This window comes from Narcine bancroftii, chromosome 2, assembly GCF_036971445.1.
Source record: "Narcine bancroftii isolate sNarBan1 chromosome 2, sNarBan1.hap1, whole genome shotgun sequence".
Classification (NCBI taxonomy): Eukaryota; Metazoa; Chordata; class Chondrichthyes; order Torpediniformes; family Narcinidae; genus Narcine; species Narcine bancroftii.
The window spans coordinates 83,993,390-84,065,478 of NC_091470.1; the positions used below are offsets into that span (position 1 = coordinate 83,993,390).

Here is a 72,089-nt window from a genome sequence, read left to right on the forward strand (position 1 = left end):
ATTAATTCCTGTTCACAAAGGTTGGAAGTAAAACAACAGGAGAAGGTTTGAACAAGGCCGGCAATCAGTAACACAAGGTTTCTGATGGACAATGGAAGGTATTTAGTCTCTGGGGAGGAAAACATGCTTTCAGTAGTGCCTGTAAATTCTCCCTCACCTCCTTTGTTATATTCAGATTCAAACCCTTTTCCTTTTTTTTGAATATTTTATTTATAATTTTTCATACAGGCTTGTAGTCATATATCGCGACCTGCCAACAATGGCAGTTCACAATCTCCTATACATGTACATATATTCCTTTTCTCTATGACTATATATACAACCCTGTATCATTGCCCACCTCTCCCCCCACCTATAAAACTAAACAATTTGTTCATGCTACAATGTCGATAACAATAACAAACACTAACATTAAGGAAATGAATAAGAATACAAATAATAAAAAAAAGGAGAAAAGAAACAGGGAACATCACGGCTCAACGGGCAGCTTCTGGGCCGGTGCTCATTCTTGACTTTCCTTGATCGGGATCAGTGCGGGAGAGGGAGCCACAGCAGGTAATGGTAGAACAATCACTTCCACGCTCCTATGTTGTGCATGTATGGCTGCCAAATCTTCTGAAAGGTGCTGTACTTGTTTCTCAGATTGTAAGTTATTTTCTCCAGGGGAACGCAACTTTGCATTTCCTTCTTCCATCGCTCGATACTAAGAATAGAGTCGGACTTCCAGGTAACCGCAATGCACTTCCTGGCCACTGCCAATGCGATTAACACAAACTGGATTTGAAATTTGGACAGCTTCATTGTCAGTCTTATGTCCATTATATTCCCCAGCAGGAACACCTCTGGGTCCTGAGGGAACTGTTTACCTATAATTTTTTCCAGGACTTGGCCTAGATCCACCCAAAAAGGCCTCACCTTGGCACACGACCAGGTTGCATGTACAAAAGTCCCGGCTGCAACACCACACCTGAAGCATTTGTCCATGAGTTCTGGCTTTGATCTGTTGATTTTTTGTGGCGTTATGAACAACTGGTGCAAAAGGTTATACTGGACCAGCCCATACCTTGCATTAATGACCGTGGTCATACTTTCCTGGGACAGGTCAGACCAGCACCTCTCATCGATTGTAATACCCAAGTCCGACTCCCATCTTTCTCTCGACCCATGAAGACCTGGTTTGGGTCCCTCTGACTAGAAGAGGTTGAAATAAGTTTCGTGCTGATACCCCTTCGAATCAGGGCCTCGATGCCTCTGCAATGAGGTAGGACCATACCTGATACATCCCGAAGAAAATATCTTATTTGAAGATAGCAATGGAATGTTTTATTCGGTAAATCATATTTATTTTTAAGCTGTTCAAACGACATTAATTGCCCTTGATTGTAACAGTCCTCTACACCTGACTCCATTATGGAGCCAGATGTCCAGAATCTTGTTACCCACTGTCAGTAGTATTAATTTATTCAGAGTCCAGGCCATTTTTGGTGACAGCCCCATCTTAATATCCAAATACTGGTTGATTTTGGCCCAGATGCTAATCACTTGTTTTAATATGGGGCTGCACTTCTTCCCTGTCAATAATTTAATGTCTCATTTATAAATAAAATCCTCTGCTATCTTTTTACCTACCAGGTGCAGATCAATTTGTCCCCAGGATGGTACACCTACTCCTTGAAAAAGGGAGGCAATGTATCTCGACTGAGCCACCCAATAATATTTTTTTAAAGTCCGGCAATCTCAATCTGCCTAGACTATAGTCCCATGTTAATTTTTCCATAGAGACCCTTGGTACCTTACCATTCCAAAGAAACCTCCTAACCATATGTGATAACTGTTTGAAGAAACCCTGGGGCAACGGCACAGGCAATGTTTGTAAAATATATTGGAATCTTGGCGACACATTCATTTTGATGCACTTGACCCTGCCCACCAGAATGTTAGACAGAGAGTCCACCTCTTTAAGTCCTCCTCGACGCTTCCCAGCAAGGGGGGATAATTTAACTTGTATAAATTATTCAAGTCACTATCAATGTTAACTCCTAGGTATTTGTTCCCCTTCTGTGGCCATTTTAAAGTACTAATTCCTTTAAATTGATTATAATTACCCTCAATGAGTGGCATCACCTTGCTCTTATCCCAATTGATCTTATACCCAGAAAATTCCCCATAGTCATCCAGTACCTCGTGCAGCCTAGGCAAGAAAGTCGCAAGGTCTGTCAAATATATCAGTACCTTGTCAGTGAACAAGTTAATTTTGTGTTCCTCCTAGCCTACTCTATAACCTTTGATGTCTGGATCCTGCCAAATGGCTTCTGCTAACGGTTCCATAGCCAGCACAAAGAGAGCCGGTGAGAGTGGGCACCCTTGCCTACTAGATCTGGTAAGTGGGAAGGCAGGAGAGACCTGCCCATTGGTTACAACTTTTGCCTTGGGTGCGTGATATAGCACCCTAATCCAATTTTGAAAAATTGGTCCCAATCCTGCCTTCTCCAGCACCTTGAATAAAAATTCCCACTCCAGTCTATCAAAGGCCTTTTCTGCATCCAAGGAGATGGTCAGACCCTTCTCATTTCTAGATTGTGCCAGGTGCATAACACTCAGTAATCTGCCAATATCATCTGCTGCCTGCCTTCCCTGCACAAAGCCTGTCTGATCCTTGTTTATCAATTTCGCAAATGCAATGCCAATCTATTTGCCAAGGCTTCGGCTAGGATCTTGTAATCGGTATTCAGCAGAGAAATTGACCTATAGAAAGAGGGCATAAGTGGATCCTTACCCTTCTTCAAAATCGTCGTAACAATCGCCACTGTAAAAGATTCCGGCAGGGACTTTGTTTCCCTAGCTTGGTCTATCACCTCCATATAACAGAGGCATTAATAGGTCCTTAAATTCTCAAGAGAACTCAGGTGGGAACCCATCCTCCCCCGGAGACTTGCCTGTTTGCAGCGCACTCAATGCTTTACCCAGTTCTTCCTCAGTAAAAGGATGATCTAATCCTGCCTGATCCTCTGGGTTTGGGCAGGGGAGGTCTTATCTGGCCAGGAACTCGTCCTCTTGATTGAGGTCCCCAGACAATTCAGATTTATATCAACCTTCATAAAATTCCATGAAGGTCTCATTAATTTCCTTTGGTTTGTAGAGACCTGGCCATTCCCCATTCGTATTACATTAATTGTTCTAGAGGTTTGTTCTGCCCTCAACTGCCAAGCGAGTACCTTATTTGCTCTCTCCCCCAAATCATAATATTTTTGTCTCGACCTCATAATAGCTTTTTCCATACTATACGTCTGAAGCATATTATATTCCAATTTCTTGTTTGTGAGAGCTCTGTAATGGTCCTCTAGGCCTGATTCCTGAAAATCCTTCTCTAATTGGGTGATTTCTTTTTCCAATTCCTCCACTTCCCTCATATAATTTTTCTTGACCACCTTCATATACCCAATTATCTGACCCCTCAAGTACGCCTTGAGGGTGTCCCATAGAATAAATGTATCTGAAGTAGAGGGGCAATTGTCCTCACAAAACTAAGTTATTTGAGATCTTATAAAGGTACAAAACTCTAGCTTTTTCTTTTTTTTTAAATTTTTTTATTTTTCACACCATAAACCACATTAACCATGATACATACTTTTTCCTTTTCAAATATATACAGTGCCATTTTCTCCCCCCCACCCCCTCCCTCCTCCCATCCCACCCTCCCTACCTCCCCCCTCCCGTCCATTTAAAGTACAAAATCTAGGATACATTAAACGAGTCAAACAAAGTTGTCATTCAATAAAAATAAACAAGAAATTCCACTGAGTCAATTCTTTTCATTTCCTTCTCCTTTTGTTAATTTAGGTAGTGAATGTCCCCGGTAGGTTTTCGCTATTGTGTTTCATGTAAGGCTCCCATATTTGTTCAAATATTTCAATATTATTTCTTAAACTATATGTTATTTTTTCTAATGGAATACATTTATTCATTTCTATATACCATTGTTGTATTTTCAAATTATCTTCCGATTTCCAGGTTGACATAATACATTTTTTTGCTACGGCTAGAGCTATCTTAACAAATCTTTTTTGTGCATCCTCCAAATCAATTCCAAATTCTTTGTTTTTTATGTTACTTAGGAGGAAGATCTCTGGATTCTTTGGTATATTGTCTTCTGTAATTTTATTTAATATTTGGTTTAGATCTTCCCAAAATTTTTCTACTTTCTCACATGTCCAGATTGGATGAATTGTTGTTCCCATTTCTTTTTTACATCGAAAACATCTATCAGATACTGTTGAGTCCCATTTATTTAACTTTTGAGGTATAATGTATAGCCTGTGTATCCAGTTATATTGTATCATACGTAACCTCGTATTTATTGTATTTCTCATCGTTCCAGAACATAACTTCTCCCATGTTTCCTTTTTTATCATTATATTTAAATCCTGTTCCCATTTTTGTTTAGTTTTACCATTTGTTTCCTCATTCTCCTTTTCTTGCAGTTTAATATACATATTTGTTATAAATCTTTTGATTATCATTGTATCTGTAATCACATATTCAAAATTACTTCCCTCTGGTAAACTCAGACTGCTTCCTAATTTGTCCTTCAAGTAGGATCTCAATTGGTAATATGCCAGCACTGTATCTTGAGTTATATTGTATTTATCTTTCATTTGTTCAAAGGATAATAATCTATTTCCTGAAAAACAATTTTCTATTCTTTTGATCCCTTTTTTCTGCCATTCTCTAAAGGAAAGGTTATCTATTGTAAAAGGGAGTAACTTGTTTTGCGTCAATATTAGTTTTGGTAATTGATAATTTGTTTTATTTCTTTCTACATGAATCTTCTTCCAAATATTGAGTAGATGATGTAATACTGGAGAACCTCTATATTGTACCAATTTTTCATCCCATTTATATAATATGTGTTCAGGTATCTTCTCCCCTATTTTATCTAATTCTAATCTAGTCCAATCTGACTTTTCCCTTGTTTGATAAAAATCTGATAGGTATCTTAATTGTGCGGCTCTATAATAATTTTTAAAGTTTGGCAGTTGTAAGCCTCCTTGTTTATACCATTCTGTTAATTTATCTAGTGCTATCCTCGGTTTCCCCCCTTTCCATAAAAATTTCCTTAATATTTTCTTTAACTCCTTGAAGAATTTCTCTGTCAGGTGTATTGGCAATGCCTGAAAAATGTTTTTCCTTGGAAAAATGTTCATTTTAATACAGTTTATCCTTCCTATTAGTGTTAGTGGTAAATCTTTCCAATGCTCTAAATCGTCCTGTAATTTTTTCATTAGTGGATAATAATTGAGTTTATATAGTTGGCCGAGGTTTTTATTTATTTGTATACCTAGGTATCTTATTGCTTGCACTTGTTATCTGAATGATGATTCCTTCTTAAATTTTGAGAAATCCGCATTACTCATAGGCATTGCTTCACTTTTATTTACGTTAATCTTGTAACCCGACACTTCTCCATATTCCTTCAATTTCTTATATAATTCTTTTATTGATAGTTCTGGTTCTGTTAAGTATACTATAACATCATCTGCAAATAAACTGATTTTATATTCCTTGTCTTTTATTTTTATCCCTTTTATATTATTTTCTGTTCTTATCAATTCTGCTAGTGGTTCTATAGCTAACGCGAACAATAAAGGTGATAGTGGGCATCCCTGCCGTGTTGACCTGCTTAAGTTAAATTGCTTTAATACATATCCATTTACTGTCACTTTCGTCAATGGCCCCTTATATAATGCTTTAATCCAATTAATATACTTCTCTGGTAAACTGAATTTTTGCAATACTTTGAATAAATAATTCCATTCTACTCTGTCAAAGGCCTTCTCTGCGTCTAAAGCAACTGCTACTGTTGGCGCTTTACTCCCTTCTACTGCATGAATTAAGTTAATAAATTTACAAATATTGTCTGTTGTGCATCTTTTTTTAATAAATCCAGTTTGGTCTAGATTTACCATTTTCGGTACATACTCTGCAAATCTGTTTGCTAATAGTTTAGCTATTATCTTATAATCTGTGTTAAGTAAAGATATTGGTCTATATGACACTGGTGCTAGTGGATCTTTCCCTTGCTTTAGTATTACTGTAATTATTGCTGTTTTACATGAATCTGGTAAGCTTTGTGTTTTAGCAATCTGGTTGATTACTTCCAGGAGGGGAGGAATTAATAAATCTTTAAATGTTTTATAGAATTCTATTGGGAATCCATCCTCTCCTGGTGTCTTATTATTTGGTAATTTTTTTATTATCTCTTGTATTTCTACTATTCCAAATGGTTCTGTTAATTTATTTTGTTCCTCTATTTGTAGTTTTGGTAGTTCAATTTTAGTTAGAAATTCATCTATTCTCCCTTCTTTCCCTTCGTTTTCAGTTTGGTATAATTGTTCATAGAATTCTCTAAAGTTTTCCTTGATCTCCTTTGGATTATATGTGATTTGTTTGTCTTTTTTCCTTGATGCCAATACCATTTTCTTAGCTTGTTCTGTCTTAAGCTGCCATGCTAGAATTTTGTGCGTTTTTTCCCCTAGTTCGTAATATTTCTGTTTTGTCTTCATTATATTCTTCTCCACCTTATATGTTTGTAGTGTTTCATATTTTATTTTTTTATCTGCCAATTCTCTTCTTTTAGTTGTATCTTCCTTCATTGCTAATTCTTTTTCTATATTTACTATTTCCCTTTCCAACTGCTCTGTTTCCTGATTATAGTCCTTCTTCATCTTGGTTACATAACTTATTATTTGCCCTCTAATGAATGCTTTCATTGCATCCCATAGTATAAACTTATCTTTCACTGATCCGTGTTTATTTCAAAATACATTTTAATTTGTCTTTCAATGAATTCTCTAAAATCCTGCCTTTTGAGTAACATGGAGTTTAATCTCCATCTATACATTCTTGGAGGGATATACTCTAACTTTATTGTCAATATTAAGGGTGAATGGTCCGATAATATTCTAGGTTTATATTTTGTTTTTCTTACTCTATCTTGCATACGAGCTGATAACAGAAATGGGTCTATTCTTGATTATGTTTTATGTCTACCTGAATAATATGAATATTCCTTTTCCTTTGGGTGTTGTTTCCTCCATATATCCAAAATTTGCATTTCTTGCATCGACTTAATTATAAATTTGGTTACTTTGTTCTTTCTGTTAATTTTTTTCCCAGTTTTATCCATATTTGAATCCAAATTAAGGTTGAAATCCCCTCCTATTAATATGTTCCCTTGCGTATCTGCTATCTTCAAAAAAATATCTTGCATAAACTTTTGAACTTCTTCATTAGGTGAATATAAATTGAGTAGATTCCAAAACTCCGAATATATCTGACATTTTATCATTACATATCTCCCTGCTGGATCTATTATTTCCTCTTCTATTTTAATTGGCACATTTTTACTAATTAATATAGCTACCCCTCTTGCTTTTGAATTATACAACGCTGCTGTTATATGTCCTACCCAATCTCTCTTTAATTTCTTGTGCTCCAATTCAGTTAAATGTGTTTCTTGGACAAATGCTATATCAATTTTTTCTTTTTTCAGTAAATTTAGCAGTTTCTTCCTTTTAATTTGGTTATGGATTCTGTTAATATTTAAAGTCATATAGTTCAGCGTAGCCATTTTATACTTTGTTTATCTTCCCTTTCCGTTTCTCCATCATTACCTTTCCTTCTTATCCATTTCTGCTTTCTTGTTTTGAACACTTTATAAGACAACATTTCTAAAACATCAAACATTTTCCCTATTCTCCTATTTAAAACTTCTTTAACCCCAATCTCCCCTCCCCCTCCTGAGTTGTCCTTTATCCCTTGTCGGACAACCACATCTCCCCTCTCCATTTGGATTTGCGAATTCACTCGCCAACGTCAGCTGATTTTGCAGTGACCGTAACTCCTCCCCACTCAGCCCCCCCCAGAAAAGATTTCAATTTTCATATGTAACAAAGGTCACTCTTTTAATTCCCTCCTTATTCCCTCTATTCCATTTCCCTCCCTTATTAATTCTTGTCTATACTCTATATATTTTCCTCTAAATACGGATACATTCATGTATGCACACTATATATATATATATATATATATATATATACACACATATACCCCTTTACACACATACATATAGATCGTGGTCATTTTTACTCTTATTACATGTCTTCATCTCTCTGCTTGTTTTGTAGTTGTTCTGCAAATTTCCTTGCTTCCTCTGGATCCGAGAATAGTCTGTTTTGTTGCCCTGGAATAATTATTTTAAGTACCGCTGGGTACCTTAACATAAATTTATATCCTTTTTTCCATAAGATCGTTTTCGCTGTATTGAACTCCTTCCTCTTCTTCAGGAGTTCAAAACTTATGTCTGGATAGAAAAAAAATTTTTGACCTTTATATTCCAGTGGCTTTTTGTCCTCTCTTACTTTCTTCATTGCTTTCTCCAATATATTTTCTCTTGTTGTATATCTTAAGAATTTTACTAAAATGGATCTTGGTTTTTGCTGCGGTTGTGGTTTCGGGGCTAAAGTTCTACGTGCCCTTTCTATTTCCATTTCTTCCTGTAATTCTGGTCTTCCCAGGACCCTGGGGATCCAATCTTTTATAAATTCTCTCATATTCTTGCCTTCTTCATCTTCCTTAAGACCCACTATCTTTATATTATTTCTTCTATTATAGTTTTCTATCATATCTATCTTCTGTGCTAACAGCTCTTGTGCTTCTTTAGCTTTTTTATTAGATTCTTCTAATTTCTCTTTTAAGTCTTTTACTTCCATATCTACAAATGTTTCTCTTTTTTCCATATTTTCCACTCTTTTTGCCAATTCTGATATGGCCACTTCCATTTTATTCATTCTTTCTTCTGCGTTCTTAATTCTTCTTTTTATCTCATCAAATTCTTGTAATTGCCATTCTTTCACTGATTCCATATATTCTTTAAAAAAAGATACATCCATTGTCTTGCCTTTCTCTTCTTCTTCCACTTCTTTCTGTTCTTCTTCTTCTTCCTCTGGATTGACCATCTGTTGTTTCCTTGTTTTCTTTTTACCCTCTTCTTTCTTGTTGTCGTTATTGTCTGTGTTCTGCACCTGCTGCTATGCTGCAGGTGTCTCTCTCAGCTGTGGAGATCGACTCCGCAGCTGTTCCCCCCTCCCGTCAGTGTGTTTTTTTTCATGCGCATGCGCGGTTGCGCACTTTTACTCGGCTCTGCGAGCCATTTTTGTAGTCCCAAGCCCAGGACCTCCACTGACCTGTGGGAGCGGGCTTCTCTCTCCGCGGCGGGCCTCTTCGGACAGGTAAGGCCTTCACCTTCTTCTTCCGACGTCTTTCCTTCTTCTTTTCTTCCCGTTGTTTTTGGTTTTTCTTTCTTTGCTGCCATTGTCTTCACACTTTTACTTTCACTTTGTTTTGGTTTTTAAGTTTGTGCCTTTGTTTTTTCTCTATCTTTTTTTAACTTTTCTGGAGAGGGCTGGAGTTCCTCGACCGGCCACTACTCCATCACGTGATTCCCCCCCTAACTCCAGCTTTTTCAATAGCAAAGTGTTAAGACGTCACCTACATGCCATGTTCTGCTTATCTGGCATGTCGGGGAGTGGTCTGACAGAAGTCTCGCTCTGCACTCACCTTCCATGATCCTACCGTCTAAATGGGCTGAAGTCAAAAAGAAATCTATTCTAGATTAGGAGTCATGTTGTTTTGAGTAGAATGAGTAGTCTCTCTCTCTCTCCTGGATGCATTCTATGCCACACATCTATTAAATTCAACTCCCTCATACTGTCAATGGTGGCTTTTGCTGGTCTAGTCCTAGTTATACGTTTTGTAGACTTGTCCAATACAGGATCCACGCATAAGTTAAAGTTACCCCCTATCAAAATATTTTCACTTCCCTCATCCAAACATAGGGAAATGTCCTGTATAAATTTTTCATCATCAAAATTGAGGGCGTACACATTGACTAGGGTCCAGGACGCTGAGTATATTTGACAGTGAACCATTATGAATCTACCCATTTTGTCTGCAGTCACCCTCTGCACCTGCACTGGCACCTGGACTGGAACACTTTTTCTTAATAAAACTGCCACTCCCCTTGCTTTTGACCCAAACAAGGAGGATAAAACCTGGCCCACCCACTCTCATTTTAATTTTTGCTGTTCCCGCTCAGTTAAGTATGTCTCTTTAAGAAAGGCCAAATTCACCCCCATTTCCTTAATATGTGCCAAGACCCTTTTCCGTTTCACTAGACTGTTTAAGCCATTAACATTAAAAGAGACTACTTTTATGCAGTTAGTCATTATCCCCAAGTTCTTCCCAAGGTACCCCCTCCTTCACTTCAACCTCCCCTCGCACCCCCAATCTCTTACCGTCCGACCTTTGGAATATTCCACCCGAGCCGCAAGAGTAAGGAAATTTTAAAAAAAACAAGGGTGAGACAAAGACAAAGACAATAATTCAAATAACTGAGCAAAACAACATGAAACCAAATGCAAAAGACATTCACAGTCCTACTTCTCCTTAATCCCATACTTCCTCCCTCCCCCCTCTATTTTGTTGATAACCTTCATTGATTACCAGCAAACCCCTTGTACAACAGGTTGTGACACCAGCACCCATCAACTCCTTTCCCCAACTCCTGAGTTCACCAGGAAAATCTACTATTACAACTTTTCATCTGTTTAGTCTAACCTCTTTCTCAACTTCTGTATTTATACAATTTAGATAACATTAAAAAAAACACCATGTTATTATAGTCCAAGGCATGTCTATATCCCTCTAGGGGTCAAATTTATTAAAACTACCGCAGGCAGTCCCCTGACAAGACTTTACATTCCCATCGTGCTCCCCAATGTGGGTAAGCCTGTGGCATATTCCTGGGCTTTTCCCGGATTTGTAAAAAATGTCTTTGCTCCTTCTGGCAATGATATTTTCAGGGTGGCTGGGTACCTCAGCACTCATTCATATTTCTTCTGCTTGAGCAATCTCTTAGCCGGTTCAAATGCCTTTCTGGCCTTCAGGAGTGCCAAGCTAATATCTGGGTAGGAAAATATTTTGTTCCCCTCTAACTCTAGAGGGGATCCCCTTCACTTTTCCCCGATTGCTGCCGCTCCTAATATTTTCTTCCTGTCCTGGTACCACAACAGCCTCACCAGAACAGAGCACGGCCTTTGACCGGGACCAGGTTTGGGGAAGAGGGACCTGTGTGCTCTCTTCACCTCTGTTCTTTCACCCAGTATCTCCTTACCCAACACCTCAGGGATCCAAGTTTGAAAGAAGCGCACTGGGTTCTGACCTTCCACTCCCTCCCTTAGCCCCACTACTTTAATATTGTTCCTCCTGCTATAATTCTCGAGGGCATCCAGCTTCTTCCAGATGCTTTCCCTTTCATTTATTTCCATTTTATTGGACATAATATGGATATCATCTTCATTCTTATTTATTCTTTCTTCTGCCTCGATCACCCTGCCCATTAGCCCAGATAGGGTGCTCTGCAGCTTGTCCAGTTTTTCCCCCATGTCCTGGGCACTTCTGTCCACAGCTAGGAAAAGCCTGTCCTCCATTTGCTCTACCTTGTTAATTACATCCTGCAGGGAGGGCTCTGAGCCTCCCAGTTTACTTAACAGTCCTTTTCCCCTGGGGCTCCTAAATTGACAGGGTCTCCCCTGGCCATTGGACTCTTCCTCCTCTGGACTGCTGGACCTCTCTTCACTGCTGCTGGTGCTCCCTGCCTCCTCTGATCCAGTGCTGGAGTCACAGGCTGTTCTGTTTCCTATGAAGTCGCTTGCTGTTGGGACTCCCGCTGAGACTAGCAGTTTCATTCCTGGTCCGCTGCCAGGGCAGAGGTAAGTTTCACTCTCTCCCTTAGTGCCGGCAGCAACACCAGTTTCTTGCAGTTTCCTCTTTTGTTGGGCAGGTCTGTTCCCCACAGGGATTGCCACTGCTGCCCAGAACCCGACACTGACGTCACCTCGGGCCTCGCACCCGCCTCAAGCGTACCTGACTTTGCGATCCTGCTATGGGAGGGGGGACCCAGCCCTTTCCTTCTCTCCAGGGGCTTCCAGAGGGATTTCCCTCCGTACCTACTGGGCATTGATGCTGGATTCATCCAGGACCTGTTCTCCCCGTCTGGCGAGTTCCTCCTTTGGAGCTGTGGTTCCCATTTCGGGCCCTGGGGTGGCCCCACCATTTTCCTCACCATGAAGCATTCCAGGCTTGCCCTCTCATCTCAGAGGTGATTATTTTGCACTCTTGCTTGCAGGCTTGTTTTTTTTTTGTCATGATGCATTAAAAGATTCTTCTCATGTCCTTTTTTGCCGTTTTGGACTGGTCAGTTGAGGTTTTGACCTTGTTTGTAATTAAAAATCCTGTGAGCTCTCGGAATTCACCTACTCTTACTCTCCCCACATCACCTCTCAAACCCCTTTCCTCTATTGACAACCTTAACCAGAAGTGTTGCTTGAATAAGGCTCAAATAATTATTGAGGATCACTACCATCTATCACAATGTATCTTTGACCTACTTCCATCAGGTAGGAGGTACAGGAGCAACAAAGTCAGGACTGCCAGGCTGGGAAATAGGCTCTTCCTGCAGGCTGTGAGATTGATGAACAGTATCCTGTAAACTTGAGTCTCTTATTAATGAAATTGAGTAAATTATTCCAGAATATTTATACATATTTATTTTATATCATATTTTAATGTACGTCCATGATAATTGCTGTATGAGAAATGTATTGTGTGTGTATGTGTATGCACTGTGGCCTGGAGAAATGTTGTTTCATCTAGTTGTATATGTAGTCAGATGATAATAAACGAACTTGAAATCTCTTCCTTAAGGCAAGCACCGGTACACTGAACCAGATCAGCCTCAGTACACTTGGCTCCAGCTTTCCTCTGAATACTGTTCCAGATGGCAGCTGGCAAACACACACATTTACTAAGTGAGGAACACCCCAAGGTTAAGTCTAAGGAAAATATAACGTTATTCCATTCACCAGTCTGTGGAGAGGAACAACAAATATTCATCCCCTTTTCCACAGCCGAGGCAAGGCATTGATATGATATGAGATTCCATTGTTGTGTATGTAAGTACATTGTACAAATGCACTCAAATTCTTACTTGCTGCAGCCACATAGGTATATAGTATTCACCAACTACAACAGTGTGAATTATATTACCATAATGTGTCATGAGACAGCAAAAGAGATAAACAGTATAAAAGGATAAATATTCAGATTTTCAGTAAATGCAAAAATATTTCAATAGTGCAGGCAAATATTTGGTGGTCCTGGAGCAATTTGGTTATGGTTAAGGTAGAACGGGGAAGTTCAAGACACTGACTGATGATGGAAAAAATCGTTCTTGAACTTAGAGGTGCTAATTTTCAGTCTTCTGTACCTTCTGACTGAAGGCAGCAGTGAGAAGAGAGCGTGACCAGGGTGATGAGGGTCCTTTATGATGTTGGGTGCGTTCTTGATGCATTCAATGCACAGGAAGTCAGTGTCTGTGATGGACCTGGCAAGGTTTCCATTTTCTGACACATTCTCCATTCCTGGCACTCAAGCTTTCAACCAGGCTGTCATGTAACCAGTAGTATACTTTCAGGTGCACCTGTAGAGATTCAATAGGGTGTAAGACAACTTGCTGAATCTCCTCATATATCTTAGAAAGTAGAAATGGCCCAGAAGCCACTGGTTTTTCTGTTTCCTCCCTGTCACCCATGTCATAATTGTTCTCCAATTTTGATCTCACAGATGAAATTAATGACTGGTTATTGATTTACAAATTCCAAATATTTGGAATTTAATTCTTACAGGATCCAAAATGACAGTTAAGTTCCTAAGTAGTTTTGTTTATTAGAAATAGAATATTAAATGTATACCCCCAGAATGACTCATCTGTGCTTTACTCTTTAAAAGATTACTTCTATTCATAAGCCTGTACATTCTTGTCCCTGGACATGCAAATCAGCCTGCTCTTGTTATTTCACACTCTGCTGGTTAATGTACAGGTATTTGTGGTGAAGATGCCATCATCCAGGTTAAACATTAAAGCAATGGAACATCCTCTTCTGAATCCATGCCACATTATTTCAATGAAGAGAAAAATTAGGGTCCCTGATGACCTGGTTAATATTCAGAGTGAAACACAAAAGTTTGCAGATATTGTGATTGACTCCTCTCTCCCAACTAATCATCCCCTTGCCACTTACCCCTTGTGACCACAGGAGTTGCTCCACTTACACTCACATCTCTTAGAGGGGAGCATATAGACATTGTTTGCCTGGATTTTCAAAAGGCATTCAATAAGGTGCCACATAATACTTAAACAGAAGATAAAGATGAATGGAATTGGGGTGATTAATTAGCATGGATAGAGGATTGATTAACCAATAGAAAGCAGAGAGTGGGGAGCAGGGTGTTTTTTCTGGTTGATAATTGGTGGGGAGTGGGGTGCCACAGGGGTTGGTGCTGGGCCCGCAACTGTAGTAGTATAGTATACATACTATAGTATACATAAATGATCTGGAAGAGGGGACAGTGCAGTGTATCTAAGTTTGCTGATGACTCTAAATGAATGGAAAAGCAAATTGTGCAAAGGATACGGAGAGTCTGCAGAGAGATATAGATAGGTTAAGTGAATGGGCAAAGGTCTGGCAGATGGAGTACAATGTTGGAAAATATTAGGTTATCAACTTTGGGAGGAAGAATGGAAAATCAGATTATTATTTAATTGACAAGCAATTGCAATGTGGGAGTGCTTGTGCATGAATTGTAGGTGTAGTGGGCTATCAAGAAGGCAACTGGAATGTTGGCCTCCATTGCTAGAGGGATTGAATTTAAGAGCAGGGGGTTATGCTGCAAATATACAAAATAATAATGGGTCCATATCAGGAGAACTGCATGCAGTTCTGATTTTCTTTCTTGAGGAAGGATGCACTGGCTTTGGAGGCAGTGCAGAGGTGGTTCATCAGGTTGATTCCAGGGATGAAGGGGTTGACCAATGAGGAAAAGTTGAGTCACTGGGACTGTAGAACAATGAGAGGGGATCTTATAGAAACAAGTAAAATTATGAAGGGCATAGATAAGGTCGAGGTAAGTAAATTGTTTCCATTGGTAGGGGAGACCAGAACTAGGGGATCTTGCCTCAAGATTCAGAATAGTAAATTTAGTGCACAGAGATGAGGAGGAACTGCTTTTCCCAGAGGGTGATGAATCTGTGGAATTCGCTGTCCATAGAAGCAGTGGAGGCAACCTCAGTAAATATATTTAAGACAAGATTGGATAGATTTCTATATAGAAAGGGAATTAAGTGATATGTGGAATAGGCAATTAGGCAGAAATCAGCCTATCATTACATTTGGCATGGTCAAATTGAATGGCAGAGCTCGACGAACCAGATGGCCAACACCTGCTCCTATTTCTTTTGTTCTAAGGTTCCCTCACCAAACAGTCCTTCCAAGTGATCGCTTCATTGAGCACCTCAGCTCTGTCCACTGCAGTAGCATGGATCTGTCAGTGGCCACCCATTTCAATTCTCCATCCTTTTACTTTGTGGACATATCTGTCCATGGTCTCATGCACTGTCAGATTGAGACCATCCTCAAATTGGAGGAACAACACCTCATATTCCGTCTAGGCACCCTCCAACCGGATGGCATTAACATCGACTTCTTTGATTTCTGATAAAACACCATTCCCCATATTTGACCCGTCTCCTTTCCTCTGCCCCTGTCTGTCTGTCTCTCTCGCTCCCCCTTTTTTCCCTCTATCTTCTGTCACAGAGCTAAAATCAACTCTCATTTATTATATCCAATTAACACCATTTATCTATTGACCACATCAACAGTAATGATGTATTTTGAAAGGCTAGTGTTGAATTATATCAGCTCACCTTTCATTTCCTATGTATATTAGATATGCAAGTTAACCTTGTTTAGAGGGAGGGTTCAATTAATAGGATTTTTTTGTTTTCTTTTGGGATATTTTGATAAAATGGATTTGATTGAGAAGGGTACACACAATTTATACTATGTATGATTAAGGTATTATTTGAGAAGTACAGATTATCTGTCTTTTCTTATATCTCAGCCCATGTATTGGATGAATATAAGTGTATGTTTTTTAATTAAACTCAAGAAAGATATTTTAAAAAGAAAGAACTACATCAGCTTCTGTTTGAGCAGTGACATGGTCCATTCCAGTCGCAAATTGTAGCAACAGGTCTAAGGCAGATGCCATCTCATTGGCTCTACACAAAGTCCTGGAACACCTGGGCAGCAAAGTTGCATACATCAGGATGCTCTTTATCAACTACAGTTCAGCATTTAACACCATCATCTCCTCAAAACTGATCAGCAAACTCCAAGACCTGGGAGTCAACACCCCACTGTGTAATTGGATTATGGATTTCCACACCTCCAGACCACAATCAGTAAGGATTGGAAAGAAAATCTCTACAGTTTCCATCAGTATCGGAGCACCACAGGGCTGCGTTTTTAGCCCCCTGCTCTACTAACTTTACACCTATGACTGTGTGGCTTGGTACTACGACATCACCATTCACAAATTCGCTGATGATACCACAGTAGTTGGTTATATAAAAAGATGCATACAGGATGGAGATTGAAAACTTGGCTGAATGGTGCACCAACAATAACCTCACACTCAATATCACCAAAACCAAGGAGCTGATTGTTGACTTCAGGAAGGGAAAGCCAGATGTTTACAATCCAGTGATCACTGAGGGAATCAGAGGTGGAGAGGGTGAGCAAATTTAACTTTTAGTGAGTCACTATCTCGGAGGATCTTTCCTGGACCCAACTCACTAATGGCATTGTGAAGAATCATCACCTCTGCTTCCTCAGGAGTTTGTCATCGGAAACCCTGGCAAATTTCTACAGATGTGTGGTGGAAAGAATGCTGAACAGACGCATTATGATCTAGTGTGGGGACACCAATACCCTTGAGCATAAAGCCCCCCAAAAGGTAGTGGACACAGCCCAGGACATCACACGCAAAACCCTCTCCACCATCGAGAACATCTACAGGGAACGCTGCCGTCGGAGGGGAGCAGCAATCATCAAGAATCCACATCACCAAGGAGGATTCACATGATGGAGTAGTGGCCGGTCAAGAAAACCAGCCCTCTCCAGGAAAATAGGAAAAAAGTTAGGAAAAAGCAAAGCATAACAAAAATAAAATATAAGAAATATAAGATAAAGATACAGAGAAGAGAAAGAAGATGGCTTCCAAGAAGGAGAAAGTAAGAACAACTGGGAAAGAAGTAGAAAAGTCGCCGGAGAAGAAAGAAGAAGGCCTGACCTGCAAGAAGGAACAAGGACTGTGGTGGCGAGGAGCGCCTGACCCTTGAGGTCAGTGTCTGCCCTGCGGAGTCGCGACTCACCAGCCGGTGGACTACAAAAATGGCTCTCGGAGCCAAACAAAAGTGCACACTGCGCATGTGTGAGGAGTCGTGTGTGCGCAGTACGCAATTAAAGGAGAACACCAGTGGGAGGGGCTCAGCAGAGGAGTGGGCTGTCACAGCGCGAACAGCTGAGGGATGCTCAACACCAGGACTCTCAGATGGAGGACAAGGAAGACAGCAGAAGAGGGAGCGATGAAACAGACATGGGAGATAGACGGCGGGATGACCGACAAGAAGACCAACGTCAGGAAGCACAACAGATGAGCAGCCCAGGAGGGGAGGACCAGCAACAAGAGGCCCAGCAAGAAGAGGCCCGACAAAGGGATACAAGCAACTCATCAGGGAAAACAGAAGAGACACAGACACAAAGAAGAGAAGAAGACACAAATGCAGGTATAGACAGAAGAAGAGGAAGAAGAAGACCAAGATCTTCACTTAGAAGATAAAACTGATGGACAAATAGAAATAAAAGGTAAAACTGATGAACAGAATATAGATAAAGTTTTTTTTGAAGAACAAATGAGATCACTAAAAGAATGGTTATCATTAGAATTTAATGCAAATAAAAGGAAAATGAAAAGAACAGAAGATAAAATGCAAAGGTTAGAACTGGTAATGACAGAAATAGGGAAAAGAATAGAGAATGTGGAAGAGCGGGAAACGGCTGTAGAAATGGAAGAAAATTACTTAAGAGAAAATTTGGAAGAAAGTGACAAAAAAATTAAAGAGACACAAGGGTTGTTATCTCAGAAAATTGATATGTTGGAAAATTATAGTAGGTGGGACAACATAAAAATAATGGGCCTGAAGGAGGATGAAAAAGGCACAGACATGAAGGAATTTATAAAAGGATGGATCCCGAAGGTTCTGGGAATGACAAAAATGCAGGAAGAAATGGAAATAGAAAGGGTACACAGAGCATTAGCTCCTAAACCACAGGCACATCAAAAACCAAGATCCATCTTAATAACATTTTTGAGATACACAACAAGAGAAAATATACTGGAACGGGCAAGGAATAAAGTTAGACAAGATAATAAACCATTGGAATACAAGGGTCAAAAAATAATTTTTTACCCAGACATAAGTTTTGAACTCTTAAAGAGGAGGAAGGAGTTTAATATAGCGAAATTGATTTTATGGAAAAAAGGTTTCAAATTCATATTAAGATATCTAGCCGTGCTTAAAATATTTATACCCAGGAAGCAAAACAGACTGTTCTTGGATCCAGAGAAAGCGCAAGAATTTGCAGAACATTTGCAAGACAGGAGAAGAGATGAAGAGATGTAACAAGAATGAAGAATGGCGATAAAGTATAAATAAAGATGTAAAAGCAATTAATATGTAAAGAACTAAAGAGGGAGAAGAGAAGGGAAGTAAGGGAGTAAGGGGGGAAATAAAGAAGAGAGCTTTGTTGTACATGTTAAAAAAAAGTGTTTTCTGGAGAGGGCTGGGTAGAGGGGGAATAACCGTCACTGCAAAATCAGTTGATGCTGCGAACATGATCGCAATCCAAATGAAAAGAGGAGTTGTGATTGCCCGGCAAAGGATATCGGGCAACTAAGAGAGGAGGGGAACTTTTGGGGTCAAGGTATTAGTGGGAACTGCAGGGATATTTTATGTCTTAAATGTGTTGTCGTACATTAAGTGTAATAAGAGAAAACTAAGAGATGAAAATGGGGAAAAGGGGGATGGAGGTGGCGAAGAGGTGGAAAAGATGTGTATGCAAGATATAAGATGGCCATGTTGAACTACATGACTATAAACATTAATGGAATACATAACAAAATTAAAAGGAAGAGGCTATTAAATTTATTGAAGAAGGAAAAAACAGACAGCATTTGTGCAGGAAATGCATCTAAATGAAGCGGAACATAACAAACTAAAGGAGACTGGGTAGGACACGTAACGGCAGCATCATATAATTCAAAAGCTAGAGGTGTAGCCATATTAGTTAACAAAAATGTACCAATCAAAATAGAGGAGGAAATAATAGATCCAGCAGGGAGGTATGCAATGATAAAGTCTCAGATATACTCAGAATTTTGGAATTTGCTCAATATATATGTGCCTAACGATGAAGATCAAAAGTTTATGCAGGATTTTTTTTTGAAGATTGCAGACACACAGCGAATAGGAGGGGATTTTAACATTGGACCCAATGTTGGATAAAACTGAACAAAAAACAAGTAAAAATAATAAAGTAGCCAAATTTATGGTTAAATCAATGCAGGAAATTAAACTTATGGATAAATGGAGGAGGCAACACCCAAGAGAAAAGGAATTTTCATATTATTCGAGTTGGCACAAAACTTACTCAAGGAATGATATGTTTTTGTTGTCAGCCCATATTCAAGGGAGAGTTAGGAAAACTGAGTATAAAGCTAGACTACTATCAGATCATTCACCCCTATTATTAGCAATAGAACTGGAGGACATCCCACCAAGAACATATTGATGGAGGTTAAACTCCATGCTACTTTAAAGACAGGAATTTAGGGAGTTTATTGAATGCCAAATTAAAACATATTTTGAAATAAACACAGGATCAGGATATTATGGGACGTAATGAAAGCCTTCATTAGAGGGCAGATAATAAGTTATGTGACTAAGATGAAAAAGGATTACAATCGGGAAACAGAGCAGTTGGAAAGGGAGATACTAAGTACAGAAAGGAACTAGTAAAAAGGGATGATATAACGAAAAGGAGAGAATTGGTGGACAAAAAAATTAAATACGAAACTTTACAAATGTACAGGGTGGAGGAGAACATAATGAAAACAAAGCAAAAGTATTACGAACTGGGAGGAAAAAAAACACATAAAATATTAACCTGGCAACTTAAAACAGAACAGAACAAGCTAAAAGAACGATATTGGCATCAAGGAAAAAAGACAAACAAATTAAATATAACCCAACAGAGATTAATGAAAATTTTAAGGAATTTTATGAACAATCAAACTGAGAATGAGGGGAAAGATGATAAAATAGAGGAATTTTTAGCTAAAATTGAATTGCCAAAATTGCAAGAAGAAGAACAAAACAAACTAATAAAACCATTTTAAACAGAGGAAGTACAGAATATATTAAAAAAGCTGCCAAATAATAAAACAACAGGAGAGGATGGATTTCCAATATAATTTTATAAAAGATTTAAAGAGTTATTAATTCCTCCTCTCCTGGAAGTAATGAACCAGATAGAAGAAACACAAAACTTGCCAGGTTCGTGTAGGACAGCAATAATTACAGTAATACCAAAGATGGGGAAGGACCCATTAACACCAGCATCATTTAGACCAATATCTCTACTTAACTCAGACTATAAGATAATAGCAAAATTATTACCTAACAGATTGGCCGATTGTGTACCTAAAATAGTAAAACAAGACCAAACTGAATTTATAAAAAGATGGACAGCGGATAATGTCTGTAAATTTATTAATATGATCCACGCAGTTCAAGGAAATAAGAAACCGACAGTGGCTGTTACTCTAGATGCAGAAAAAGCCTTTGACAGAGTAGAGTGGAACTACTTCTTTAAAGTATTACAGAAACTCAATCTACCAGAAAAATATATAAATTGGATTAAAGCATTGTATAATGGACCAGTGGCAAAGTTAACAGTAAATGGATATGTATTGAGTAACTTTAAATTAAGTAGGTCAACTAGACAGGGATGTCCATATCCCCCTCATTGTTCGCTTTAGCAATAGAACCTTTGGCAAAACTGATAAGAATAGAAAATAAAATAAAAGGGATAAAAATAAAGGAGGAGTATAAAATCAGCTTATTTGCAGATGACATCAAAGTATACCTAACAGAACCAGAGGTATCAGTTAAAGAATTACATAAGAAATTGAAGGAATATGGAGAAATATTGGGGTACAAGATCAATGCAAATAAAAGTGAAGTGATGCCAATGAGTAATGCAGACTATACAGAATTTTAAAAAGAATCACCATTTAAATGGCAAGAACAAGCAATCCGATACCTAGAGATCAAGTTGGATAATAACTTAAGCCACTTGCACAAACTAAATTATCAGCCATTAATAAAGAAATTGCAGGAAGACTTTGAACATTGGAAAGAATTACCGCTAACGTTAATAGGGAGGGTAAACTGTATTAAAATGAAAGTGTTCCCAAGGATACAATATTTATTTCAAACATTATCAATTCCTTTAACAGAAAAATTCTTCAATGAACTAAAGAGAATAATAAGGAAATTCTTGTGGAAAGGGAGGAAACCAAGAGTAGCGTTAGATAAATTAGCAGAGAGGTATAATCAAGGTGGCTTGCAGTTACCAAATTTTAGAAATTATTATAGAGCCGCACAATTAAGGTATTTATCAGATTTTTTTACCAGACTGGACTAAAATAGAACTATATAAAATAGGGGAGAAGGTACCGGAACATATACTTTATAAGTGGGATGAAAAGCTGGTGCAATATTAAAAACTCACCAGAACTGCATCGTTTACTTAATACATGGAAAAAGATCCACTTAGAAAGGAAAAAAATGAATTATCAAATACCAAAATTATTATTGACGCAAAATCCGCTAATCCCTTTTACAATAGACAACCTTTCCTTTAGAGAATGGGAGAGAAAAGGAATCAAAAGAATAGAAAATTGTTTTTTGGGAAATAATTTATTAACATTTAAACAGTTGAAGTACAAATATGGAATAACTCATGATACAATATTTTTATATCATCAATTGAATGTTTATTTAAAGGATAAATTGGGAAACAGCTTGAGATTACCTGAAGGAAGCAGCTTTGAATATGTAATTACAGACACAATAATAATTAAAAGATTTATAACCAACATGTTCATTAAACTGCAAGATAAGGAAAATGAAATAAACTATAAACCTAAGCAGAAGTGGGAAAAGGATCTAAACATAAAGATAAAAAATGAAGTATGAGAAAAGTAATGTTCTGGAACTATGAAGAATATAATAAACACAAGGTTACGCATGATACAGTATAATTGGTTACACAGGGTATATATTACTCCTCAAACATTTTTAAAAATGGGATTCAACATTATCCGATAGATGTTTTTGCTGTAAGAAGGAAATGGGAACAACATTACATGCAACTTGGACATGTATGAAAGTGAATACGTTTTGGGAAGAACTAAATAAAATTACAAAAAAATAACAAACCAAAAAAACCAGAGATATTTCTTTTAAGTAACATAAGAAGTAGAGAATTAGGCCTCAAATTGGATAAAGTACAAAAAAAATTCATTATGATAGCCTTAGCGATAGCAAAAAAATGTATAATGTCAACTTGGAAAATGGAAGAGAGCATGAGTATACAGCAATGGTACATGGAAATGAATAGGAGGGGATTTTAACATTGTATTCCATTGGAAAAAAAAATAACATAATTAAAAAAATAAAGTCACAATGTTTGAAAAAATTTGGGAAGCATACATGGAACATATCAGAGAGAGCTTGCCTACGACCTCCATCCCCTAGAATGAGAATGAAAATGATAAGAAGACGAAACAACAAGATTCAGTGTGTAATAAATAGATGACACATTTTTCTTGTTTATTTTCCTTTGTGTGAAGATATTGTTTTATGGTTTTATTATATTGTATATGTTGAATATTTATGGGTTTTGGAGGGGGGTGGGTAGAGGGGAGGGAGGGAAAGGGAGGAAAAAAGGGAGAAAAGACCACTGTGTAAATTTAATGAGAAACATTTGTACATATTTTGGTTGATATGGTTCATAGTGTGAAAAATGAAAAAATATTTAAAAAAAGAATCCACATCACCCAGCACATGCTCTGTTCTTGCTGCTACCATCAGGAAAGAGGTATCGGAGCCCCAGGACTCGCCCCATCAGGTTCAGGAACAGTTGCTCCCCATCCCTCCCCCATCAGACTCCTCAACAACAAACTCAGTCAGGGATCATTTCAGGACTTTTACATTTCATTGTTTGTAATTTTTCCTCTTTGTATTGCACAGTCAGTTTTTACATTTGTGTATTTGTTTACGTGTTCATTGTGTACAATTTATTTTTTGCACTACCAATAACTGGTAATTTTGCCTTGCCCACAGAAAAAATAATCTCAGGGTTGTACTCTGACAATAAATCTGAAATCTCCCGCTCCCATTCTTCCCCCAGCCTTTAATTCAGATGCTGTGCTTCTTCACTCATACCTTGAAGAAGGACTCAGGCCTGAAACTTCAGTAATCTATCGTCACCTGCTATGGATGCTGCGAGACCGGCTGTGTTCCTCCAGCATTTCTATGTTTTGACTAGGCTTTTTCTGGTGCATTCTCCGCTAAGAATGCGCCTGAAGAAGCAGAAGCGGCCCTTTAAATTGTAGTTCAGGTGGCAGCATTGAAAGCGCAGTGCTGGCCACCTGAGCGGACAGCTGCGCCGGGATGCGTATCTGAATGCAGGTAGGCTGGCTGTCAGCTGAGACACCCAGTGCGGGCTATCAGTGCGGGGACGTCCCCATGCTGATCCCGCTGCTCCACTCTCTCCCCACTCACAAATTCAGTCCCCACACTTTGGGACGGCCGGCGCGGGCTGTCTCTACACTTTGGGGCGGCCGGCGCGGGCTGTCTCTACACTGTGGGGCAGCCGGCGCAGGATGTCAGTGCGGGGATATCCCGCGTGGGACGTCTGCACACTGATCCCACTGCCTTGCTCATGGGGCTGGAGCGGGCGGTGGGGAAGGAGGCTGGAGCATCAGCGGGGGAGAAGGAGGCTGGAGCACTGGTGGGTCAGTACGGGGGCTGGAGCAGCCAGCGGCGAAGAAGGAGGCGCTCGAGTCGGGTACCGGCATTGTTTCGGCCAGCACCCTTCTCCCCTGCTGGCCACTCCAGCCCCCTTCTTCCCACTCCCGAAATCAGTCCCCCGCGCCAGCTGCTTGACAATGTGGGGACTGGGAGAGGTGCTGTCAGGCGCTGGCCAGCTGACTGTCATCCGCTTTTAGGCGGCTGCATTCAGATGGCTGGGGAGGCCACTGTGCTGCGGGGATTATCCCTCTCGGAGGAGGGTTACCAAACTCGCCTTGCAGGCACCTCCTGCACATTCACGTGGCCTTCCCACAGCCGCATTTTGCCAAAATATGCGGCTTTACAAGCAGGTCAACTGCCACCTGAAAGTGCCTCCTAATATTCACCCTAAATTGACATCTCCAATGTTCTACCTGGCAATTGCCTTGTTGCTCTTTGTTTAAACTTGCCCGAGGCAAAATGAGGCGCTGTGTTTCCTACATTTCAACAATGTTTACACTTCATTGGTTGTTAATAACATGTGATATACTAAAGTCCTGAGAGCTTCACAGAGAAAAAAATGTCTATTGAAAAATAGACCATACCTCACACATTGTTTACGTCAACTGGTCTAACAATTAATGATTTTAACTATAAATGCAATCATTTTATTACTACTTTCAGATCAGTTAACATTTTATATCAACACATGACTCCAGTTAAGCTGTAAACACTCCAACTCAAGCAATTCTCTTGGGTGAATCAAGTTTCCAGCTAATCTTGCTCAAATGTGAAATACAATCCTTATAGCATGCTGTGCGATTAGTCATTTCTTTGTTTTCCAACTAACTCGATTGTAATACACCTACTCCTTTCCCTTTCTATCATTTCCCCTTTATTTCTTGGTTTGTCTGCCCAGCCCCCGACTTGGAAGTCAGAGTCTCCTGGCAAGCAGGCAGCTCAGTTGAGGCAGTGACAAGGATGGTATCTCTTCCCATCAGCCCACCTGTAAAAGCTGTCAAACAGAAAGTTAGCATTTTGGTTTTCACTGAACCAAGGTGCTGGAGGCATGCTGCATCAAACACATGCTAGGATATTCCAGCCCAGGAGGCCACCATTCACTTCATCACCATGCCAGTGCTGGCATTGGAAAGAAAAGCTTTCACTTATAGCCTTCTGTGACATAAAAAGCATCCAAACCAGTTCATGTCTTTGCAATCTACTGTGTGAGGAGATGAGAACAGTTTTAGTGATGTTGGTTAAGGAAAAATATATGAGGTGGATCTAATCTGAACAAAACCAAATAGTGTTGTCGATATCAATCAATCATCTGAATGGGGAGAGGTAAAAATTTGCTTTACCATCTTGTCCACAACACAGCATCTCCAACAGCCCAGAACACTCTAATGTCCCTGACCTGAAAGGTAAACTCTGTTTCCACTCTACTGACAACTGTCTCAAACATTTCCTGCTTTTATTTCAGATTTCCAGCATCTGCAGTTTCTTGATTTCATTACATCAACCATCCATCATTGTACCTTTACCTCATTTCACACATTGCTCCTCCCTGTAGTGAATGATCCGTTACTTCATTGCACTCTTGACTAGACAGATATCATCCCTCTGGTTTGATTTGCCCACTCTTTTTCTTCCTGGGGAGAACTAACGTCTCCCAGGTTGGAACTTTTGTTTCATCACCAAGCTGAGATCATGAGAATGGTACATTAGTTGTGTGTCTTGGCTTCGTCACCTGGGAGCACAGAGGTTTCGGCATCCACCTACTAGATCAGTGCTCATTCCAGGATTTAAATTCAATTCAGATGAGCCTGGATCATAGCACACCCTTCATGCCCCCCACCCCCACCCCCCCCCCCCCCCACCGCCTGCCCCCACCATATCCCAAGCCCCAGGACAGGGATTTCAATGGAGCAAGGAAATCCACAACTCATATCCATTTTGTATCATCCCCTCTCCATTACGCCACTCTCCTCAGGCTAGTGCTTGATTCCACTCTGCTTCTGAGGAGTAGAAGTTGCCCACTGCTGGCAGACAAAGGTCTTGATCCAATAGCAAGTCCTTGTCCCTGCAAACTTGCTATCCAGATCTTTTTTTATTATAATTTTTTATTTTTCACACCATAAATCACATTAACCATGATACACATTTTTTTCTTTTCACACATATAAAATGTCATTTTCTCCCCCCCACCTCCCTCCTCCCCTCCCACCCTCCCCACCTCCCCCCTCCCGTCCATTTAAGGTTTAAAATCTAGGATACATTAAACCAGTCAGACAATGTTGTCATTCAATAAAAATACACCAGAAATTCCACTGAGTCCATTCTTTTCATTTCCTTTTCCTTCCGTTAACTTAGGTAGTGATTGTCCCCGGTAGGTTTTCGCTATTGTGTTTAATATAAGGCTCCCATATTTGTTCGAATATTTCAATATTATTTCTTAAACTATATGTTATTTTTTCCAATGGAATACATTTATTCATTTCTATATACCATTGTTGTATTTTCAAATTATCTTCCAATTTCCAGGTTGACATAATTCATTTTTTTGCTACGGCTAGAGCTATCTTAACAAATCTTTTTTGTGCATCCTCCAAATCAATTCCAAATTCTTTGTTTTTTATGTTACTTAGGAGAAAGATCTCTGGATTCTTTGGTATATTGTTTTCTGTTATTTATTTAATATCTGATTGAGATCTTCCCAAAATTTTTCTACTTTTTCACATGTCCAGATTGCATGAATTGTTGTTCCCATTTCTTTTTTACATCGAAAACATCTATCAGATACTGTTGGGTCCCATTTATTTAACTTTTGAGGTATAATGTATAGCCTGTGTATCCAGTTATATTGTATCATTCGTAACCTCGTATTTATTGTATTTCTCATCGTTCCAGAGCATAACTTCTCCCATGTTTCCTTTTTTATCTTTATATTTAAATCCTGTTCCCATTTTTGTTTAGTTTTACCATTTGTTTCCTCATTCTCCTTTTCTTGCAGTTTAATATACATATTTGTTATAATTCTTTTGATTATCATTGTATCTGTAATCACATATTCAAAGTTACTTCCCTCTGGCAAACTCAAACTGCTTCCTAATTTATCCTTCAATTAGGATCTCAATTGGTAATATGCCAGTGCTGTATCTTGAGTTATACTGTATTTATCTTTCATTTGTTCAAAGGATAATAATCTATTTCCTGAAAAACAATTTTCTATTCTTTTAATCCCTTTTTTCTCCCATTCTCTAAAGGAAAGGTTATCTATTGTAAAAGGGAGTAACTTGTTTTGCGTCAATATTAGTTTTGGTAATTGATAATTTGTTTTATTTCTTTCTACTTGAATCTTCTTCCAAATACTGGAGAACTTCTATGTTGTACCAATTTTTCATCCCATTTATATAATATGTGTTCAGGTGTCTTTTCCCCTATTTTATCTAATTCTAATCTAGTCCAATCTGGCTTTTCCCTTGTTTGATAAAAATCTGATAGATATCTTCTTTTAGTGATATCTTCCTTCATTACTAATTGTTTTTCTATATTTACTATTTCCCTTTCCAACTGCTCTGTTTCCTGATTATAGTCCTTCTTCATCTTGGTTACATAACTTATTATTTGCCCTCTAATGAATGCTTTCATTGCATCCCATAGTATAAACTTATCTTCCACTGATTCCGTATTTATTTCAAAATACATTTTAATTTGTTTTTCAATAAATTCTCTAAAATCCTGCCTTTTAAGTAACATGGGGTTTAATCTCCATCTATACATTCTTGGAGGGATGTCCTCTAACTTTACTGTCAATATTAAGGGTGAATGGTCCGATAGTATTCTAGCTTTATATTCTGTTTTTTTTTACTCTATCTTGCATACGAGCTGATAACAAAAATAGGTCTATTCTTGAGTATGTTTTATGTCTAGCCGAGTAATATGAATATTCCTTTTCCTTTGGGTGTTGTTTCCTCCATATATCCAAAAGTTGCATTTCTTCCATCGATTTAATTATAAATTTGGTTACTTTGTTCTTTCTGTTAATTTTTTTCCCAGTTTTGTCCATATTTGAATCCAAATTCAGGTTGAAATCCCCTCCTATTAATATGTTCCCTTGCGTATCTGCTATCTTCAAAAAGATATCTTGCATAAACTTTTGATCTTCTTCGTTAGGTGAATATACATTGAGTAGATTCCAAAACTCTGAATATATCTGACATTTTATCATTACATATCTCCCTGCTGGATCTATTATTTCCTCTTCTATTTTAAATGGCACATTTTTACTAATTAATATAGCTACTCCTCTTGCTTTTGAATTATACGATGCTGCTGTTACGTGTCCTACCCAATCTCTCTTTAATTTCTTATGCTCCAATTCAGTTAAATGTGTTTCTTGCACAAATGCTATATCAATTTTTTCTTTTTTCAGTAAATTTAGCAGTTTCTTCCTTTTAATTTGGTTATGTATTCCATTAATATTTAAAGTCATATAGTTCAACGCAGCCATTTTATACTTTGTTTATCTTCCCTTTCCGTTTCTCCATCATTACCTTTGCTTCTTATCCATTTCTGTTTTCTTGTTTTGAATCCTTTATAAGACAACATTCCTAAAACATCAAACATTTTCCTTATTCTCCTATTTAAAACTGCTTTAGCCCCAATCCCCCCTTCCCCTCCTGAGTTGTCCTTTATCCCTTGTCAGACAACCACATCTCCCCTCTCCATTTGGATTTGCGAATTCACTCGCAAGCATCAGCTGATTTTGCAGTGACCGTAACACCCCCCCACCCAGCCCCCCCCAGAAAAGATTTCACTTTTCATATGTGACAAAGGTCACTCTTTTAATTCCCTCCTTATTCCCTCTATTCCTTTTCCTTCCCTTATTAATTCTTGCCTATACTATCTATATTTTCCTCTAAATACGGATACATTCATGTATGCACATTATACATATACACACATATACCTCTTTACCCACATACATATAAATCGTGGTCATTTTTACTCTTATTACATGTCTTCATCTCTCTGTTTGTTTTGTAGTTGTTCTGCAAATTTCCTTGCTTCCTCTGGATCCGAGAATAGTTTTTTTCCATAAGATCGTTTTCGATGTTTTGAACTCCTTCCTCTTCTTCAGGAGTTCAAAACTTATGTCTTTTTAGTTCGCAGTCTTTTGTACTCTCGTTACACGTCTTCATCTCAGTCTATTTTGTAATTGTTCTGCAAATTTTCGTGCTTCCTCTGGATCCGAGAATAGTCTGTTTTGTTGTCCTGGAATAAATATTTTCAATACCGCTGGATGTTTTAGTATAAATTTATACCCTTTCTTCCATAAAATCGCCTTTGCTGTATTGAACTCCTTTCTCTTCTTCAGGAGTTCAAAACTTATATCTGGATAAATGAAGATTTTTTGCCCTTTGTACTCCAGTGGCTTATTGTCCTCTCTTACTTTTTCATTTCTTTTCTCCAGTACCTTTTCTCTTGTAGTATATCTTAGGAATTTTACTAAAACAGATCTTGGCTTTTGTTGTGATTGTGGTTTAAAGGCTAATGCTCTATGTGCCCTTTCTATTTCCATTTCTTGCTGTAGTTCTGGACATCCTAGGATCCTAGGGATCCAATCTTTTATAAACTCTCTCATATTCTTGCCTTCTTCATCTTCCTTAAGGCCCACTATCTTTATGTTATTTCTTCTGTTATAATTTTCCATTATATCTATTTTCTGAGCTAACAGTTCTTGTGTCTCTTTAACTTTTTTATTAGATTCCTCTAATTTCTTTTTTAAGTCCTCTACCTCCATTTCTACTGCTGCTTCTCGTTCTTCCACCTTGTCCATTCTTTTTCCCATTTCTAATAAGGTCATATCTATTTTATTCATTTTCTCTTCTGTATTGTTTATTCTTCTTCTTAAATCATTAAATTCTTGTGCTTGCCATTCTTTAAATGACTCCATGTATTCTTTAATAAGAGAAAGTATATCCTTTATCTTGCCTTTCCCTTCTTCTATTTCACTGTACTCTTCCTCTTCCTCTTCTTCTTCCTCTGGGTTGGCCATCTGTTGTTTCTTTGTTGCCCTTTTCTTCTCTTCTTTCTTGTTTTCGTTATCTTCTATGTTCTCCTCTTGCTGCAGGTGTTCTGCAGCTGTCATTGCCGGCTGTGGAGATCGACTCCCCAGCTGGTCACCCCTCCCGTCGGTGTGTTTCTTTTCATGCGCGGTTGCGCACTTTTACTCGGCTCAGCAAGCCATTTTTGTAGTCCACTTTCTACCGACCTGAGGGAGCGGGTTTCTCTCTCCACTGCGGGCCTCTTCGAACAGGTAAGGCCTTTTCCTTCATCTTCCGTTGTCTTCTCTTCCTCTCTTCTTACCGTTGGTTTCGACTTTTCTTTTTTCGTTGCCATCTTCTTTCCACCTTTATATTCACTTTACTTTTATTTTTATTTTTGTGCTTTGCTTTGTTTTTTCTGACTTTTCTGGAGAGGGCTGGAGTTCACCGTCTGGCCACTACTCCATCACGTGACTCCTCCTCAACTTGCTATCCAGTTCCATGTCAAACATCCAAATTACTTCTATTTCCACCAATCCAACATGCAAAGAGGGTGAGGCCCAAATTATCACTGCTCTCAGGGTGAACAAGCTGTTCTTTTGCTTGTCTTTTTGAATTTGTGTCCCAGGTCCTTTAAACATCCAAGGAGTTTGTCAATTAAATGGCCACTTGTGAATTACCTCTTGTATGTAGGCAAGGGGCAGAAATTAGGCAAGGGGAGGGATTTGACGCAAATGAGGTTAAAATAGGCTACAGGGAAAAAACAATGTGGCAACAGGAATGCTCGGTGAGCCACCATGGATTCAGCAGGCTGAATCATCTCCCATATCATATGGAAACATGGAGATGATTCCCCTAATGTGACACACTCTTGTGCATCACTATCCAAAGTCCTCACAACCTCATCGGGTCAAGCAGCATCTGTGGAGACAAAGGGATAGTTGATGTTTCGGGCCATGATCTTGCATCAGTGACCAAGATGACAGCAATTCCTATCCCCCACAGTTGCTCCTCAGCCCACTGAGTTCCTCCAGCAGTTTGTTTTTGGTTACAGATATCAGCCTCCAGTGTCTCCCTTCCCTTACATGCCAGAACAAAATGCAGGCATGGATACTTGCTAATTATTCTACCATCATCATGGCTTGAGATTATTATGGAGAAAAAAATTGACAGAATTAAGAAATACAATCCCCTAAAGGTCAGTGAAAAAGCTTGAAATCCCAAATATTAAATTTGGCCTAATTGTTGCAAACAAGGGAGCCTAATTATCATTAAAATGAAGAACCAAATACTTGGAAATGTATCAGATGAGCCAAATGTAGGAGCTGAATCTAGCTCAATAGACATTGACCTCATTATGAAGGAAACCCAGCTCCTTCTTAATGCAGATTTATTGAAGTCCACAAGGCATCTTAAGATGAACGCTCTCTCATAATAGCAACAGCTTTGTCCAATCAGAAAGGGGTGCAGGTTACTTAAAAGAAATATCTCTGGTGTTTTGGGTATGTTATTTTTGTAATTTTATTTAGTATCTGATTTAATTCTTCCCAAAACGTTCTTGCATACATCTCTTTTCCACTTCTTTACCACTTCCATTCCCCTTTTTCCCATTTTCATCTCTTAGTTTTCTCTTATTACACTTAATATACGACAACACATTTAAGACATAAAGTACCCCCACAGTTCCCACATCCACTAATTCCTTAACCCCAAAATTCCCCCCCCCCTCTCTGAGTTGCCCCATACCCCTTGCTGTGCAACCACAACTCCCCTTTTCATTTGGGTTGCCAACTTGTTGGCAGCGCTTTAAAAAAAAACACATATATCAAAGCTCTCTCTCTTTTCTTTACTTCGCCCCTTACTCCCTTCCTTCTCTTCTCTCTCTTTAGTTCTTTACATATACATTGCTTTTACATCTTTATATATACTTTATCACCATTCTTCATTCTTCATTCTTGTTACATCTCTTCATCTCTTCTCCTGTCCTGCAAATGTTCTGCGAATTCTTGTGCTTTCTCTGGATCCAAGAACAGTCTGTTTTGCTCCCTGGGTATAAATATTTTAAGCACGGCTGGATGTCTTAATATGAATTTGTAAACATTTTTCCATAAAGTTGATTTCACTGTATTAAATTCCTTCCTTCTCTTTTAGTTCAAAACTTATGTCTGGGTAAATTATTTTTTGACCCTTGTATTCCAATGGTTTATTATTTTCTCCAATTTTATTCCTTGCCCGTTCCAGTATATTTTCTCTTGTCGTGTATCTCAAAAATTTTACTAAGATGGATCTTGGTTTTTGATGTGCCTGTGGTTTTGGAGCTAATGCTCTGTGTGTCCTTTCCATTTCCATTTCTTCCTGCATTTCTGTCATTCCCAGGACCTTTGGGATCCATCCTTTTATAAATTCCTTCATGTCTGCGCCTTCTTTACCCTCCTTCAGGCCCACTATTTTTATGTTGTTTCGCCTACTATAATTTTCTGAGATAATAACTCTTGTGTCTCTTTAATTTTTTTTGTCACTTTCTTCCAATTTTTTTTCTTAAGTCATTTACAGCTGTTTCCCGCTCTTCCACATTCTCTACTCTTTTCCCTATCTCTGTCATTACCAGTTCTAACCTTTGCATTTTATCTTCTGTTCTTTTCATTTTCCTTTTAATTGCATTAAACTCTAATGACAACCATTCTTTTAATTATCTAATTTGTTCTTCAAAAAAGACTTTATCTATATTCTGTTCATCAGTTTTACCTTTTATTTCTCTTTGTCCATCAGTTTTACCTTCTATTTCTCTGTAAACTTCTTCTGTGTCTGTATCTGTGTTTGTGTCTTCTTCTTCTCTTCTTTGTGTCTGTGTCTCTTCTGTTTTTCCTGATGAGCTGCTTGTATCTCTGTCGGGCCTCTTGTTGCTGTTCCTCCCCTCTTGGGCTGCTCGTCTGTTATGTTTCTTGATATTGGTCTTCTTGTTGATCTTTCCTCCATCTATCTTCCACATCTGTTTCATCTCACCCTCTTCTGCTGTCTACCTTATCCTCCAGCAGAGAGCCCTGGTGTCGGGCGTCTCTCAGCTGCTAGGTCAGTGACAGCCCGCTCCTCTGCTGAACCCCCCTTCTTTCTCCTCTGATTGCGCACTTTTGTTTGGCTCCAAGAGCCATTTTTGTAGTGTACCGGCTGATGGGTCGGGTGCTCCTTGTCACCACAGTATCCTGTTCCTTCCTGCAGGTAAGGCCTTCTTCCTTCTTCTCCAGCGCCTTTTTTACTTCTTCTTTTCCACCTGTTCTTACTTTCTCCTTCTTGGAAGCCATCTTCTTTCTCTTCTCTGTATCTTTATCTTCTACTTCTTGTACTTTATTTCTGTTACGCTTTGCTCTTTCCTGACTTTTTTTTCTATTTTCCTGGAGAGGGCTGGTTTTCCCGACCGGCCACTACTCCATCACGTGACTCCCCTGATGGTATTGAACTTCTTGAGAGTTACTGGAGTGCATTAATCCAGGCAAGTTCTATCACACCCTTAACTTGAGCCTTACAGATGATGAAACGGCCTTGGGCATTATGGGGTAGGTCACTCGCTACTGGATGCCTAGGTATTTGTGGCTGTTCTAGTTGAGTTTTCTGGTCAGCAAGATAGACAAAACTTTCCTTATTCTAATATATCCTAATTTCAAAGTATCATCTTCCAAACCGTGAGCTTATGATATACCAAATTTAGATCTCTTTAATCAAACTCTCTGGCTGTTACTTTATGTAGTTTTAATTCATTGATAGAACAGATAAACATTTTGCATAGCTGCGCATTAAGCCTTCCATAATGGTGAATAATAAAGCATTTACTGTATGATGATATAAAAATATATAGAAATGTAAAATGCATATATTACAAAAGAGGTACAAAATGGTATTTAAAGAGATACACAAATTTAAAGAAAAAATTCTGTGTTCACACTTCCTTCACATCTTGCAGAATGCAAGAGCAAGCCGTTAGCCTGGATGGATATTATGACATATTATATCATAGTCACTATGGTAAGACTACAAACAATAGTTCTCTTAAAGAGACAGGCACAAATTAACTAAAAATCCAAAACACAAGGTTTTAACCTTTACAAGCAATGACCCCCTGTTTGGTGGGGAACTCTGCACCTCAAATGCTGTTTAATGTCAGGCCAAATTGACTCTCTCCGAGAATAAACAGCTCTATAAACAGACATTTTCACGTGTGTCTTCTGGAACCCGATGGACTAGAACTAAACTGCACTGAGTTTTTATTGTCCAGGTGTCAGTTTAATTTAATTGATTAAACTTTTCTTTGAGTTGGACAATTGCAGGTCCAAGCTCCAGTTCAATCAAAAGCCTATTGGTTGTGAGATTGAACTTCTGGTCCTAAGGTCATGACTTAAAAACACAAAATGTTGGAGAAGCTCAGCAGGTCAAACAGTGTCCTTTATGTAACAAAGGCAAAGATACATAACAGGCGTTTCGGGCTTGTGCCCTTCATCAAAAGGGCTCAAGCCCAAAACTTTAATGAAGGGCACGTGTTAATCGCATACCCCTTCTACACATATGTGAACATCCTGCTTTAATTTGTTGCAGTTTCCTGTAATTTTTAGACGACTCATATCAGTATCATGTATAAACATTGAAATTGTAGTTTTGGTAGAATTCCAAACTATTTATATAGATGGTAAACAAATATGGACCCATTATCAATATTCATGGACTATCACTTAAAACCTTTCTCTAGTCTTCTTAACCAACTTCAATAACTAACATAAATTAAAAGAAAATTATTAAAATAGCATCCATGGGAAGAGGAGGAAACATTCCAGAGAAAGTTAACTCCGTTTCCCTTTCCACAGGTGCTACCAGACTTTTTGAGTGTTTGCAGCCTTTTCTGTTTTTATTTCAAATTTAAAGCATCTCCAGTACTTTTAATTTTTATTAACTTTACTCACAATGTGGCATTTTCTCAAATACAGCTAAGATTATACCCATTCTGTTAGTTGCTCCTTCACCTCACACATTTGAAGTTAATCCTTGTCAATGACTAGGGATACATGATACACCCCTAATTACACATCCTTCTGCATTTCTGAAAAAAAAATGAATAAAGTACATTGGTTCCCCATAATGTTATGACTAACACTTCCTCTTAATGTTACAAGAAAAATAACCTTATTGTCAAATGTAATTTTCTCATTATGTGTAAGGAAATGATTCCTCATTCTTACCAGGTGAATGTCCTATCATTGTTAAAAAGGCACAGTTTGTCTGCTTCAAGAGAAATGTTATCTGATTTGGAGGAAAATATTATTTTATCTTTATTGAGGATTATTCTCGTATGGTTACCATAAAACCTTCACACATTGTTGTTTAGGGAACTGTCTCCAATTATTAATATTATGAGGAACACATTCTCTCAGTTTATGTTGGTAATATTTTCTCATAATTTTGGAAGAATTTTCTTGCATTATTCTAAGGGCAACGTTTCTTGTTACCAGGGGGAATTGTGAACATACTATGTTCTCTTGTTGTTAGGCAACAGTTCTCTGTGATCGTGAGGAAATAGTCTCCCATAGTTACCAGTAAAGAAGATTCTAAAATTTATAGCAATAAGGAGTGAAAAGTCTCCTATTAATACCTGGAAAAAAAATGTTGGAAAAACATGTTAACATTAGAGTACATCTTTTATGGTTACCCAGAATGCATTCTCTCTGTGAACACTGGGAGTTCACATTTCAGAGGACCTCTCCTGGAGCCTCTTCAAAAGGTTTCGGTGAGCAGAGCCTGAGGTGATGGTGCAAGAATCGAGATAAGGACAATATTACTGAGGAACAAGAGAATTCAGGAAGTAGACACATGTAAGGGTAGGGTTTTCTTTCTTTTCTCTCTCTCTCTCTCCATAAATATATCTCATTGACAGTGGAAATGGCAGCCAGGATAGGACATGCTCTTCTTGTACAATGTGAATTGTCAGGGAAGCCAACAGTATCCATGATGACTTCATCTGTGGGAAGTGCATCAGCTGCAGCTCTTTACAATCCATGTTATGGATTTGGAGTTGGAATTAGATGAACTCCAGATTATTTGGGAGGCTGAGGGGGTGATAATCAGGAATTACAAGGGTGAATCACACCTAAGAGGCAGGAGGAAGGTAGCTGGGTGACAGGAGAAAGAAAGGGATGAGTCAGTCAGTGCAGGGCACCACTCTGCACACTCCCCTTAATAACATGTATATCATATTGGATACTGTTTTCGAGAACCACCTACCAGGGACAAGGCATGGTGCTCAGGTTTCTGGCAGAGTCTGGCTCTGTGGCTAAGAAAGGAAGGGAGGAAGAGGAGAAGAGATGAGCTGTAGTGATAGGGGATTCCATAGTTAGGGGAACAGATAAAGATTCTGTGGAGGAGATTGAGAATCCCAGATAGTATGTTGCCTCCTAGGTGCTAGGATCCTGGATATCACTGATCAGGTTCACGCCATTCTCAAGAGCAAGGGTGAGTAGCCTGATGACATAATCTATGTAGGGACTAATGACATGAACAGGAAGGGTGATGAGGTCCTGCAAAGAGAGTCCAGGGAGTTAGATGTGAAGTTGAAGGTCTAGATCATAAGAACATAAAAAATAGGAAGAGAATTAGGCCATTTGGCCCTTCAAGCCTGCTCCACCATTCAGTGTGATCATGGCAAATCTGATGGTTGGCCCATCTCCACCTACCTGCCTTTTCCACATATCACTTAATTCTCTGACATCTCTATCCTAAATTTACTACCCTTGATCTGGTCTCCCCTACCAATGGAAGCAACTTTTCTACCTCAATCTTATGTATGCCTTTTATAATTTTATATGTTTCTCTAAGATCTCCTTATTCTTCTAAATTCTAACAAGTACAGCCCCAGATGACTCAATCTCCCCTCATGGGCCAAACCCTTCATCTCTGGAGTCAACCTGGTGAACGTCCCCGGCACTGCCCCCAAAGTCAGTATATACCTCCTCAGATGTGGTCTAACCAGTACTTTGTGTATTTGCAGCATAACCTCCCTACTTTTAAATTCAATCCCTCTTACAATGAAGGCCAACATTTGATTTGCTTTCATGATAGCCTGCTCTACTTGCAAGCCAACCTTTTGCAATTCATGCACAAGCACTCCCAAGTCCTTCTGCACATCAGCATGCTGCAATCACTTGTCACTGAAATAATATTCTGATCTTCCTTCCAAAGTGGATAATCTCACATTTGCCCTCATTGTACTCCTTCTGCCAGACCCTTGCCTGCTCACTTATCTATATTTCTCTACAGCCTCTTCGTATCCTTTGCACAATTTGCTTTTCCACTCAATTTAGTGTCATCAGCAAACTTAGATACATTATACTTGGGCCCAGCACTGGCCCCTGCGGCGCCCCACTCACCACTGATTGCCAACCAGAAAAACAGCCCTGCACCCCAACTCTCTTCTTTCTGTTGGTTAAACAATCATCTATCCATGTTAATACAGTACATCGGCCCAATTCCATGCATCCTTATCTAATGGATAAGTCTTTTATGTGGCACCTTGCCTTCTAAAATTCCAAGTAAACAACATTCATCAGCTCTCCTCTATCTACTGCATTCATTATATCCTTAAAGAACTCCAGTAAATTTGTCAACAGGACCTTTGCTGAATTCATCCTGTTGGATCCATTTTGCTCCAGATGCCTCACTATTTCTTCTTTAATGATAGCTTGGAGCATTTTCCTAAGTACATATGTTAAACTACCTGCCCTATAGTTCCCTGCCTTTTGCGTTCATCCTTTTTTGAATAGTGGCTACATTCACCATCTTCTAATCCACCAGGACCTGCCCAGAGTCCAGAAAATTTTGGTAAATTATCACTGAAGCCTTGACTATAACTTCTGCCATTTCTTTCAATACCCTGGGATGCAGTCCATCAGGACCAGGGGATTTATTTATCTTTAGACCCTCAAGTTTTCTGAGTATGACCTCTTTAGTGGTAGCTATTACAGCCAGGTCCTCACCTCCCATCCCATCCATAACATCTGTCTTTGGCATGTTCGACATGTCCTCCACCATGAATACCAACACAAAATAGTCATTCAAAGCCTCAGCCATTTTTTCATTACCCAATATCAATTCTCCCTTCTCATTTTCCAAGGGACCAATCTTTACATTAGCCACCCTTTTATGCTTTATATAATTATAAAAACTTCTACTGTCCATTTTTATATTTTGTGCTAATCTTGTCTCATCGTCTACCTTCCCTCTCTTTATTGCTTGCTTTGTGGTACTTTGTTGCTTCTTAAACATTCCTAATCTTCTAGTTTCCCTCCGCTCTTAGCAACTTTGCATGCACAAGCTTTTCGTTTGATGCCTTCCTTTATCTCCTTAGTTATCCAAATCTGCCTGTCCCCACTCTGACTGTCCTTGCTTTTAACTGGAATATACTTTTGTTGAGCACCACGAAAAATCTCTTTGAAAGTCTTCCACTGTTCCTTAACTGTCCCTCCATATAGCCTGTGTTCCCAGTCTACCCTGGCCAACTCCTACCTTATCCCCTTGAGGTTTCCCTTGTTTGGGCATAACACACTTGTTTTAGACCGAACTATTGTGCTTTCCATTTGAATGATAAACTGAATTATACTGTGATCAGGGGGCGTAGCCATGCGAAGAACCTAGACAGATGTGTTTTGGTGAGCTCTCCATGAAGAATGCTAAATAGGCAGCTAAAACTTGAAAAGTCAAGATTCTCTTCATTCAAAATGGATAACGCTAGTAAAAAGAAGCCAAGGCAGTGAGAACAAAGACTGAAGAAGCTCCTCTTCAACCAGGAACTTCGGGTGAAAGTCCAAAAGGTGCAAAAAAAAAGTGCAAAAATGATGACGGGACTGGCAAAACCAGGTAAAACTGGGGAGTCGGGTCAAGAGCTGAACATCATCATGGTAAAATGGTGAATTTCAGTAACCGATTCAAAAATGTTGAAACGGTGATGAAAGATATTGTTATGAAACCATGTGTAACGAGCAGCAATGACAATGAACCAGACAGTGTTTACATTTAAAACACTAATTGTAATGATAGTGATCATGGTTGCATGGGGCCACTAGCAAGGCCTTGATTATAGTTACTGTTTGATTAGACTTGGCTGCCAGCAGGGAACTGACACATAGTATGTTAGATCTGTAATGGAGACTTGCAGCCTCAAGGCTGTTTACATCAACTTTAAAGTAAAGAACTTTTTCCTTCATCCATATGTTGTCTTAAGAAATCACATATATGAATACAAGATGAAACATGGTGTCAGAAGTAGGATGAAGGAAATTAAAAGGAAATACCTTAAAAGGTAAAATCTAAAGTCAGCAACTGATCAGTGAAGAGAAGCGGACACAGTGAAAAATGGAAGGATTACACCCACCATCAAAACTTTAGCTGACAGGTAATGTGGCTGAAAATTGGAACAAATTTAAACAGCATTTTGGATTGTATTTAGTGGCAGTCGGAGCTGACAAGAAAAGTGATAAAGTGAAAGCTTCAGTTTTCTTACGTCATGGGTGATGAAGCCCTGGAGGTGTATAATAACTTTACATTTGCTGCTGAAGGAGACAAAATGAAATTGGAAAAAAAATGGAACAGTTTGAGGCATACTGCATACTTAAACATAACGTGACATTTGAGAGGCACAGATTTTTCATGTATACAGAAAATGGAAGAAAGTATTGATCAGTATATGACTGAATTGAGAAACAGAAGCAAAATGTGTGAATTTGGTGGAGTGACTGACTCACTGATAAAAGAGAGACTTGTGTGTGGTATTCTAGATAATAGTCTAAGGGAAAGACTGCTAAGAGACCAAAATCTAAACCTGGAAAAATCCATAGCACTCTGTAGAACTACAGAAACTGTAAAATTGCAAGCAAAAGAGCTGTTCAATGAAACTAGCTGTAACATGGATGCAGTGAGCAAGAATAGACATAAACCGTTCAACAAAAAGCACACAAAAGTGGAAAGAGAGGCATGGCCAGTGAACAAAAATTAAAGGGACAATCAAAAGCCATATCATCGATGCAGTACACAACACCTACCAAAAAAGTGTCCAGCATATGGTAAAACATGCTATATGTACAACAAAAGCAACCATTATGCCCGTTGCTGTAGGAACCAAGTGCAACAAAGCAAGGTTCATGCAATAAATAAAAGGGAGATAGAGTAGTTTTATGTAGATGTTGTGACTGAAAACAAGAAAGAAAACAGAGACTGGATGTTGAGATTAAAAGTGAATGACATGTACATTTCAGTTAAATTGGATACTGGAGCACAAATTAATGTAATATCAGAGACTGATTTTAAGAAGATTAGACTGAGACAAAAGATGTATGGAATAAAAGTGAAGGTGACAGGATATTCAGATTTCAATATACCAGTTCAAGGAGAATGTGTGGTCAAAGTGAAACACAAGGACAAAAAGCATATGTTAGCATTCATCGTGGTACCAAAGGATGCACAGGCCATATTAGGTTTAACAGCCTGTGAGAAACAAAAGAGACCTCATCATGGACAAAAGTGAGATAACGCCATTGCAGAATTTTGATTATGAAACATACCAAAAAGGTAGTAGATTTAAATAGAAGGATGGAATTAAATATTTAGGAATAATAACATAATAATTTACAGAATGTATACTAGCTCAATTCTATCCCTCTACTAGAAAAAAAAAGAATATTTACAGAAATGGAAAGATTTGCCAATTAATAGGAAGGGTAAATTGTATAAAAATGAATGATGACATGGGGTTAGTAACAAAATCCCTACCCTCCCTGAAAAAGTTAAAAAAGTAAAAAAACATATAGAAAAGTTCAAAAGGACAGTGAAAGAAGCTGTCGGAAGAGTTGAAGAAAAGCACAGAATGCCACCAAAGAAGGAAAAATTTGTCACTACATTATCGGAACTGGAAAAAGAAAAGGATAAGGAGAGAGAAATTAAACCTACCTCGAAGAAGGAGCCTGGAGCTGTCCGGAAGCTGGTTCTCCTCAGTGAACGCCAGGGACTGGAGAGACCTTGAGCACCTTTGCCTAGGGTCTCCTCCAACACTGGCTGTTGCTAACTGAAGAACATCTACTGCGCAGAGAAGAAAAGGAAAACAGAGGCACTTTTAAAAAAAATCAAGAAGCTGACAGCTCCGTGGGTGAACCCAATGAAGAGTTTCCTTTTAGTAGAGGCTGAATCAGACTCAGAAAAAGGATTCAGAGAAGTTGGTAAGGAAACTTTACTACTGGCTTCAGAGGTTAAAATGTATATGGGCAATTTATCACTGCAACAGACTCTTAAAGTTATATCTGATAAAGTGACAGAAACTAGAGATGTGACTGGCCAGGTGCAGAGTATCTTAAAGCAAATAGATAAGAAACTAGAAGTTATGGAAGAAAGAATAAAAGGAAATGAATTTGAAATACAGAAATTAAAAGATCAAGTAAAAAAATCTTCAAGTAGTGTCAAAAATAATGAGGGAACAATTTAGTCAGAAGATAGATACTTTGGAAAACTATAGTAGAAGAAATAACATTAAAATTGTGGGGCTGAGAGAAGGTGATGAAGGTCAGGATATGAAGAAATTTTTACAAAGTTGGATACCACAAGTATTGGGAATGGAGACATTGAAATCGAGAGAACACATAGAGCTTTAAGACCAAAATGGCGGGGGCGTGGCAAGATGGCGTAAGGAACAGACGTGCCTTCCAGTCCTCTCCTGACTCTAACTTATTGTTTTGTCTTTAAGTGCCCGTTAAAACTTTTTTAAAAAGTTTATAAATAGTATGAGGTGTTGAATTAATACCTAATGGTACATTTGTTAAAAAAAAGTAAAAGGAAACATCAACAGATTGTTAAAAAATTATATTTTCTGAAATTATCTGAGCCTGCTTGTTTACAAAAAGCCACGACTCAGCGTGAAATGGATCCAGGAAAAGAAGCGAAGAATTCGCCCTTGGAGCTCTGTTCTGATTTCCTAAGTCTTTCTGAAGATCGTTTTCAGCAGCCTTTAGAATAAAGGGCTGGCCGGATGCTAGTATTTCAAACAACGTCTACTGAGACTTTGACTACTGAATTCGCTGGGGCGCCACCAGTTGGAGATATACCATCAGTTATAACAGCTCTTCCAGATACTGACGTAACGAAGCTTTTAAAGGAGGTTTGGATCAAAGATAACCCTGATCATCAGCCTCCTGATACTTCTGGGGGGTCTGTGACAGGAGCTCTTACACGGAGTCAAACTGCAAGAAAAGCTACTAAATTAAAAGAAGGGATAGAAGGTCCTCTGATTCCACAAGAACAGCAGGATCCCACCATGTCTGGATCTACTGATGTTGATATACTTTTCAAGAGTCATGAACATAAGATATTTTCTTCAATGATGCATTTAGGAGATTCTATGAATAATTTTACTTCTAAGATTAATGCATTGGTGGATGTCAATACTCAACAGATGGCTGATTATGGAGCTTTTAAAGTCGAAACTATTGAAAGACTTGAGATGTGTGATCAAGGATTATCTGATGTACAAGATCAATTGCAAGATGTGAATAAAACAATTGAAATGCTACAGATTCAGAATAAAAATTTAGCAAAAAAGGTTGATTATTTGGAGAACCAATCCAGACGGAATAATGTGAAAATTGTTGGCTTGCCAGAAGGCATAGAAGGGTCAGATCCAAGAAAATTTTTCACTGAATGGATTCCACAAGTGTTGGGACAAGATAAGTTTCCTGAAGGTTTAATATTGGTACGGGCTCATAGAGCTTTGAGAAGGAGACCTTTCTCAGGACAGAATCCAAGACCTGTTCTGGTTTGCTGTTTAAATTACTGTGATAGAGAGACTATTTTACATATGGCTATTAGAAATGCACAGCAAAACAGATCTCCTTTGATGGTTCAGAGTAATTGTGTTTTCTTTTATCCGGATTTGAGTCAGGAAATTATGTTTCAACGACGTGAATTTAATTCTGTGAAAGAATTATTGTGGAAAAAAGGATATAAGGCAACATTTAGATACCCTGCGGTACTGAAGATTTTTCAGGATGGATATCAACCAAAGTTCTTTGATAATCCTAAAGAAGCTATGGATTTTGCTCAGTCTTTACCAATTACACAATTCCAGGAACGACGTAGTCCTCCACGGTCTCCAAAGAGGGCAGAGCTGCAAGAAGGGAATTTGATTTCTGGAAGAAATGGTGGTCGCAATGGCAAAGTTGATTTTAAAAAATGTTTAAAAAATTTTTTAATATATTATTTTTGTTGAGAAGATTTTAAATAGTGATGGGAGTTGGGAGAGGGAACTGGGTGGGCACCAATTTCCAGAAGTCATCAGCTGCGTGTGAGTTATCTCACACCCTATATTTTGGGGGAGTTACCGCATTAGGCGGTTTAAACAGGAGGAGGTAATTGTGACCTCCGACCTGTTTTTTTTTTATTTTTGGGTTAGGGAGTGAAGCTTTTTTTTTAATCTTTTTTAAATAATTAAATTTTTTTATATTTTACTTTTTTTATTTTTTTTAGTTTTTGGTTGTAATTTCAAAGGGGAATTAAGGGTTTTTTTTCTTTTTTTCTTTTATTGGGGGGTTTCTTTTTTTTCTTCTTTTTTTTTCTCTCTTTTTTTTCCCTTTGTTTGTTTCTTGTTGTTGTGTTTTATTGAGTGTAAGAAATGTCTAAATTGAAGTTTGCTTCTCTTAATGTTCAGGGTTTAAATAATCCTATTAAGCGTAAGAAAGTACTTGCTTATTTAAAAAAATTAAAAGTTGATGTTGCTGTTTTACAGGAAACTCATTTAACAGATAAAGAACATTTGAAACTCAAACATGAATGGGTTGGGCAAGTTTTTTATTCTTCGTTTAATTCTAAGGCAAAAGGTGTGGCAATTTTGGTACATAAGAATCTACCATTTCAGTTACAGAATGAAGAGAAAAATGGTGGAAGATTATTAAAATTAAATTATACAATCTTTAATGAGGTATGGACTTTGCTTGATGTTTATGCTCCTAATGTTGAAGATACAGGTTTTGTTGTGGATATGTTTTTATTACTTGGACAATCGAACTCTAATGTGATGATTGGGGGAGGTTTGAATGTGGTGTTGGAGCCTTTATTAGATAAGTACCCAAGAGTAATTAAGAAGTCTAAGATGGCAATCCAAGTGATTAATATGATGGCAGATTTGAATTTAATTGATATTTGGCGAAGAGTTAATCCTACAGAGAAAGATTTTTCTTTTTATTCCTCGTGACATAATTCTTTTTCTAGAATTGATTATTTTTTAATATCAGCACATTTGCAAGATAGGGTTACATCTGTGGAGTATAAGGCAAGATTGGTTTCGGATCATTCATTATTATTATTAGAATATTTGAGTTCACAAGATGTTCAGAAAGCTTCAAGATGGAGATTTAATACTCTTTGGCTTGGCTTCGCGGACGAAGATTTATGGAGGGGGTAAAAAGTCCACGTCAGCTGCAGGCTCGTTTGTGGCTGACCAGTCCGATGCGGGACAGGCAGACACGATTGCAGCGGTTGCAAGGGAAAATTGGTTGGTTGGGGTTGGGTGTTGGGTTTTTCCTCCTTTGCCTTTTGTCAGTGAGGTGGGCTCTGCGGTCTTCTTCAAAGGAGGCTGCTGCCCGCCAAACTGTGAGGCGCCAAGATGCACGGTTTGAGGCGTTATCAGCCCACTGGCGGTGGTCAATGTGGCAGGCACCAAGAGATTTCTTTAGGCAGTCCTTGTACCTTTTCTTTGGTGCACCTCTGTCACGGTGGCCAGTGGAGAGCTCGCCATATAATACGATCTTGGGAAGGCGATGGTCCTCCATTCTGGAGACGTGACCCATCCAGCGCAGCTGGATCTTCAGCAGCGTGGACTCGATGCTGTCGACCTCTGCCATCTCGAGTACCTCGACGTTAGGGGTGTGAGCGCTCCAATGGATGTTGAGGATGGAGCGGAGACAACGCTGGTGGAAGCGTTCTAGGAGCCGTAGGTGGTGCCGGTAGAGGACCCATGATTCGGAGCCGAACAGGAGTGTGGGTATGACAACGGCTCTGTATACGCTTATCTTTGTGAGGTTTTTCAGTTGGTTGTTTTTCCAGACTCTTTTGTGTAGTCTTCCAAAGGCGCTATTTGCCTTGGCGAGTCTGTTGTCTATCTCATTGTCGATCCTTGCATCTGATGAAATGGTGCAGCCGAGATAGGTAAACTGGTTGACCGTTTTGAGTTTTGTGTGCCCGATGGAGATGTGGGGGGGCTGGTAGTCATGGTGGGGAGCTGGCTGATGGAGGACCTCAGTTTTCTTCAGGTTGACTTCCAGGCCAAACATTTTGGCAGTTTCCGCAAAGCAGGACGTCAAGTGCTGAAGAGCTGGCTCTGAATGGGCAACTAAAGCGGCATCATCTGCAAAGAGTAGTTCACGGACAAGTTTCTCTTGTGTCTTGGTGTGAGCTTGCAGGCGCCTCAGATTGAAGAGACTGCCATCCGTGCGGTACCGGATGTAAACAGCGTCTTCATTGTTGGGGTCTTTCATGGCTTGGTTCAGCATCATGCTGAAGAAGATTGAAAAGAGGGTTGGTGCGAGAACACAGCCTTGCTTCACGCCATTGTTAATGGAGAAGGGTTCAGAGAGCTCATTGCTGTATCTGACCCGACCTTGTTGGTTTTCGTGCAGTTGGATAATCATGTTGAGGAACTTTGGGGGACATCCGATGCGCTCTAGTATTTGCCAAAGCCCTTTCCTGCTCACGGTGTCGAAGGCTTTGGTGAGGTCAACAAAGGTGATGTAGAGTCCTTTGTTTTGTTCTCTACACTTTTCTTGGAGCTGTCTGAGGGCAAAGACCATGTCAGTGGTTCCTCTGTTAGCGCGAAAGCCGCACTGTGATTCTGGGAGAATATTCTCAGCGACACTAGGTATTATTCTATTTAGTAGAATCCTAGCGAAGATTTTGCCTGCAATGGAGAGCAACGTGATTCCCCTGTAGTTTGAGCAGTCTGATTTCTCGCCTTTGTTTTTGTACAGGGTGATGATGGTGGCATCACGAAGATCCTGAGGCAGTTTACCTTGGTCCCAACAAAGCTTGAAAAACTCATGCAGTTTGGCATGCAGAGTTTTGCCGCCAGCCTTCCAGACTTCTGGGGGGATTCCATCCATACCTGCTGCTTTGCCACTTTTCAGTTGTTCGATTGCCTTATATGTCTCATCCAGGGTGGGAACCTCATCCAGCTCTAGCCTTAGGGGCTGTTGAGGGAGCTGGAGCAGGGCGGAATCTTGGACTGAGCGGTTGGTACTGAAAAGAGATTGGAAGTGTTCTGACCATCGGTTGAGGATGGAGATCTTGTCGCTGAGGAGGACTTTGCCGTCTGAGCTGCGCAGCGGGCTTTGGACTTGGGGTGAGGGGCCGTACACAGCCTTTAGAGCCTCGTAGAAACCCCTGAAGTCGCCAATGTCCGCGCTGAGCTGTGTTCGTTTGGCGAGGCTAGTCCACCACTCATTTTGGATCTCCCGGAGTTTGCGCTGAAGATGGCTGCATGCGCGACGGAAGGCTTGTTTCTTCTCTGGACAGGACGGCTTTGTAAGGTGAGCCTGGTGGGCAGCTCGCTTCTTTGCCAGCAGCTCCTGGATTTCCTGGCTGTTTTCGTCAAACCAGTCCTTGTTTTTCCTGGAGGAGAAGCCCAGTACCTCTTCAGTGGATTGCAGTATGGTAGTCTTCAACTGATCCCAGAGGGTTTCAGGGGACGGGTCCGTGAGGCGGGTTGCAACGTCGAGCTTTGCTTTGAGGTTTGCCTGGAAGTTTCCTCTCGCTTCGTCTGACTGCAGTTTTCCAACATTGAACCTCTTTCTGGGGGCTTTATTGTTCCTGGGCTTTGGCTTGAAGTGAAGGTTGAGCTTGCAGCGAACCAGCCGGTGGTCAGTGTGGCATTCCGCGCTAGGCATGACCCTGGTGTGGAGCACATCTTGTTTGTCACTTTCTCGCACCAGGATGTAGTCCAGGAGGTGCCAGTGTTTGGATCGGGGATGCATCCAGGTGGTCTTAAGGCTGTCCCTCTGCTGAAAAAGGGTGTTTGTAATGACAAGCCGCTGTTCTGCGCAGAGCTCCAACAGGAGGCGCCCATTGTCGTTGCACTTGCCGACGCCATGCTTGCCCAGGATTCCTGGCCAGGTTTCTGAGTCTTTGCCGACACGAGCGTTGAAGTCGCCCAGGATGACAACCTTGTCGGCTGTAGGGGTACGTTGGATGAGGTTGCCCAGGTCGGTGTAGAACTTGTTCTTTTCTGCTGGTTCCGCCTGGAGGGTTGGAGCATAGACACTGATGAGGGTGATGTGACGCTTGTTTTGAAGTGGGAGTCGCATGGACATGATTCGGTCCGAGAGGACTGTCGGAAGGTTTTCGAGTTTGGAGGCAATGAAGCTCTTGACCATGAAGCCTACACCAGATAGGCGTCGTTCATCCGAAGGCTTGCCAGACCAGTAGAGTGTGTAGCCCGCGCCGCGTTCTTGGAAGCTGCCTACATCTGCCAGGCGGACTTCACTGAGAGCGGCTATGTCGATGTCAAGTCTGAGGAGTTCATGTGCAATGAGGGCAGACCGACGTTCAGGTCGATGGCTGTCAGTCTTATCTAGCATGGTTCTGATGTTCCAGCATGCTAGCTTGAGTTTGTGAGCATCTTTTGAGGGGGAGGACGTGGAGGGGGAGGACGTGGAGGGGGAGGACGTGGAGGGGGAGGACGTTGAGGGGGAGGACGTGGACCTGTCCTCGGGCCTGCGCAAAGGAGCTTTTAGGTGGAGTGCAGTGCGCGCAGTACTGGCCCCACCCTTTACACCCATGGTTCGTGTGCCGTGGCCAAGCAAGCTGGGACGTGGCAGCGAGGTCCTTGGGTCGTAGGTTTTATATCGGAGTGGCCTTCTCCTATGCAGGTTTCTTACCCAGGCTGGAGGGGCCTGCCTCCCCTCCTAGTCGGTCCATACTGCCCGGACCGGGGCCTCCGTCTGCCTCACTCGACCGAGGCCGGGGCCGCCGCCTCCCCCTTGCTCCTGCCCGTATCGGGGCCGCCGCCGTCTACCCTTCGCCCGGACCGGGGCCGGGGCCGCCGCTGCTCTCCCTGTGCCCGGACTGGGGCCACCGCCTCCCCCTTGCTCCTGCCCGTATCGGGGCCGCCGCCGTCTACCCTTCGCCCGGACCGGGGCCGGGGCCGCCGCTGCTCTCCCTGTGCCCGGACTGGGGCCGCCGCCTCCCCCTTGCTCCTGCCCGTATCGGGGCCGCCGCCGTCTACCCTTCGCCCGGACCGGGGCCGGGGCCGCCGCTGCTCTCCCTGTGCCCGGACTGGGGCCGCCGCCTCCCCCTTGCTCCTGCCCGTATCGGGGCCGCCGCCGTCTACCCTTCGCCCGGACCGGGGCCGGGGCCGCTGCTGCTCTCCCTGATTTAATACTATGCTATTGCAAAAACCAGAATTTATTAGTTTTTTAAAACAGCAAATTGAAATTTTTATTGGTATTAACTGTAATTCTGTTTCTAGTCATTTTGTTTTATGGGATGCAATGAAAGCTTTTTTGCGAGGTCAAATTATCAGTTATGCCTCTAAAGTAAAGAAGGAGAGAATTAAAGAGATTGAAGACTTAGAGGAAAAGATAACTGCTACTGAAAAAGAATTTCAAAATCATGCTACCGAAACGCAAAAGAATCAGTTAACTAATTTAAAATTTAAATATAATGAATTACAAACATATCGGTTTGAATGTTTAATGAATCGAACTAAGCATAAGTTTTATGAATGGGGTGAGAAAGCTCATAAAGTTTTGTGATGGCAATTAAAAAAGGAACATTATCTAGGATTATACCAGCGATTAGAAAGAAATCAGGTATTACTTTTAATCAAAAGGAGATTAATGAGGAATTTTGTAATTTCTATAAACAATTGTATACTTCGGAATATAAAGATGTAACTGGAGACGCAATAGATTCTTTCTTTGAAAATATTAACTTGCCACAATTGAATCAAGAAGACAGACAAGAGTTAGATAAACCTTTTACAGAAGATGAAATAGAAAGGGCAATAAGAGACATGCCGAATGGAAAGGCACCTGGTGAAGATGGGTTTTCTATAGAGTTTTATAAAGTTTTTTTTATGCTGATGTATCTTCTATTTATAAGGATGTATTACAACAAACTTACAATATTTTTCAATTACCTGAGTCTTGTTCTAACGCAATAATTACGGTTATACCAAAAAAAGATAAAGACCCTTTACAGGTTTCTTCTTATAGACCAATTTCGTTGTTAAATGTAGATTATAAAATTGTAGCTAAAATTATGGCTAATAGATTAGCTCAATATCTGCCTAAAATTATACATGGTGATCAAACGGGATTTATAAAAAACAGGTATGCGTCAGATAATATTTTACGGTTAATAACCTTGATAAATAAATCTAAATTTCAGTTGAATTATCCAATAGTGGTTTCATTGGATGCAGAAAAGGCTTTTGATAGAGTGGAATGGAAGTTTCTGTTCAAAGTACTTGAGAAATTTTGTTTTGTTTCTTCATTTATTGGATTGGTAAAGGCTTTATATATTAGCCCGAAGGCTAGAATTGCTGTTAATGGCCAAGTTTCAGAATCTTTTAGTTTGACAAGATCTACTAGACAAGGATGTCCGTTGTCACCTGCTTTATTTGCTATAGTTATTGAACCTTTAGCACAATTAATACGTCAAAATGAAAATGTTAAAGGTATGAGAGTTCTGAATGAGGAATATAAGATTAATTTATTTGCTGATAATGTTTTATTATATTTGGTGGATCCGGATATTTCTTTACCTGCAATTCAAGAATGTTTAGAAATTTATGGCCAATTATCTGGTTACAAAGTAAATTGGGCTAAAAGTGAAATTTTACCAATTTGTAAAGGTGATTATTCAGTATATAAAAATATTACAATTTTGAAGTGGACTACACAAATTAAATATTTAGGAATTAATGTTAATACGGAATTTCAAGAATTATATTCAATTAATTATTTTCCTTTAATAACAAGGATTAAATTAGATTTGATTAGGTGGAGGGATCTACCTTTGGGTTTACTAGGGAGGATTAATACCATAAAAATGAATATTTTTCCTAGAATACAATATTTGTTTCAATCAATTCCTTATTTTTAAAAAAAAAGTTTTTTTAAGGATTTATATAAAGCAATTAGAGAATTCTTATGGAAGGGAAAATTTTCGAGAGTAGCAATGATAAAATTGAAGTGGGATTTTCAATTTGGAAGTTTAAGATTACCGAATTTTCAGCATTATTATGAAGCAGCTCAATTCAAATTTCTTAGTGCATTAATGAATATGGACGACCCACCTAGTTGGGTAAAGATAGAAATGGCGGTTATTTTAGAAAAATTTCCTCATGAGTTTTTGTTTCAATGGAATAAAAATTTATTACGAACTTATGATGTGCCAATATTGAAACATTTATTGAATTTATGGACAAGTAAACTTAAAAAATTGGGACTTAAAAATATATATTCTGGAAGATTGCCATTATATAATCAACTTGTTCCTTTTACGGTTTCCAATGCCACTTTGAAACAATGGGAAAAGAAGGGAATAAAAAAATTATCTGATTGTTTTTTTGAGGGTTGTTTTTGTTCCTTTGACAAATTACAAAGGAAATATGATATTAGTGCAAATTCTATATTTGTATATTATCAATTAAGATCTTTTGTAAAACAGTTATGTGGTCGACATATGATTTTATTGCCTGAATCTAGTTTTGAAGAATATGTACTTTCAATACCAAAAAAGGGATATATATCTGATTGGTATTGTATTTTACAAGAAATTGATAGTAAAAAAGACTGGGATAAAGATAAGTTGAAATGGGAAAAAGATTTAGGACATAAAATAGCTGAAGAAGCTTGGATGGAAATTTGTCAGAATAGTATTCGGAAATTAATTAATGCTAGACTAGCGATGATTAATTATAATTTTATTCATCAGCTATATTTAACGCCGGAGAAATTAAAAAAATTTGGTTTTAGTAAGTTGGATTCTTGTTTTCGATGTGATCAGACGGCCAATACTTTTTTGCATACTGTTTGGCTTTGTGATCGATTGCAATAGTTTTGGAAAGGTATTCAATCTGTTTTTAACAGTTTATATAATATCCATCTTGTATTAGATCCCGATATATTTTTATTAGGGAACATGCAATCATTAATCGATTTAGGTTTAGAGGATTATCAGATTTCATTTATTTATTTAGCTTTAGTTGTGGCTAAGAAATGTATAGCACTTACTTGGAAAGATAGAAATATACTAACTTTAGATAAGTGGTATTTGGAAATGAAATTTTGTTTGACTATGGAAAGGATATCTTTTTCAATTCAGGATAAGATGTCTTTTTATAAGTTAAAGTGGACTCCGTTTGCTAATTATATGCATTTAAGTTTGATTTAAATATATGTTTAAGTGTGATATTTTAGTATTGACAATTTTTTTGTTGTTGTTAGAATTGTTTTAGGTTAAGTTTTATCTCTTTTTTTTGTAAGTGGGTATTTTTTTTCATATATATTATTGTCAGTTTTATTAACTCTTCACTCTTTATTTTGGGGGGAGGGTTGGACTAATTTTAAGTTAGACTATTAATATTGTGTTACAATTAACGGGGGGGTGGTTATTTTGTGTAGTTTTCTGATGTAATATTGTAATCATACCTTTTTAAATTCTTTTTTTCTATTTTTATTTAAATGTAATTCTTTATTGTATTCATGTTATAAAATTTTAAATAAAGTCTTTTAAAAAAAAGACCAAATGGCAAGAAGGTCAAAATCTTCATCCAATATTGATCAATTTCCTTCGCTACGAGATGAGAGACAAAGTGTTGGAACTAGTAGCAAAGCAAGCAGAAGCAAGACAAGCCCCAAAGATCGACAATGGAAACAAGATTTTTTTTCTATCTGGATATAAGTTTTGAATTGTTGAAAAGGAGAAAGGAATTTAATGTAGTTAAAAATATATTGTGGAAGAAGGGTTATGCATTTGTTTTGAGATATCCTGGTGTATTAAAAAATTTCCTTGATAAGCATAATTTTTTTCAGATCCCAATAAAGCCAAAGGTTTTGCTGAATCTTTGCCTGCTAAGGTGGGAAGTAAGGGGTAAAGAGGTTTATTGATTGGTCTGATGGACCAGACAGGGTTTATTACAAAAAAAACGACAGCTGATAATATAGTGAGATTTTTAATGATAAATGTAGCTCAAAAAAGTAAAGTTCCAGCGGTAGCTGTTACTATAGATGCAGAAAAAAGCATTTGTTAGATTAGAATGGGACTTTTTATTTAAGGTGTTCTATAAGTTTGGATTTCCTGAAATATTTATAAAAAGAATAAAAGCATTGTATAATGAACCAAAGGCAAAAGTAGTAGCAAATGGTCAAATGTGGAGCTTAATTAGATTAGAAAGGTCTTCTCTGCAGGGTTGCCCACTCTCACTATTCCTATTTGCATTGGCAATAGAATCGTTAGCAAAAGTGATTTGAAGAGATGAGGAAATTACTGGTTTTGAGATAGGAGATAAAGTTCATAAAATTGGTCATTTTGCAGATGATGTTATAGTATATTTGACTAAACCAGAAATCTCATTGAATAGATTAAATGAAAGATTAATAGAATATGGATTAGTATCAGGATATAAGGTTAACGTGGATAAAAGTGAAATGATGCCAATGGTTAATGCAAACTATACTCAATGTAAAAAGTTAGAAAAATTTAAATGGCAAAATGATGCAATTAAATATTTGGGGATAATAGTAAGTAAACAATTGAATAATTTATATAAATTTAACTATTTACCACTTTTAAAAAGATTAAAGGAAGACTTTAAAAGATGGAAGGAATTACCAATAACGTTAATAGGGTGTGTGAATTGTGTCAAAATGAATATTTTTCCTAGAATTCAATACTTATTTCAAACATTACCAATTCAGGAGCCTGAAATGTTTTCTAGATGATTAAATAAGAATGTTAGGGAGTTTTTATGGAGAGGAAAATCAGGAAGGATAAGTATGGAAAAGTTAACATAGAAAAAAGATCAGGGAGGTTTGAGATTACCAAATTTTAAAAATTATTATAAGGCAGCTCAACTGGGATTTTTGTCTTGGTATCAAAGAGGGGAAAAAGTATCATAAGTATATATTGAATTAAATAATATAGGTGAAGTAAGTCCAGAGCAAATACTGTATAAATGGAACTATGTAATTTTTAAAGGTAGAAAAGAAATAACAATTTTAAAACATTTGCTTCAAATATGGAATGAGATACTTGTAGAAAGAGGAATAAGAAATTATCAGTTGGCTCAATTAACTTTAAGACAAAATCAACTACTTCCATTTACAATGAATGATTCTTTATTTGACATTTGGTATGAAAAAGGTATACAGAAAATACAAGATTGTTTTCGAGGCTCAATTTTCATGATATTTAATCAATTAAAGGAGAAATTGTGGCGCTCTGAGGAGCTGAAGTAAACCACTGCCACCACACTGATGATTATCAACGACTGTTTTTATTCAAATTCAGCACGCCCCTTTAAGGACAGCATGAGCTCAGTCACCTGGTGCATTGTGACATCATAATCGCTGCCCAGGGCGCGCACTGGAAGGGATGCTGGAGTCAAGCAGTGCGTGATACAAGCAGGGCCGGTTCGCCATTAGGCTGTGTGCCGCCACACAACCACCCCCCCCCCCCCCCAGAACTGGCTACGCATCCTGTCACTTGGGTGGCCAGCCCCGCCGTTTGGGCACGGCCGCCTGGACCGGTTGAGATAAGCCTAGGTGGGGGGCTTTCAAGTGGTCCACGGTAAACAATTCCACCCTGCCCCCACATCCAAAGTAAAATTTTCACCCGACCACCAGAGACCCTTGTACGGCCCCTCGTAAGGCTGCTGCAGTGGTGCTCTCTGTGGTCCTCTTCTGACAAAGACGAATTGTGCCACATCAAGTTCTTTGGGCCAATGAGACAGTTGGGTGCCATGGTGCCATGGGGGCAGTGGGGTCAGGTTGTCCAGGTGTTTACAGAGGTCGGCAAAGGCGCTCACCTTCGCTGTGCGTGGCCTCCACTTGCGGGCCAAAGAATTCCCCTGGCAGGGAGAGTGATGCGCCGTAGACCATTTCAACTGACGAGGCTTGAAGGTCCTCCTTGGGCACCGTTCTGATTCCGAGAAGGATCCAGGGCAACTCGTCCACCCAGACGGGGCCGGAAAGCCTGGCCATCAGGGCGGACTTTAAGTGGTGATGGAACCTCTCTACCAACCCATTAGGCTGTGGGTGGTAGGTCGTGGTGTGGTGCAGTGTTACCCCTAAAAGCCTCGCCAGTTGTAACCATAGGGTGGAGGTAAATTGAGCACCCCTGTCGCTTGTAATATGCGCTGGCACGCCGAAACGAGCGATCCATTGGCCGACCAGGCTCTAGAGCACATCTCTGCTGATGTTTCCGGGACCTGGTAGCGCGACTCCCCGGACACCGGCAAGGGGCCCACAACATCTACGTGAATATGATGGAACCGCTGCAGTGCCGGGTCAAAATGTTGGACAGGGGCCTGCGTGTGCCTGTGGACAATGGAGGTCTGGCATTAGATGCAGTTGCGGGCTAGTGCTGCAACCTCCTTCTTGAGGCCATGCCAGATGAATTGCCAAACCACCATGCGGATGGTAGTCTTTACTGAGGGGTGGGTGAGATTGTGGATGGAACTGACGACCCTACCCCTCCAGTCCAGTGGAACTACCGGGTGCAGAGGTATCGCAGAGCAGCGGCTGGGCGGAATCGGGGAGGCAGATATCCTCAAGCTGGAGCCTTGATACTGTGGTGCGGAGAGCCTGGATTTCGGCATCGCGCTGTTGGACTTGTGTGAGCTGTGCGTAGTCGAGACCGGAAACTAGCGTGATGGCCTGGCGGGAGAGCGCGTCAGTGACTACATTGTCCTTACCTGCCCTGTACCGGATGTCCATTGTGAATTCCAAGACGTAGGACAGGTGGCACTGTTGCCTGGCTGACCACGGGTCCTTGGCCATTGATAGTACTTGGGTGAGGGGCTTGTAGTAAAGACCATAAAAGTCCTGCCCTCTAGGAAATATCAAAAATGGCGGATGGCCAGGTACAGCACCAGGAGCTCCCAGTTGAATGCAGTGTATTTGAGTTCAGGAGGCCGCAACTGCCTACTGAAAAAAGGCTAGCGGGCACCACTGTCCGTCCAGCCTCTGCTCGAGCACCCTTCCGACCCCCGTGGTAGAAGCATCGACTAATAGCGCCGTATGTGCTTCCAGGCGCGGGTGCACTAACAAAGTTGCTTCAGCAAGGGCCCGCTTCGTCACTGCGAAAGCCTCATCTGCCTCCCCTGACCAGGCCAGGTCTTCTCCTTTGTCGCTATCAGCGCAAACAGAGGGCTCATGATGCGGGCGGCGTTGGGGATGAATCAATGGTAAAAGTTCACCATCCCTACAAATTCCTGTAGCCCTTTGAGGGAGGAGGGCTTGGGGAAACATTGGACGGCTGCCACCTTCTCCACTGTCGGAGATGCCCCAGACGCTGTGATGGTGTGCCCCAGGAACTGCAAAGTTTGTTTCCCGAACTGGCATTGGGCCTTGTTTACCGTGAGGTCGAATTCTGCCAGCCAGGCAAACAGGGTATGGAGATGGGCCTTGTGCTCTTTGTGAGTGTAGCTAGCTACCAGGATGTAGTCTAGGTAGATAAAGACAAAATCCAAATCCCCACCCATTGCATTCGTGAGGCACTGGAATGACTGGGTGGAGTTCTTCAGGCCGAATGGCATGAGGAGAAACTCGAACAGGCCGAAGGGGGTTATAATGGTGGTCTTTCCAATGTCCTTGGGGTGGACAGGGATCTGGTGGTATTCGCACACCAGATTGACCTTTGAAAAAAACCGTGCGCCATGGAGGTTGGCTGCGAAGTCTTGGATATGGGGGACTGGGTACCTGTCTGGAGTCATGGTGTCGTTCAGCCATCTGTAGTCTCCGCAAGGCCTCCAACCTCCCGATGAGTTTGGGACCATGTGTAGCGGTGCTGACCAAGCGCTGTTCGATTGCCAAATGATGCCCAACTCCTGGAGTCTGGAGAATTCCTCCTTGGCTTGCTTCAGTTTCTCCGGCGGCAGCCGTTTAGCCCTGGTGTGGATCAGGGGGGCCTTGTGTGGGGACATGATGGAATATTCCTGTGGTGAATGTCTGCCAAGCTGCCTGTCTTCCCACTCTGGCGAGCCTTGCTGTACTAACATTGGCTGTGCATTATCTCTACTGTTAAGGTCACTCCCCTTGGATATAACTGTATATGCATCTATTGTCTTTCATTATTGTACCATGAGTTTCTGCTAATAAAAGCCATGATTATTATTTGACCACAATGTCTTTGTCTAGTTCATCAACTGGCACTTCAACTCCATGTCGTGAGAAGGCAATGTCAAAGCGAGGCTCCAGGATGGCAGGGAACTCACTGAGGATCCCGGTGAATTCATCTTCGGCAGCGGCGACTGTGGCGATCTCCAACCTGGCGTCCCCTGCCATGCCCAGGGGCACCGAGTGTAAGGTGCGGACATTGAGCAGCCTCCCGCCCCTCACGTCCACCAGCAGGCCATGAGCACTTAGGAAGTCAGCCCCCAACAGCGTTGTGCTCATCGAGGCCAGGATGAACCTCCAAGTGAACTTCTCTTCCCCGATCTGTATCTGTGCCCTACGAGTGCCAAAGATTTTGATTGTAGAGCCATTGGCAGCCTGCAGGGTTGGACCGGGGGTTCGAGTCTGTGTTTCCAGCACTGTGGTGGGAGAAGGATGCTCAGCTCAGCCCCTGTGTTGACTAGGAACCGGCGGCCTGTGGATCTGTCTTGGATGTAGAGGAGGCTGTTCACATGGCCAACCGCTGCAGCCATCAATGGCAGTTGGCCTGGCCGTTTCCCTGGTAATCGCAGGGCTGCAGCACTTGCGGGCTTTAGCCCCACCAGTGTTGATGGTAGAAGCACCATGATGACTGGGCTTCTTCGGGCTTGCCCTTGGGGGGGATTTTGCTGATGACAGGGTGCCAGCTTGGAGACCTGGCTGAGTGCTGCCTCGTTCTCCTGCTCAGCCTGCCAGAGGGCATCTGCCCAGGTTGCTGCCTTGCGAGGGTCGGAGAAGTCCTCTTCAGACAGATGGAGCCAAATGTCCTCTGGTATCTGTTCTGGAAAGATCTGTCTGAAGAGGAAGCACAGCTCATGATCCTCTGCCAGGGCCAGCATCTCATCCATGAGGGCTGAGGGGCTGCGGTCCCCCAACCCGTCTAGATGTAAGAGTCTGGACGCACGCTGCTGGGGTGAGAGGCCAAACTTCCCCAGGAGCAAATTCATGAGGGCTGTGTACTTTTTGGTCGCTGGTGGCCGATGGATGATATAGTCCACCCTCGCCGCCTTGTCCTGATTGAGGGTGCCCACGACATGGTAAAACTTGGTGGTATCAGCCTTGATGTCGCGGAGGTGGAATTGTGCCTCCACTTGGCCAAACCACGTCCGTGGGCGATGTAGCCAGAAAGGGGGAGATTTGAGGGCTATCGCGTTAACCTCTGCCATATCCATCGTTAGTTGGGTCCAGAAGGTCATTTGGGCCTGTTGGGGTCACCAATGTGGTGCTCTGAGGAGCTGAAGTAAACCACTGCCACCACACCGATGGTCAATAATGACTGTTTTTATTCAAATTCAGCGCACCCCTTTAAGGACAGCATGCGCTCAGTCACCTGGTGCATTGTGACATCATAATCGCTGCCCAGGGCATGCACTGGGATGCTGGAGTCAAGAAGAAATCTCTGACGACGCCATCTCCTAATGGCGATACAAGCAGGGCCGGTTCGCCATTAGGCTGTGCGCCGCCACACAATATGGGATATCACAAAATACAATATTTGTATATTATCAATTAAGATCATACAGTGTATTTGAAGAGGAAAATAGAAACAGATTTGAGACTTATGGAGCCCAGTCAATTTGAATATGTTATAACAGATAATTTTATTATTTGAAGGTTTATAACCACTATGTATCATAAATTACAAGAAACAAAGGAGAAAAAAGATCTGTATAAAACTAAATTGAAATGGGAACAGGACAAATATACAAATTCAAGAAGAAATATGGACGAAATTATATAGAGACAGTGTAACTAATACAATTAATATTAGATATCAAATGGTTCAATATAGTTTTACATCAAATATACTATACACTGTATAAGTCGAATAAATTTAACCCAAATTTTTCTACTCAATGTTTTAGATGTAAAAAAGAGGTTGGTAATTTCTTGCACTCAGTATTGTTGTGTGAAAAGGTAAAAGATTTTAGGAAAGAATTATGTGCTGTGTTAGAGAAGATATTAAACGTAAAGGTTAAATTAGATCCAAGAAACTTTTTGTTGGGTAATATATATGATAAAGACATCAAATTGGAATTAGACAAATATAAGAGATTTTTGAGTTTTGCCACAGCAGTAGCGAGAAAGAGTGTAGCTATAACATGGAAAATGGAAAGTAATATAAAAATAGAAAAATGGTTTAATGAAATAAAACATTGTCTCCCATTAGAAAAAAATTACTTATATCATGAGAGATGATTATGACAAATTTTGTCAAATTTGGGAGCCTTGTATGAGATTTATGGATATAGATTAATCCAGACCTAATCCAACTCCCCCCTTGAAAATATGGAAATTGAGAAATATATTATGGTATTATTAACATAATTATAAGTATTACTATGAAAGTGTTCTTTCTTCTTTTTTCTATCTTTTTCTATCTGCAGGGCTTAGGGAAGGTGGGGGGGGGAAATTGAAAATGATTTAGTATCTATTGTGTAATGATATTGCAAGCTAATTTGAAATGTATGTAAGATACTAATAAATAAAATTTTAAAAAAAAGAAAATGAGGTACTTGAGGAGTATGATAAATGGAGGAAAAATCTTAAGAAGGAAATCAGGAGGGCAAAAAGATGATATGTGGTTGCTCTGGCAGACAAGGTGAAGGTAATATTGGTCCACAAAGATCAGAACAGGATAAACCTATCCTGAACTCCATGTGTGGTCCCTAAACATCCTCCACATTACTTCAGTACTTCATATCATGAATATCAGTTCCCAATTCATTCTCCCTAGTTCCTGCCTCATTCCATCATAATTATCCCTTCCCCAGTTAAACACTTTCCCATTTTGTCTGCTTTTATTTTTGTCCATAGGTATGCAAAAGCTCAGGGCATTGTGGTCACTAACACTGAAATTCTCCCCCATCAAGAGGTCTGGCACCTGATCAGGTTCATTATCCAGTATGGCCTCTCCTCCAGTAAGCTGGTTCACATGCTGTGTCAGGAAACCTTCTTGAACACACTTGATAAATTCTGCCCCATCTTTACCTCTTGCAGTCGGGAGGTGCCAGTCAATATTAGGGACGTTGAAATCTCCCTTAACAACTCTGTAATTTCTGCACCATCCCAAAATCTGCCTACTTATCTGTTCCTCATTGTCTCAGGCTATTTGGGGGGGTGGGGGGGGTGGGCTGTAAACTTTTTCCAGCACAGTGATTGCTCCCTTCCTATTTCTGATTTCAACCCACACTGACTCAGTAGACACTCCCTCTAGAGCCTCCTCCCTTTTTAAAACCCTGATACTTTCCATGACCAGTTAATGCTACTCCCCCACTCCTCTCTTACCTCCCATCCTATTTCTTTTAAAACTCAGATACCTGCATCATCCAATCGTGTCCTTCCACCAGCCAAGTCTCTGTAACGGCCACTACATTGTAATTCCACGTACTGACCCATGCTCTAAGTTCCTCCCTTTTATTCCTAATACTCCTTGCATTGAAATAGACACATTTCAAACCCTCCAACTGACTTCATTTATGCTTGTCCTGTCCTTCCTCACAAACCCACAACACCTTGCATCATCCTTTCCACCTTCTCCTTTATTCTCTGCACTCACATCCTGGTTCCCACCCCCCTGCCAAACTAGTTTAAACCCTCTGCAACAGCTCAAACAAACCTGCCCACCAGATATTGTTCCTCCTCCAATTCAGGTGCAGCCCATCCTTTTTGTACAGATCAGAGCTTCCCCAAGAGATCCCAATGATCCACAAACCTGAACCCCTGCCCCATGCACCAACTCTTCAGACGCGCATTCATCTGCCATAACTTCCTATTCCTGCCCTCAGTGGGTGCAGACAGGCAGCAGTCCCAAGATTACTACCCTTGAGGTTCAGCTTTTCAGCCTCCTTCCTAAATCCCTATATTCCCTCTTCAGGTCCTCATCCTGACTCCAATCTATGTCATTGGTACTAAAGTGGACCATGACATCTGGCTGCTCACCCTCCCACTTGGACTCAATCAGAGATGCCCTGGCCCTGGCACCTGGGAGGAAACATACCATCCAGGAGCCTCAGGCTTGTTCACAGAGCCTCCCATTTGTTCATTTAACTATTGAATCTCCAATCACCATAGCTCTCCTCTTCTCCCCTTCCCTTCTGAACCAAGGGACAAGCCTCTGTGCCAGACACTTGACCACTATGGCATGTCCCTGGTCGATAGTCCCCTGCAACAGTAGCTAAAATGGTACACTTATTGTTGAGGGGAACAGCAAAGAGGTCCTCTACATTGAATGACTCTTACCCTTCCCTCTCCTAACAGCCACCTAGCTACCTGCCTCCTGACATTTGAGGGTGATTTCTCCCTGAAGCTCTTCTCTATCATCCCCTCCCAAATGATCTGGAGTTTATCCAGCTCCGTTTAACTCAGTCTGTAAGGAGCTGCAGCTGGATGCAGCTCTTGGTCTCCCAGATTTCCCACATCTTGCATTTGGAGCATTCCATTTTCTTTGTTAATATGTAAATCTTTCTTGGCCTTACCTGTCAGAAGCATGTCCTCAGCTTCTGCTCGCTGAAGCCTCTCTGCATCTGTATTTACTCAGGAACATGGCATGGATTCCACTGAAGTGAGGCAAACAATCAGAGAAGTCATGGAACCTATACAGGTTAAAGAGGAGGAGGTGCTGGCTCTCTTAAAGCAAATAAGGGTGAATAAATCCACAGGGCCTGAGTGAAACATGAAAGTCTGCAGGCGCTATGATTGTAGTACAGGGCCTGACAAGGTACTCTCTTGAACCTTGAGGGAAGCTAATGTAGAAATGGCAGACATATTTAAAATGTCCTCATCCATGAGTGAGGTGCTGGAGGATTGAAAGCTCCAAAAATAACCCAGGATATTATAGGCCACCGAGCATGAAGGCAGTAGTAAATCATTCATTGGAAGGTATTCTTAGGGATCAGATATACAAGTATTTGGATAGTCAAGAGTCTTTCCAGGAAAGTTGATGAAGGAAAGTCTGTCGATGTTGTGCACAAGGACTTTAATAAGGCCTTTGACAAGGTTCCACATGGGAGGTTCAAACGCTCAGTATTCATGGTGCAGTTATAAACGTTGGTTATATGGGAGAAGCCAAAGAGTGGTAGTGGATGATTATTTCTCAGATTGGAGGCCTGTGACTTGTGGTATGCCTCAGGGATCAGTGCTGGGACCATTGTTGTTTATCATCTATATCAATCATTTGGATGATAATGTGGTAAATTCGATCAGCAAGTTTTCAGATTACACAAAGATTGGAGGTGTTGTGGACATTGAGGAAGGGTTAGAAAGATTGCAGAGGGATCTCGACCAGCTGTAAAAATTGGCTGCAAAATGCAATGGAATTTAATGCAGACAAGTATAGATGCAGCATTTTGGAAGGAAAAACCAAGAAAAGACCTACTTGGTAAATGGTAGGGCATTGAGGAGTGCAGTAGAACAGAGAGTTCTGGGAATACAATACATAATTCCCTGAAAGAGGCACCGCAGGTAAATAGGGCTGTGAAGAGAGCATTTGGCACACTGGCCTTCATAAATCAAAGTACGGTATTTGGAGTATTGTGTGCAGGACTGGTTACCTAACTGCACGAAAGATATCAATAAGATTGAAAGAGTTCAGAGAAGATTTACCAGGATGATGCTGGGACTTGAGGAACTGTGTTACTGGAGAAGTTTTAACAGGTTAGGACTTTATTCCCTGGAGTATAGAAGAATGAGGGGAGATTTGATGGAGGTATACAAAATTATGAGGGGTATAGATTGAGTTAGATAAGATACAAACCAGAAAACATCAGTTAAGGGTGAAAGGGTAAACATTTAAGGGGAAGGTTAGAGGGAACTTCACCCAGAGAATAGTGGGTGTTTGGAACGAGCTTCCAGCTGAAGTAGTGAATGAGGAGTCAATTTCAACATTGAAAAAATTTTGACAAGTTCATTGATGGGAGGGTTATGGACTGGGTGCAGATCAGTGGAACTAGGCAGAATAATAGTTTGGCGCAGACTAAAAGGGCCTGTTTCTGTGCAGTAATATTCTATGGTCGTATGGTTCTATTATGGTGGGGATTTTTGGCTCAGTGTCAGAATCAGAACTTATTGTCATGAACATGCCGCGAAATTTGTTGTTCTGCAGCAACATCACAGTGCAAACATTTATATGAACCACATTACAAAATTTAAAAAAATAGTTCAAGAAAAATTTTAAAAAGTGGCAGTGTCTGTTGTTCATTTAGAAATCTGATGGCAGAGGGGAAGAAGCTGTCCTTGTGCTGCTCAGTGCTCGGCTTCAGGCTCCTGCTCCTTTTTTCCAATGGTAACACAGTGAAGGGGAAAAGGCTTGGGTGGTAGGGGTCTATGTTACAAGGAAGTTATGCTGGGGCCATTGCCTCATTGTTACAGTGAGATGCATTGTCTCAATATTATAGTGGAGATCATTTTCTCAATGTTACAAAAGGCCCTTTCAGAAGAATTGAGACAAGTTAAAACAGACTTGACAGTTAAAGTAGATAATGCATTGAAAGTGATGAATAGCGTGAGACAAAGAATGGATAAGCTGGAAAATAAAGTTCAAGATGTTCGAGAGAACATGCAGCGTATGGAATATAGATCTAATATATTTGTAGATCTGATGACTAGTTTAATCTCAATGAATTAAAAATTGTTGGAGAAAGTTGATATTTTGGAAAATTATAGTAGAAGAAACAACATTAAAATAGTGGATTACCTGAAGGTAAAGAAGGAGATGTGATCCGCTTCTTTCAAGAGTGGATACCGATGATATTTGGAGAGGAACATTTTGAAGACAAGATTTTAATTGAAAGAGCCCATAGAGCCAGGTCCAAACCAGAGACTCTGATCTATCCTGGTTAGATTTTTGAATTACCAGGATAGAGAGGGGCTTCTGGGTTTGGCAATGAAAAGGGCTAAGGAATATAGTCCTTTGAACTGTAAAGGGGATAAATTTTTCTTTTATCTAGATTTGAGAAGGAAAGAGAAGGAAAGAATTTAATCTGGTTAAAAAAGTTCTGTATGATAAAGGTTATAGATTTGTGTTGCATTATCCTGCTACTTTGAAAATTTTTGTACCAATTCAACAGAATGTTTTTTTCTCAAATTTTGTTCAAGCTGAAGAATGTGCTCATAATTTGCTTAAAGCTCAAGTAGCAGAAGGCAAGGATTTGATGCAATGAATTTAATATATTGATTTTTTTGATGGATGGAGAATTGATATGACTATTTATTCTTATGTGAGATGGAAGTGATGTTTTGATTGATTAAATTAAATTTTATTCCAGTGTTAAGTTGATTTCTGGTGTTGCATGCGTTTGTGGTTTTTCCATGACTCGTAAAATGGAAAGAGATAGTGCTGTATTTTACAGTACTTATTGGGTGAGGATTTTTGTTTTCCTTTTTTATTTCTTCCTTTTTTCTTTTCAATAATTAAATCTGTTATATTTAATTTTAATTATCTTAACATTTTTTGGATTGCAGATGATGATGCTCAGGATTGAATTATTTTATGGGAACTCTTCCTGGATGGGAGTGATGAAAAAGTATCTTAAAAATAAGGAAAAATGAATAAAGCAATTAAGATTATGTTTTAATATTAATGGGATTAATGGAACAATAAAAAGGAAGAAAATATTGTCCTATATTAAGAAATTAGGAGTGGATATTGTTTTTTTTACAAGAAACTCATTTAACTGAAAAAGAACACCTAAAATTATCAAATGCTAAGGGAAAAATCATATTGGGGGAGATTTTAATTTTACTTTAGAACCTAAATTAGATAAATCAGGAGATTGATGAAAAATAAAGTAACTAAGTGGATATATGGATATATCGAAAAGAATTCATCAGTGAAAGATTATTCTTTTTACTCTTTTTGGCATAAAAAATATTCATGAATAGATATGTCTTTTTTATTTCTGTACAATTTCAATTTATAGTGCAAAAGGTTGAGGTCCAAACGTGAGTATTAAATTCATCTTTAATTTTGTCAATTTCATTGGAAGAAGAACAAAAGATAGGCTATGGGTGGAAGTTAAATACAACATTGATGAAGAAAAAATAATTTTGTGACTTCATGAGACAACAGATAAAAATGTTTCTTGAAACTAACAATGATTCAGTAATGAATAAGTTTATAATATGGGATTCTATGAAGATATATTTAAGTGGTCAAATAATAAGTTATACTTCAAAAGTAAAGAAGGAATATATGAAAGAGATGGATCAGTTGGAAAAAGAAATAAGGAATTAGAGAAGGAAATACAAGTGCAAAAAATGAGAAGAATATTGTTAAAATCAAAAAAATTAAGATTTAATATAATACAAACTTACAGAATGGAGAGATATAATCAGGTCACGACAAACATATTACAAATTAGGTGAAAGGGCTCATAAAGTATTAGCATAGCAATTAAGAGCAGACAGAGTTTATAGAACAATAATTGCCACTAAGAAAAGAACTGGTCAAATTACATAAAATGCAGGAAATAAATGATAATTTTGAAGGAATTTTATGCCAAACTCCCTTTGAAAGATAATAATAAAATAGAAAGGTATTTGCAACAAGTTAAATTACCTATGTTAGATGAAAATGAAAAATTAGAATTATCTAATACTTTTTCTGAAAAAGAAGTTTATGAGACCTCAATGTCATTACAGAATAATAAAACACCAGTTGAAGATGGTTTTCCACCAGAATTTTATAAAGAATTTGAGGAATTATTAGTGCCTGTATTAATGGGGGTATTAGACAAAATGAAAGAGGTACATGACCTACCAGAATCTTTTAAAACAGCATTAATAACAGTAATTCTGAAGAAAGGGAAGGATTGTCTACAACCTTCTTCATATAGGCCTGTATCATTATTGAATATGGATTATAAAATTGTATCAAAATTATTAGCTAATTGGTTAGTTAAATTTTTACCAAAATTAATAAATATGGATCAAACTGGTTTTATTAAAAATAGAAGAACAGCAGATAATATAGTTAATTTTTAAAGTTTGATATATATAACACAAAATAGAAAGATACCACTGGTACTGGTTGCATTTGATGCAGAGAAAGCATTTGACAGATTGGAATGGGATTTATTGTTTAAAGCACTTCATGCATTTTGGATTCCAAATACTTTTGCAAATTGGATAAAATGTTGTATGATCAGCCAAAAGCAAAAGTGATTACGAATAGACAAATATCAAAACCTTTTTTTTGTTAGAAAGGTCCTCCAGACAAGGTTGTCCATTGTCACCTTTTTTAATTGCATTAGCAATAGAGCCATTGACAGAAATAATTAGGTGAGAAAGAAATTAAGGTATTTGAGATAGGCAATAAAGAACATAAAATAATTTTGTTTGCGGGTGATTTTTATAATTTAACAAGACCAGAAATATTGTTGAATAAGTTGAATATGAGATTAATAGAATACAGATTAGTATCAGGTTATAAAGTTAATGTTGATAAAAGTGAGGTGATGCCTTTGGTTGATATAGATTATTCACAATGTAAGAGATTGACAAAAGTTAAATGGCAAAAAGAAGCAATTAAATATTTAGGAATAAAAATCAATAGAAATAGAAATTAAGTTAAATTATTCACCACGATTAAAAAAGATAGAAGGTCTGAGAAGATGGAAAGATTTACCAATAATGTTAATAGGATGGGTGAACTGTATTAAGATTAATATTTTTTTCCAAGAATGCAATATTTTTTTCAATCATTACCCATTCATGTGCCAGAAATATTTTTTCAGAATTTGAATAAAATTATACGAGAATTTACTTGGAAAGATAAAATGTCAAAAATTATCTTGTAAAATTTACTTGGAAATTTGATCAGGGGGTACTAAGATTACTGAATTTTAAAATTTATTATAAAGTAGCTCAATTAAGATTTTTGTCCTGTTATCAAATGGGTGAGAAAACAGCTTGAGTTCACATTGAAATGCATAAAATTGGAGAAACTATCCCAGAACAAATTTTGTATAAATGGAATAGTGAATTGTTTAAAGGAAAAATGGAAATATAAATTTTAAAACTTACATTGAAAATATGAAAAGGGAGGAATCACGTGATGGAGTAGTGGCCGGTCGGGGAACTCCAGCCCTCTCCAGAAAAGTAAGAAAAAGACAGTGAAAAAACAAAGGCACAAACACAAAAACCAAAATAAAGTGAAAGTAAAGGTGTGGAGAAAATGGCAGCGAAAAAAGAAAAGCCAAAACCAACGGGAAGAAGAGAAGAAGATAGGACGTCGGAAGAAGAAGGTGAAGGCCTTACCTGTCCGAGGAGGCCCACCGTGGAGAGAGAAGGCCGCTCCCTAAGGTCAGTTGAAGCCCCGAACTCGGGACTACAAAAATGGCTCACGGAGCCAAACAAAAGTGCGCAACCGCGCATGACAAAAATAACACTGACGGGAGGGGGGACCAGCTGAGGAGTCGATCTCCACAGCTGAAATTGACAACCACAACAAAGCAGCAAGAGGAAAACACAGAAAATAAAGAGAACAAGAAAGAAGAGAGTAAAAAGAAATCAAAGAAACAACAGATGACCAACCCAGAGGAAGAAGACACGCATCAAGACACTTCTAGTAAAAATAAGAAGACCAAAAATACCCAACAAAATAAAACAAACAAACCAACAAGAAAACCAGAAGAGACAGAGGTAAAGGACTCAGATCCTGGAGTGGACTCAGAAGAAGAAGAGGAAGAACATAGAGAGATGGAAGATGAGGGGAAGGGCAAGTACATGGATATATATATTTTTTAAAGAATATATGGAATCAGTAAAAGAATGGCAGTCACAAGAATTCAGTGAAATAAAAAGAAGAGTAAAAAGTACAGAAGAAAAAATGAATAGATTAGAGATGATCATGTCAGATATAGGAAAAAGAGTGGACAAGGTGGAAGAACAAGAAACAGCCGTAGAAATGGAAGTAGATGATTTAAAAAATAAATTAGAAGAAACTGATAAAAAAGTTAAAGAGGCTCAGAAGATAGATATAATGGAAAATTATAATAGAAGAAACAATATAAAGATAGTGGGCCTTAAGGAAGATGAAGAAGGCAAGAATATGAGAGAATTAAAAAAGAATGGATCCCCAGGGTCCTAGGAAGACCAGAATTACAGGAAGAAATGGAAATAGAAAGGGCACACAGAACATTAGCCCCTAAACCACAACCACAACAAAAACCAAGATCCATTCTAGTAAAATTCTTAAGATATACAACAAGAGAAAATATATTGGAGAAAGCAATGAGGAAAATAAGAGAAGACAAAAAAACCACTGGAATACAAAGGTCAAATTTTTTTTTCTATCCAGATATAAGTTTTGAACTCCTGAAGAAGAGGAAGGAGTTTAATGCAGCAAAAACGATCCTATGGAAAAAAGGATATAAATTTGTGCTAAAGTATCCAGCGGTACATAAAATAGTTATTCCAGGGCAGCAAAACAGACTATTCTTGGATCCGGAGGAAGCAATAAAATTTGCAGAACAACAACAAAACAGACAGAGAGAGAACAAAAATGACCACAGACTATATGTATGTGTGTATGTAGGTATGTGTATATATATATATATATATATATATATGTGTGTGTATATATATATATGTGTGTGTGTGTGTGTGTGTGTGTGTGTGTGTGTGTGTGTGTGTGTATAAAAAAAGAGAATATAGGTAAGAACTAAGAAGGGAAAGAAAGGGAAGAAAGGAAGTATGGGGGGAATTAAGAGAGTGACCTTTGTTGTATATGAAAATTAAAATCTTTTCTGGGGGGGCTGGGTGGGGAAGAGTTACGGTCACTGCGAAATCAGTTGATGCTTGTGAGTGAATTCGCAAATCCAAATGGAGAGGGGAGATGTGGTTGCCCAACAACGGACAAAGGGCAACTCAGGAAGGGGAGGGGATAGTGGGGTTAAAGGAATTTTAGATAGGAGAATAAGGGAAATGTTTTATGTTTTAGAAATGTTGTCTTAGAAAGCATTCAAAAAAATAAAGCAGAAATGGATAAGAAGGAAAGGTGATGATGAGGAAATGGAAAGGAAAGATAAACAAAGTATGAAATGGCTATGTTGAACTATATGACTTTAAATATTAATGGAATACATAACCAAATCAAAAGGAAGAATCTGTTAAATTTACTGAAAAAAGAAAAAATTGATATAGCATTCATACAAGAAACACACTTAACTGAAGTGGAACACAAGAAATTAAAAAGAGATTGGATAGGACATGTAACAGCAGCGTCATATAATTCAAGAGCTAGAGGAGTAGCTATATTAATCAGTAAAAATGTACCAATCAAAATAGAAGAGGAAATAATAGATACAGCAGGGAGATATGTAATGATAAAATGTCAGATATATTCGGAGTTTTGGAATTTACTCAATGTATATTCACCTAGCGAAGAAGATCAAAAATCTATGCAAGATATTTTTTTGAAGATAGCAGACACGCAAGGGAACATACTAATATGAGGGGATTTCAACCTTAATTTGGATTCAAACATGGATAAAACTGGGAAAAAAATTAACAGAAAGAACAAAGTAACCAAATTTATAATTAAATCGATGCAAGAAATGCAACTTTTGGATATATGGAGGAAACAACACCCAAAGGAAAAGGAATATTCATATTATTCGGGTAGACATAAAACATACTCAAGAAAAGACCTATTCCTGTTATCAGCTCGCATGCAAGACAGAGTTAGGAAAACAGAATATAAAGCTAGACTATTATCGGACCACTCACCCCTGATATTGACAATAGAGTTAGAGGACATCCACCAAGAATGTATAGATGGAGATTAAACTCCATGCTACTTAAAAGGCAGGATTTTAGAGAATTAATTGAACAACAAATTAAAATGTACTTTGAAATAAATACGGAATCAGTGAAAGATAAGTTTATACTATGGGACGCAATGAAACCGTTCATCAGAGGGCAAATAATAAGTTATGTAACTAAGATGAAGAAGGACTACAATCAGGAAACAGAACAGTTGGAAAGGGAAATAGCAAATATAAAAAAAGAATTAGCAATGAAGGAAGACACAACTAAAAGAAGAGAATTGGCAGATAAAAAAAACAAAACATGAAACACTACAAACATATAAGGTGGAGAAGAACATAATGAAGACAAAACAGAAATATTATGAACTATGAGAAAAAATGCACAAAATTTTAGCGTGGCAGCTTAAGACAGAACAAACTAAGAGAATGGTATTGGCATTAAGGAAAAAAGACAAGCAAATCACATATAATCCAACGGAGATTAATGAAATCTTCAGAGAATTCTACGAACAATTATATCAAACTGAAAACAAAGGGAAAGAAGACAAAATGGATGAATTTTTAACTAAAATTGAACTACCGAAATTACAAACAGAGGAACAAAATAAATTAATAGAACCATTTGAAATAGTAGAAATACAAGAGATAATAAAAAAACTACCGAATAATAAAACACCAGAAGAGGATGGATTCCCAATAGAATTCTATAAAACATTTAAAGATTTATTAATTCCTCCCTTTCTGGAAGTAATCAACCAGATTGATAAAACACAAAGCTTACCAGATTCATGCAAAACAGCAATAATTACAGTAATACCAAAGACAGGGAAAGATCCACTCACACCAGCGTCATATAGACCAATATCTTTACTTAACACAGATTATAAGATAATAGCTAAACTATTAGCAAACAGATTAGCCGACTACGTACCAAAAATAGTAAATCTAGACCAAACTGGATTTATTAAAAAAAGACGATCAACAGACAATATCTGTAAATTTATTAACTTAATTCATGCAGTAGAAGGAAATAAAACTCCAACAGCAGCGGTTGCTTTAGACGCAGAGAAGGCTTTTGACAGAGTAGAATGGAATTATTTATTCAAAGTACTACAAAAATTCAGCTTACCAGAGAAATATATTAATTGGATTAAAGCATTATATAAGGGGCCATTGGCGAAAGTGACAGTAAATTGATATATATCAAAACAATTTAACTTAAGCAGATCAACAAGGCAGGGATGCCCACTATCTCCCTTATTGTTCGCGTTAGCCATAGAACCACTAGCAGAACTGATAAGAACAGAAAATAAAATAAAAGGGATTAAAATAAAAGACAAGGAATATAAAATCAGTCTATTTGCAGATGACGTTATAGTATACTTAGCAGAACCAGAAATATCAATAAAAGAATTATATAAGAAATTGAAGGAATATGGAGAAGTGTCAGGGTACAAGATTAACGCAAATAAAAGTGAAGCAATGCCAATGAATAATGCAGATTTCTCAAAATTTAAGAAAGAATCATCATTCAGATGGCAAACGCAAGCAATGCGATACCTAGGTATACAAATAAATAAAAACCTCGGCCATCTATATAAACTCAATTATTATCCACTAATGAAAAAATTACAAGACGACTTAGAGCACTGGAAAGACTTACCACTAACACTAATAGGAAGGATAAACTGTATTAAAATGAACATTTTCCCAAGGATACAATACCTATTTCGGGCATTACCAATACACTTAACAGAGAAATTCTTCAAGGAGTTAAATAAAATAATAAGGAAATTTTTAAGGAAAGGGGGGAAACCGAGGATAGCACTAGATAAATTAACAGAATGGTATAAACAAGGAGGCTTACAACTGCCAAACTTTAAAAATTATTATAGAGCCGCACAATTAAGATATCTATCAGATTTTTATCAAACAAGGTAAAAGGCAGATTGGACTAGATTAGAACTAGATAAAATAGGGGAGAAGATACTTGAACATCTATTATATAAATGGGATGAAAAATTGGTACAACGTAGGAATTCTCCAGTATTACATCATCTGCTCAACATTTGGAAGAAGATTCATGTAGAAAGGAATAAAACAAATTACCAACTACTAAAACTAATACTGACGCAAAATCAGCTAATCCCTTTTACAATAGATAACCTTTCCTTTAGAGAATGGGAGAAAAAAGGGATCAAAAGAATAGAAAATTGTTTTTCGGGAAATAAATTATTATCCTTTGAACAAATGAAGGATAAATATAATATAACTCACGATACAGTGTTGGCATACTACCAACTGAAATCCTACTTGAAGGACAAATTGGGAAGCAGTCTGAGGTTACCAGAGGGAAGTAATTTTGAATATGTGATTACAGTCACAATAATACTCAAAAAATTTGTAACAAACATGTATATTAAACTACAAGAAAAGGAGAATGAGGAAACAAATGGTAAAACTAACAAAAATGGGAACAAGATCTAAACATAAAGATAAAGAATGAAACATGGGAGAAGTTATACTCAGGAACTATAAGAAATGCAATAAACACGAGGTTACGTATGATACAATATAACTGGATACATAGGCTATACATTATATCTCAAAAGTTAAATAAATGGGACCCAACAGTATCTGACAGATGTTTTCGCTGTAAAAAGGA

General features: G+C 39.1%; 1 protein-coding gene across 2 annotated transcripts; it reads right to left on the minus strand.

Moving 5' to 3' along the window:
- Window positions 1-32,037: 32,037 nt before the first annotated feature.
- LOC138753845 (uncharacterized) lies at window positions 32,038-57,917 on the minus strand. 2 transcript variants are annotated; one of them, XR_011351458.1, is made up of 2 exons: window positions 35,436-40,402; window positions 32,038-35,296 (listed from the first exon to the last, which is right to left on the minus strand). XR_011351458.1 is itself a non-coding variant. In XM_069917308.1 (2 exons), the coding sequence occupies exon 1, from the start codon at window positions 57,848-57,850 to the stop codon at window positions 56,894-56,896; it is 957 nt and encodes a 318-aa protein (XP_069773409.1). In that variant the 5' UTR covers window positions 57,851-57,917; the 3' UTR covers window positions 32,038-35,296; window positions 55,196-56,893. The 2 variants fall into 2 exon arrangements, 1 of the variants encoding a protein (XP_069773409.1); XM_069917308.1 differs by lacking the exon at window positions 35,436-40,402 and adding an exon at window positions 55,196-57,917.
- Between the last annotated feature and the right edge of the window lie 14,172 nt (window positions 57,918-72,089).

What these genes read in the sequence shown, in the direction of transcription:
- LOC138753845 (XM_069917308.1), bottom strand. Translation starts at nt 57,850, where the DNA reads ATGACCTTCTGGACCCAACTAACGATGGATATGGCAGAGGTTAACGCG.